The 60,948-nt window shown below is 33.6% G+C and overlaps 1 protein-coding gene and 1 long non-coding RNA gene across 6 annotated transcripts; one reads left to right on the top strand and one right to left on the bottom strand.

Annotated features, from left to right (window-relative positions):
- Positions 1 to 4,988: 4,988 nt before the first annotated feature.
- Positions 4,989 to 44,320, top strand: LOC123714930 (vascular endothelial growth factor receptor 1). Of its 5 annotated transcripts, none has more exons than XM_045669617.1 (23): positions 4,989 to 5,347; positions 19,319 to 19,657; positions 19,816 to 19,928; positions 20,139 to 20,283; positions 21,013 to 21,152; positions 22,268 to 22,427; positions 23,451 to 23,568; positions 24,548 to 24,726; positions 25,313 to 25,461; positions 26,349 to 26,634; positions 27,995 to 28,138; positions 28,948 to 29,075; positions 29,452 to 29,632; positions 31,494 to 31,745; positions 33,277 to 33,501; positions 34,188 to 34,344; positions 35,179 to 35,270; positions 35,839 to 35,993; positions 36,360 to 36,482; positions 37,592 to 37,761; positions 38,700 to 38,844; positions 39,431 to 39,608; positions 40,217 to 40,434. In XM_045669617.1, the coding sequence occupies exons 1-23, from the start codon at positions 5,281 to 5,283 to the stop codon at positions 40,240 to 40,242; spliced, it is 3,672 nt and encodes a 1,223-aa protein (XP_045525573.1). In that variant the 5' UTR covers positions 4,989 to 5,280; the 3' UTR covers positions 40,243 to 40,434. The 5 variants fall into 5 exon arrangements, with proteins under 5 accessions (XP_045525573.1, XP_045525570.1, XP_045525569.1 ...); XM_045669614.1 differs by lacking the exons at positions 20,139 to 20,283; positions 40,217 to 40,434 and adding exons at positions 20,445 to 20,577; positions 42,164 to 44,320 and having other exon boundaries at positions 4,990 to 5,347; XM_045669613.1 differs by lacking the exon at positions 40,217 to 40,434 and adding an exon at positions 42,164 to 44,320 and having other exon boundaries at positions 4,990 to 5,347.
- An 8,234-nt stretch (positions 44,321 to 52,554) lies between these two features.
- LOC123715553 lies at positions 52,555 to 53,728 on the bottom strand. Its single transcript, XR_006754447.1, has 3 exons — positions 53,572 to 53,728; positions 52,962 to 53,030; positions 52,555 to 52,690 (listed from the first exon to the last, which is right to left on the bottom strand). It is a non-coding gene; the product is annotated as an uncharacterized LOC123715553 (long non-coding RNA).
- Between the last annotated feature and the right edge of the window lie 7,220 nt (positions 53,729 to 60,948).

The following is a 60,948-nucleotide window of genomic DNA, read 5'->3' as shown; positions in this document are numbered from 1 at the left end:
ACTGAGAAACGGTTAAGACAAAAGATCCCCCACCAGTTGTCCACTCCAGATGCTACCCTCCTGAACACGATACCAGACCTGGAGAGAGAGTGGAAATCCGAAACAAAGGGGAATGTCAGAAAAAATAACATACATTAAGAAAAACACTTTTTGAACGGATTAAAGCTATGTATTCAAGAAGTGTTTTTCTTAATATGTAAAAGCTACTTTAACAAAAGACAATACTAATAACATACATTTGCAAAAGCTAGGACTACCGTCTATTAGTAATATTACTTTCCGATATTTATTCTTAACCTGTAACACTATCAACTCGTTTTATCTAGATTTTTAACTGGTTCGATTCGAAGGGAAACGGAATTCAGACATAGAGGGCTGATCACCGAGGCACTGAAGTCTTTTAACATTTACGTCACCGGGGATTTTTTAATTTTATTTCATATTACTTTCTATTCATTCTTTTAGATATGTTATTTTTAATAAAAATAAATAGCTTTATTTTTAAACAAATAACAAATAATTGGTAAGGAAAACAATTGATAACTTTTTTTAGTAACCAGTTTTATGGTCAGGTCGTCTCTGACATAGACCTCACCTATTTTAGTTCATTCAGCTCTGTCTTTGGCCAGCCTGCCTCATCTCTTTTCTCTTATATATTTATATAATTGCAGCGACGCGATTATAATTAAAAATTATCTAGAAAAACAATAATAATTCAGGGACTGTTATTGTGTCAGAATATCTCTTATCAGCCCCTTCAAGATAAGTAAATCGAAAATATTATTGTTACTAGTTTACGATAATTCACTGTAACTATAAAGGACGTTTACGATGTTTGGGCTTTAACCAAGTAATGACAGAGCTGTAAATTGAACCATACGATTTATTACCACAACTATCAAAACATTGACTGTTAACAGAATATTTCGATATATCGATGTATACAATACTGTTATTTTTGGGTAAAATATCTAAGAAAACACTTTTTAAACGGATTGAAGCTATGTATTATCATTAAAAACTTATAATTAATTACATAATTTCTGTTTACGCTGCAAAGCACGCGAAACGTCGGAAATAATTTGAAATTTAAGATTATGTAAATAATTATAAGTTTTTAATAATAATACATAGCTACAATCCGTTTAAAAAGTGCTTTCTTAATGTGTAAAAGCTATTTTAACATAAGACAATACTAAAATGTCATGTATGTCAATGTAAGATAATATTTTTGAGTTAAGTCATTAGATAACACAGAAACTTGCGTATTACAACTAATGTTAATATTGCGCGAACGTCTTTTCAGAATTAGTGGTTCTTTAAATATTTTAAATCATTTTATAATTCAAGAGATTAAATCTTTAATTATTTTGCATAATCGCGACTTACGGCGAAATTCAAATTAATGTTGTGAGGGGTCCTGGTCACCCAGAACAACTTCTAGTGAAATTGGCTAGCGCAAATATTTACTTTGATTATAGGAGAAAGGTGAGGTGAGGTGGTTACGTCAATCAGTGGGGTGTCATGTCCCCACTTCATTACAACTGACTTGATTACGAAATAGTGAACTTGCGTCATTGGAGCAATAAACATCAATGGTACTAAGGGCTTGTTTGTTCATGGGTTCAATTTTTACATTGTCTACAAGATATTTTAAAGTTTAGATAAAGTTTGCGTTTACAAAGTATTTCTTAGCTTCTAGCTACCATATACGAATAACTAAGGTAGAAAATGTTACAGTAAAAATAAATAAACTTAAGTGGTAATGAGGCACATGGCAAGAGGAACATGAATAAGAAGGTACAAAACTGGTGCCCAAGGTACAATGAAGAGGAAGGTGAATTTAGAAAGTGGATAGATCAGATTCAGGAAACATCAGGTACATGCCACAGAGTGGGACCAGAGTAAACAGAAATGGCGGGATTTGGAGAAGGCCAAATTAGGGCACATAGATATTTAAAAATAAATGGATGACATATATGTAAATGTGTTTAAGTGTAAATGTATCTGAAATAAAAGACTTATTATAAATTATTATTATTAACCATCTTAGTTATTCGGTTATCAGGTCTAGACTGGAACGAAATAATGAATTTTGTTCCGATTCCAAGGTTGCGACATCACGCTACGGATGTTGAGGGAACTACATCGAACTTGCATACAGGAACGTTGGAATCGGATCGCTTTTGAAAGTTACTGAGTAAACGCTGGTAATCTTATTATTTATATTAATATATCTATAAGACATAAACATTTATAGAAACCAACAAGCTACAAGCTTTCTCCCAGTGCATTTCTTACTAATGTTCACTTACGCTCCACGCGATGCCCGCGTTAAGGGGTATTTTACATAACTACAACAGTTTGACTAACTCAAACTCAAATTAACTTTATTCATATAGGTAAACAAGTACACTTATGAACGTCAGAAAAGAAGTTTAATTAATTGTAAATATACATTTACTACCACTTCGCAAGTCAAGGGCGTAGAGCGGGCAAGAAGAACTGGCAAGAAACTTTCCGCCACTCTTTTTAATCGCTAAGTTTTGAGTCATACAAATTGTTTGAACTGTAGCAAATCAATCCCAAGGTTTAGGATCATTTTAGTGTTCGTCATATTTATAAAAAGCTTTATTTATTAATTTTACGTTTAACGAGGGCTTTGAATTTATTTAGTGCTCTTATTTTGCTTGGGAGTTTGTTGTAAAACGAATACAATTTCCATATAAGGAGTGGTTTATCTTTTGAAGCCTGGTTGGTCGTACACTCAAATTGGTTCTGTTTCGAGTATAATACTGGTGAAAGTCACCATTTTTTTTTAAATCCTTTATATTTAATGGCATTTAATTAATAAACTATTTCTACTTTTGGTACAAGTACTACTCTCGTAAAGGAAATATCATAAGGAAATTGGACCTTCGGGGACCTTCAAATTGTATCGGAATGACTAATTTTCGTGGGAATCGTCGAGCTTGAGTGACAAGTGTTTTAATTATATATAAAGACATTATTGTCTATTGGGGTGGAGATTCTGAATCTTAAACTTGAACCACTTGACTTAATGATCCATTTGGAGTTTTACAGATCTACACCAACCCGATGGGTTCTCAGTAGCTGTTTAAAGTTTACCAGGTCTAGAATCTTTCATCTCGCAATGATTCGTTGGCATATCTTGGACACCAGGGATTCCACTCGGGAGCCTGCTAGGCGATGTGGCTTGGAGAGGGAGACTTGCCAAGTCCAAGAGCAAAGATTTTTTTATAGAACGGGGGTAAACAAGCAGGAAGTTCTACTTATGTTAAATGATACCACCGCCCGTAGGCTCTCTCAATGCAATGAACCTTAGTGACCTGAATTACTAAAGGTCTAGAAATACTTCAGTGGGCAGCTACATAGTGACGGTGCGCGGCAAAAACTGCCTTAAGAAACGCTCAGTTGTGGAACGACGGATTAAGATAGCAATATTTGTCTAACATGTATATGTAGCCGAACAATGTATATAATATTCTGACAGCACTTAACTTCGATTTAAGGCTAATCCTTGCGAATAGTGTTACCGTAAATGTTATCACTGATAACGATTGTGTTACATTGATACTGCGAAATCGATAATAACTGAGAAAAGATCTGTCTCACGATTTTAAAAAGTATCAGGAAATAGTTTTTATTAGCCAGTAGATCAAGCGACGCCAGTATGAATAGGCCATATACTCCAACGAGATTACATTTATATCCCTAATTCCCAAATATAAAAAAGACGGGTAGTCACTTGTAGTTGTCTGAGAATTGAAAAATGTGTTTTTTGGAGGTTGACTCCACATATCAAGTGCATATATCCTCCTTCTCCATGGTTCACCGCCATACAATGAAATAGGGAGCACTAGTGACTCGATATAATTCATATATTTATTCTGTATTTATTGTTTACGTTGCAGTAATGATACCGGAAAAGCGCAAAACTAAAAATAACACTTGTATATTTGTGTATATCTCTCAATTGTATGCTACAAAGATTAGCAAAAGATACGCTATATATAATGTATCTAGAATTATACTCAGCTCTTCTTTTGTCAGACGACGCGTTAATGAACAATTGAATTGAAGTCTAATGTCAAATGCTTTATGAATCTAATATCGACCTCACTATAATAATTAAGCGCAGGAGTACACATAAATAAAATTCTCCAAAACTTTGTATTGCTTTGAATGGAGTTGAGTAAACATAAAAATAAACTCGTTGTTAAACAATTACACGATGTTTAATAATTAGAAATCCTATCATAATGTTATCAGACATTATCGTTGTGCAAACATAAAATATTAACCGTAGCAGTTGTGATTGCGTATCATTTTTGTTGCAGTATGTTTGATTTAATATCACAACTATATTCTCTTAGTTTCGCTTCAAAATATAGTAATTACTTTGTACTATTATATTATTAGCGTAACAATCCTGTATATGTTCTAAGCTTTAGATTACATCGGTTTTTTGATAAATTTTCTTTCAAAAAGTAGCATGTCTTGTTGTCATCTATGCGTCGACTTTTGCATCTAAGATTCGCATTTCGTACGTTTTTATTATGAATTGTATTATAAGGTACATATTGACAACATGTTTAACATTTTATTTCCCCTTTGACCTTACTAGACCCATGAGACTTCATCGGAATGGCCCAAGGAAACAGTAAATTAGTTAGTGCTATAATTCAATTACGTCTATAATTCGTTTTAATATCTATAATTGATATGGTTATGATATCAAACATGATTTTGCGTATTAAACAAATATAAAATATAACTATAAAAAGTGAACTACCTATTCAGTCAATGAATTTTATATTGATGTAAAATGGTTATCTTGATTGAAGACATTACGGTATTAAATGACAGCTGGTATAGCCTTATTGTTATCTCGCTTTGACCGCGCGAGGTCACGCTTGGCGCTCCCAACTCCAGTGAACGCGAACACAGCGCGCTCGAAGTCGAACTTCGTGAATCGTGCGACATTCCGACACAAAGTTTGTAGCGAACCGGTCGTGTACGCTCACTAACTATTAAAAAGTAACACACACAACGTATACTAAACTTTTACTGTGACCTAATTACTTCGCGATAAGTGCAATTCAATTAACGACATGTGAAATTGTTACCGTATAAACAGTGAATCAGTGTTCATAGTGTCAAAGTTTATCAATTGTGATTGAGACTGCGCTTGATTGTTTAAAATAGAAATGGTGTTACAATGAATGGCAAATTATATATCTAATTTAAATTGCCAAAATGTTTAACTCGAGGATTTGGCTGCTATTACCGTATGGATTACAATTAATATGCTTGACAACAGCAGGTTTGAATACACATTGTTAAAACTGAGTAAACTAACTTTTCTTCGCACGATAACTTCTGTAGCTATAGAAATAAGCACACTAATCTGCATCTTGCTCGAGTGAAGGTCACTAAGAAGTCAGTATAGATGTCAAAGCCATTTGTGTGAAGGAATACAGTATTTAAAAATAATTTACACATTTAGTTAGCAGCGAGATAAATGGAACCTTCGTTTCAAACAAAACATTTACATTATGAGTACCTTTACATTTAAATAAGCAAGGTAATCTGAGGAAAACACGACACGAAACACCTTGTTATAGAATTTGTTTACATCATATATTATTTAAACGTGTTACAGCTAGAAATAACGTTCGTTATTTTACGAAAGTGGAAACTTCCCGTTTAAAGTTTGGACTCATTAGACTCAGGAAATCAAATGTTTATTGCGATTTATAGTAATTTGCATACACGTGGTGACTCAGAAATATTCAAGAAAACGTGCCTTTTATTCGTTTTGTAACGGACCAAATGTTTATCTCAAATCTCTTATGAGTAGCATGCCCAATGCCAGTTCGTGTCGTGTTATGTTAAAACATTGCAAAAGTATATTTTTGGCTCATTGTTATGTTTTCAAATACCGTTTCGGAATGCGAAGAATTCCTACTATAAAGCCCATTTAATCGTTAAAATGATTTATGTCTATTTTAAATATAGATTCATTTGCTCTAGGCTCACCTGTTATTATACGTATATATTCTCAGGAGTAGGGTATATGACCTTTCTCATACAAATAAATAAACTCCATATAAATCTTTAGTGCTATTCGAAAACGTATGATTAATGATTTTAATTTCTATAATTTAAAGCGCTTTTTACGAGATATGTTAATTCTATCTAATCTGCCCTATTTTAGTATATTTTAACCTTAAGTTTAAACCCGCGGAGTAGGTATGTAGAAATTTGAGTTTTCTGAAAATCTTTTTACCATTATGGGTTACTTAAAATGTGTCAAAAAACTATAATACATATACGAAACGAAGCACATTGCATATTAAAATTACAAAATTACACGTCGAATTGTTAAACTTTTTCGATTTTGCAAGTCGGCTTAAACGGATACAATGGAGATTACAATAATATAATTTTCATCTAAACAATGAAAAACATAATTTTGTTACAATGGTGCATTATTGTCTGAGGCAAATAACAATGTCTACCACATAGTTCGCTGGGATCCAGGAATATTTTACATGCCACTAAGCCACGGAGTGGGTAAATACAACGTCGATCTAGTAATTGCAATTCATAGTCATAAAGAATACTTCCTTGTTCCATTATTAGGCTAGAATCTATACTGATGTCATCGCATAACACTGTCAGTACTTACATGCATAGTATATGTTAAATTAATAATATTGTTTACTCTATGTTGAGTTTAAGGGAATTCAGAGCGTCGAGACTTAGCGCTTAGGATTGATATTTAAAGGGTCTTGAAAGACAATATTACAAACTAAAGTATTAAAAAAAAGACTAATTTCCCCTTCCAAAATGTTAATATGGAGAAGAATAGCCAAGAAACTCAATACTTACTCTTTTAAAATAGTTTTTACAATATGTTGTATCCATTGATTTGATAATTATATGTAAAGACCATGTTCCTAGAATAAAAATCTTTGATGCTAAAATAAAATGACATGGTGTTAAAAAAACAATGCAGCAGATCACTAAATTATGTAGAAACATGTTGCTCACATATTCGCATATATTACTATAGATTTTATATTATTTCTTTATAAAAAAAACAATGTATTTGACATACGGAAGTGCTAAGACTCGACTCTTAATCTCGGGATACGGATTTAATGGTAAGAATTTGCCTGATCCATTAAAACACAATCAGTAAGATAAATTCGAATCTTAGACTACACTGAGCAAGGTCGATAAGGGCCCTAATTCGCTTATACATTTCCACCTAATAATTAATCGCTTAGGTCTTCATACAATATTGTATGAAACACCTCTTTTTTGTAACTAAATACTTTGTCCTTACTATAGGGTTGAAAGTGAAACTAAATCAGTTTAATGCTGTTTTAACTAAAGTATTAATGTTATTTATCGTCGCGTTTTAGTTAAGGCGATAAATGATTACAGCAGTTTAGTAAAACTGATTTAGCTTTTTAAACGTCTGGAGGTAACAAAGGCTGGGATAGTTGTCGCTTTGCTTGAAGTGTTTTATAATATTGTAAATAATTCTATTATCTGTAACATAGATAATATACTTTATGGTTAACTAACCAATGTCAAACTAACGAATTCGAATGCTTGCACGCGAAACGTTTATAGTTTTAAACGCTAAACAAATATAAAATAATTAAATCGTTTTGACAGACTCATGGCCTGATTATATTTTTGATTACGTCATCCTGCGACAGACTATACACACGTCAAGCCAGACTGTAACAATAAAACCTATTTCAATGGTGTTAGTATCAAAATTATAAAACGGTCTTATATAGTTAGAATCTGATAAAAGGAACGGGGTTAGTAATCGCGGCAATTTTTTTATATTAATGTTTTTTCATTCTCATCATTACTTACGTATAACTGGAAAAATGTAACACTAAAACAGAGTGTCTTCCCCTGAATACAGACCTGTAAGTAGTGTTATAGGACATTTTTTTCTTCTGTGAATCGTTTCCATTATCCTATGTCGTTGTCATGCGGGCGGAAACGAATTAAGTTTACGGTTTTTTTAATGTACACAAATAATTATCCTTTATATATACATCAGCACATGTTATAACGGAAAAAAAAATATTTGAAGAAGTATCAAACACACTTATTCTGAACACCTTATCATTAAGATATATTATTGAAGATAAGATTGTAGATTACGTGTCTTATCGTTCTTTGTCTTTTCTATTTTCAAATATGTAGATATAGAGAGGTACCACAGACGATGTAAAAAAAAAATATAGACATTTTTTTACAACAATTTTGCGAGTTGAATTTATTACACATTTCTTTTTTAAACCTGTTCTATTTATTCTATCTCAGCATTACAAATATAAGTATGTATAGTGTATAGTATATAAAGAGACTGCATAGATATCGTCTTTTATAGCAAGTTTTTGCGCTCAACAATAATTATTATATTTCAGGCAATTGACATAATACACGAATCGGACTGTAAATACCAAAAGGAAAAAAAGTCATTTTGACCACGAACAACAAACTGTTTGACCCATTTTTCACTATTTAAAAACCACTATTTTCATTCATTATTAAATGATTGGATAGTTTTTAATTTATCGGTTAATATAGAAGTCGAGTATTTATGTAACAACAATAAAGGAATTTACGTGGATTTTTTATCCTTACTTTATTTGGAAGAGGAGCAGTGTTGGCCTAGTGGCGTCAGAGCGTCGGCGACTCTCATCTCTAAGGTCTTAGGTTCGATCCCTGGCAATGTGCTGCAATGGACTTTCTTTCTGTGTGCGCATTTAACATTAGCTCGAACGGTGAAGAAAAACGTGAGGAAACCGGCTTGTCTTAGAACTGTTGACGGCTTATGTCAGGCACAGGAGTCTGATCACCTACTATTACATTGTCAAATGATTATGAAACAGACCTATAATAGCATCACTGATTAATTTTATTATTTAGCACTTTAATAATAAACAGTACAACACTTTATAACCATTCGGTACTTAAAGTTGGTTTAGAATTGAAACAATACAATAACTTTGATTCATGTAAACGCATTATTCACATAACTTGACGTTGTGGCTTATAGTGACAATTGACTGATATTTGACAGTAATTGTATAACTATATCTTTCTTCATCTTATAGTGCTATCTTTCGAAGGCGAGTATCATGGCTACTTCTATTTTGGCTTTCTAAATGACTTGGTGCTTTCGATAATGGTGTAAGATTCTTCGACTAAGTCGTGCGGGGCCAGGTCTCCTTTTACCTGCCACTCTTCTTCGTTGAACAAGCTTGTATTAGTGTTGCGTACAACGTGTCCTAAATATTGAAGTTTCCTTTATAACTCTAAGAAATAGAGAAATACAAAATTTTATCCAGTTGAAGAGAACAAATAACAGTAGTTTTTATATTATGTAATATATATTTACAATTCTGTGGCAAATACAATGCACGTGAGAAGATACTGATAATGCACTAAGATAAAATAAATTTGCTTTTATCTGTATCAATTTAAATATTGTTTATAGTTTAATCTAATATTTACTCATTCAATCACACACTGCAACTTCAAAAGTGTCATGGTCTTCGTAATGAGAAACTTCTAGCACTCGCGGTGCAGCAGGTCCTACTCCACAAGATTCAGCGGTATCTAGGCCTCCTGGTCACCGACTGTATTTAAATATTTCATAACATCTGCGAACTAATTGTAGAGATATTGTTACCATGGTTGGGGTAAGGTTCAGAAACACTTATAAAGTTAAAAGAATTCAACGGTATGTTTGAAGACTGACCGTCAGAAATATATTGAATGTTGACATAAGGTGTTATATTTTGCGCTATGTTTGATTTAATATAACAAAAACGGGCGGGAGATTTTAAGTGATACCGCTGCCCATGGATACTCAGATTGCCAGAAGGCTCGCAAGTGCGTCGGCAGCCTTTTAAGAAGAAGAATCTTGAAGTGGACTTGGTTCGGAAATACTTCATTATGGAGCTGGTTCCACATAGTGGTGGTGCGTGGCAAAAACTGCCTCAAGAAACGCTCAGTTGTGGAACGACGGACATCGAGGTGATACGAATGGTTTTTTGTATTCTGTCTCGACATCCGATGATGAAATTCAGCTGCAGAATAGTTAGTTCGACCGGCGCCGTTTGAATTGTTATTATTTTATTATTGAGGTATTTGTTGTTTGTGATTTTAATCAAATCCTAGTCAAATCTTTATAGTAAACGACAGCTCAATGTTATATAAGGTTTTTATTTTTTATGTTTAATTGTGATAGTAAAATATGTTATTATTACAATACATATGTTTTTAAAATGTTGCATAACTTTTCTTATCTTGCAAGATAAGATATTAAACTTTATCGAGGTAAGAAGGAAAGGGTTTAACCTGAAAGCGTCTCCTAAATGTGGCTGTAGTATTTCGACTGATGTATTCTTGGGGTCCTTCAATATCAATTCATTAAGAGCGTACCAATTCTTAAACAGACGGCAACGCATTGGGGTCCTTCTGGCAATGTTCATGTGCCGCGGTATCACTTTGCTCCCTAGGATCCCTCTCGCATATGTTACATAGATAAAAAACAATCAATTTTTGACCCATGTTTTTTGTCGCATAATTTTTATAACTCCCTATAAATTTGAGATGAGAAAGAAATAAGAGATAAAAAACATTTATTTAAAAAATAGGAACTTAGTAATTAAGTACCACAACAAAACCGAGGTCCAAAAGAGATAATTGACTAATTGAAGCCTATTTTTGGTCAATAGGTCGAAGTATTAGTAATATCGTTCCATGCTACTAAAAATTGTGATAATGAACTCGTATATATATTCGTAGGTAATTGTCTTATACCAATTCAAATAAAAAACATTTGTTTCTAACTCTGCGCAACTAAGTTGGAAATAAAACAGATTTTTTCAGACCCAGGAATTAAAATTGTTGTTAAAAAGTACTGTAATATATATTAGTGTATCATATTACGATAATATTTATTTGTAGATTTAATCTTATGCAGTTATGCAGCTTTGTGGTCAATGTGTGCCAAAAAAACCGTGTAACAATTTTCTTACGCCTATAAACTAATTTTGCTACACACCACCACTATATGGAAGTATTTCCGAACAAATTCGACTTAGGGTCCTTCAAGAAAAGTGTGAGCGTAGTGAGGTAACGTGAGTGCCCATGGGCGGCGGCGCTATCACAACAGAGAGCGTCCAAAAAAAAATTATTACAACAATGTTCTTTATGGACTCGCGTACAATTTTTATTGTAATTTATAATTAGCATTGCATTAAATTCGTACTATAAGCCTATCAGTGACTCAGTAGTTTGTACTTTATGGTTTTTCGATACATTAGTACAGACTCCCGTCTTGAGAGGCGATGACTCACCATGAGTCACAGATTTTCACTATAACTGTCTGGTCTGATTCATTATTGAGAAATATTTATTTATTTATACTTTTACGCATAAAACAAAAATCAGTATATAGGTAAACACGTATATACCCTTTGACTTTTTTCTTGTTTTTTTTTCATTACAGCGTAAACGTAATGACAGTGACGAAAAAGTACTAAAATAGTTTAATTACACTGGTATGTTTGAACGTGTGGATAAATGAAGAGATATACATATATAAAAAGATGTTGCTTTTGTGGTAGGACCGATCTCTTTCATTATATTTTTTGTCCCGAAAAAATAACTGTAAAAAATAAAACTATTTCAACTGAAAATAAATAAAAAAATAGGGATATGAAATGGTTATAAATTAGAATGTTTTTATATTATACATGCCACCGTAAAATTGTAAATACCTTAAAGTTACCGCGATATAGTTAAATATCAAAAGATTCATAACATACTGCCCAATTTACGCATTATTTTTCCATCGATTTTTTTATGGGACAAACGAGCAGAACATTTACCGTTAAGTGCTTACCGCTACCCATGGACGGCGAGCTTTGCAAGAGCTTTGTACTGCCTCAGAGGAGGTATTCTCTTAAAGGTACCTAAGTCGTAACGGAATACCTCGAACGGCAGCTGGTTCCGTAATGTTGTGGTGCGTGGCAAGAAAACCGTTTTATAACTAATACATATTTAAAATCAAACAGAAAGGCAGGATACATACATGTTTAACTGATTTTTTTAATAAAGCCTCGCTATGGTTCATAAAAGTAATATTACTATTCATACTTACAAATGATAGAAGTGACACATCCTATTGCTTTAACATTCTTTTATCTGTTTCATTATTCATTCATAGGCTTCGAGACAAGACTCACCTAGTACCAAGTAGGTCAGCCTTCTTGATTAACCGGTTGGCGATTTATAGGGGTTTCCTTACGTACACTCAGTATATTTTTTATGTATTTATTAACACTACAAATTAAATAATTTGGCGGTCTTCCAGGTTGTGAGAGAAAAAATTGATTTGATGAGCGCAAGTAATGAAAATCTACATAAGGGAGCGTTCAAGTATTACGTCACGCAATTTTTGGTGATTCTTGGGGGGGGGGGGGCATGAAACGCACCGTAACGTTTTCTGTATCCAATAGTAAAACGTTTCGTGACCACCCCCAGTGAGTCTTTATACCTAAAACTTACCATTATGTGGTGTAGAGTACTGGAAAGTCAAAAATAATATTATTAATAACGTGTAATTCAATCTCCGCCCCACATCGTAACGTTTTACAAGAGGACCTCCAAAATTCGTTACGTTATACTTGAACGCTTCCTAAGGTATAAAATTACTTAGACAAAAATGAAACAAAGCAAATCTAAACAGCGAAAGGGTCAATAATAGGACACAAGTATTTACTTCCTTAATAATAATAATAAATTTGAGTTTGGTACAATATTGCAGCGAGTGTTAAATCTTCCCTTTAAACTTATAATTCCCATAACAACAGTTATACGAATGTGTAAAATCAAAAACAATAGAAAAAAAAGACAAAAGATTTTCATATAAAAAACGTATTCTATTGCAATAGTTGATTTTTGTTGACATGTTTATATATTAAAATCTTTTAATCTCAACTCAGATAATAATTATAATAATAATTGCGCAACATATACTAATAATGTTTTTTGTTAGTGCGCAAAACATGAATGTGTTTTGTGTTCTCGAATGCCGTGAAATGACCGACAAGGTCAGACAATAAGTATTAAATTATAATCAATACGTAATTACTGTGTATTTTATTAGGATCTACGTGACTTAAAAACATTAGGCTCGATCCCCGGTTGTGCACCAATGGAGTTTCTATTCATTTAACACTCGCTCGTATGGAAAAATTTAAGAAAAACCGGCATGCCTTAGACCCAAAAACTCAACAGCGTGTTTCGGGTACAGAAAGCTCATGTACTATTGGAAACTGAAATGGAACATACAGTAGCCCTCAGGTTCTCAGGGCCTCAGCCCAGACCTAACTGGTTTTTTCTGTATGATGTTTACAACTTGTTATCAATATTTTTTGAGTTCATTAGCGCGAATTATAAGCGGATATAAGAAAAAATATTATCACCGCACACGTCTGTTACATTAATACTTCCTTATCATTTCCCTATTTCCTTAATAATTGGGACCCATGTTATCATATTTGCAAGTTGATCAATGTCTTCGTTTTGTTCATATCAGATGTAAACCACAAAGAGTATAATATATACTGTATAGCCTTGGCCAGTAGATGGATCCTCTTTAAATGGATAAACCCTATATAAATTGGTCTACTATTTATTAGCATTGTCGTTTACATACCACCGTTTTAGACACGTTTCCTGACGATGACGGGATTGTACTGACTGTACACTGGCTGTGACTGCTGGTTTGGTCAGTTGTGTGTAAAGTCTAGCTCCTTCCAGAAGCTCAGAAGTTCCCTGGGAACTTCGCAGGCTTTACAGAGCGAAGTTCCGCTCTATCTGTTCGTTGGGAAGACACAGACACACACTTGCGCCTCTGCGAACTTCCTCTGCATAAGGGACTCTGTCGCGCCAAAGACAAAGAGATGTTTATTAAGAAGACAGTGTCCCGTAATTGTCATATAGCCATAATATTATTTGAGGTTATTTTGACGCCCATCATCTTTTTGCATTATTGTTAGTTTTCAAGTAGTTTGTTCCAGATCAGTTTGCTGTCTGGCATAAAACCAAAATATTTGATTTCCTCCTTGAGTTTTAGTTCTCTGTTGTCTTCAAACACTTTTGTGGAGTAAGTATCTGTAAGATACGTTACAGACTTCCTTGACTGTTTTTGATGGGTTGACAGACAGTTCCTGCTCTGCACTATCTATTAAACACTCTGAAGGACCTCATCATGAGATGCTGACCCCATAAGGTGCTTTTAAAGTTCCCCATACTAAAATAGATGTGTCATCAGCATACCCCATCCTGTAGACTGCTGTGTTAGCCGGGATTTTAATGCACAATCCTTGGGTTAAAGAGCCCTTTCTAACCACTAGACAAACAAAATCTGAACCAGTAGCAAACCCTTAGCTTTAGGATAATTGATTTCTTTGTTTGACGGCTGTTTTTAGACTTCATTAAAGTTTAATTACATATTCTCGTGAATTAGAAAGTATTAATTAATAATAATAATATTTCTTTATGAATAAATCATCAAATCATATAAACACTTTAGAGTTATTGCAAAGAAACTTGGTTATACTATAACTGAAGTATTTAAAACTATATTATCCTTATTATTTCGCGGTTAGATATTCTATACTCGGCGTTGCTCTCGTTTTTGTTCGTGGAAATGTTTTTATATGGGAGGTAGGTAACAAGCAGGCTCGGATAACCGTCGCATGTGGACACTTGCAACGCCAGGGACTAATTGCATTGCAAACATTTTGGAGTATTTAGTGTAAAATACACATTGTACACAGATCGTATTAATTTAGCTATTCATGCGTGAAAGCGTAACACACTATAATACATACTTGTAATAGGGAGTGTCGTTAGAAAAATATTTTTTTATATTCAAATGTAAATACAGTTCATTTACTTAAAAAAATAATAAATGTACAGGTGTTTAAATGGGTGGTCTTACATCTAAAAGCAGTTTCGTCCAGACGCGTCAGTATATTTCCTTCTTTTGTTAACAAATTTGGTAAAGGAAAATCACTTTTTGAACGGATTAAAGCTATGTATTATAATTAAAAACTTATATTAGGTCCTTACATATGAAATTGGCGTTTTATATGGGAGGAACAAAAAGTCGAATATTTTTAAATATAATATATTTAATTAATCAAAGTATGAACCATTGTTTTCTATGCACTTTTGCCATCTTATAGGTAGCTCATTGATCCCTTTACTAAAAAAAGCCAGTCGGACGGGAATCAATAAAATCTGTGAAGGCGATTTGTACTGCCCCATCAGAGTTAAATTTTTTCCCTTGCAAGAAGTTGTTCAAATTTCGAAAAAAATGGTAATCTGTTGGAGCAAGGTCCGGGGAGTACGGAGGATGTCTTAGACATTCCAATTGAAGCTCTTCTAATTTGGTAGCCTTCTGTTGTGCAGTGTGTGGTCTAGCGTTGTCGTGCAGTAGCAGTGGCGTGGAGCGATTGACCAGCCTAGGTTGTTTAGCCGCTAGCTTTTCCATCATGGTTTGCAATTGCTGACAATAAACATCAGCCGTAATAGTCTGGCCAGATTTGAGAAAAATGCAATGAACAATACCGGCACTAGTCCACCAAACGCTTACAAGTAACTTTTTTTGGGTTAATTTTCGTAAAGAATCCATTTTTCATCACAGGTAATGATTCGGTTTTAAATACCTCCATTATTGTGCCGGTTTAGTAATGTAACGCAGCAGTCGACGCGCGTTTGCCGGTTTGGTCAATTCGTGAGGTACCCACCTTTCAAGTTTTTTAATCTTCCCAATTTGCTTCAAGTGAATTAAAACAGTTTTATCACTAACACCGCAGCCTGCAGCTAGCTCGGACGTGGTTTGCGATGGATCCGCTTCCACAATAGCCTTCAATACTTCATTATCAACTTGGGTCTCAGGCCGTCCACGGGGCTTGTTCTGCAGGTCGAAATTTCCAGAACGAAAACGTTGGAACCAAAAACGAACTGTGTTTTCTTTTGCAACATGACCGCCATACACATCATTCACCCTTCGAGTCGTTTCCGCAGCACAAGTGCCACGGCGGAACTCGTACTCCTAAATAATGCGATATTTTAAGTTTTCCATTTTGTAAAATGAGTGACGCAAACCGAAAAAAACAGAAGAAAAAAACAAATGAATGACGGTCATCGGAGCACAAATACATGAGTAAATAGATGTACAAATTTGAATTTGAAATTCCTAAACAAAGAGGAGGTATTTGAGGTCAAAGTGGCCGGTACGACAAAACGCCAATTTCATATGTAAGGACCTAATAAAAATGACTCACGGTGTCCTCTGTTTTTGCAAAAACCCGTCATCTTTTAGTCGATATCAACTTAGGGGCAAAAATACAGATAACACAAGTTTCTCTGCAGCTGTGATACTTTTCTCATTTAACAACTTTTGTCTTCAGTCACCGTGACCACGCACGCTGAAAAGCACGCGAAACGTCGGTTTTTTTTAAAATTTAGAATTATGTAAATAATTATAAGTTTTTAATAATAATACATAGCTTTAATCCGTTCAAAAAGTGTTTTTCTTAATGTGTAAAAGATATTTTAACTAAAGACAATACAAATTTGGTATATCTACCAATAATTAGACAGGACTGGACAGAAACCGATGGAAGCAGATAGTCCGCTCTAGACGCTTCATTGTTGATCACGACGCTCAGACACGAGCCGCCGATTAAAGAGAGAGACCTATAAATACACTTCTCTCAGCACGTAACTGGCCCGTATTTTTTGGGGAAATTTCGCTCATAGTGCTCACACAAAACGACTTCTGTGCATAAAATGACAGTGCCAATTTACTATAAGACTAGATATTTGATATCTATTACAAGTTTTCCCTCATCTCATTCGTGTTTCAATTATATAAAATACGTTTAAAATTTGGTTTATTATTTTATAAATTGAAAGGAAGAAAAAATGTGTGCGTATACACACGTTTTCCCGACGCGCCATCTTTTGCTTGTTGATTCAAGAAATTCGAGGCCATTAATAACAATAATATTAAATAACGAAAACAATGATAGTAATAATTCTATTACAATTAATGAAATTCTGTAATAATTTTAGTAATAACAGTGTAAAATTAAATAGTTGTATTATTTGTATTCATGTCTATGATAACAAAAGCCTTTTGTTATACTTTATCTTATTTAACTTTATTTAACCAATTGCTGTAAAGTGCGTACACTAGTACACGCACACATTTTTTTTATTCAATCAGACAACAATCACTCCATATATTATTACAATATAATCCTCAATGTTATATTAGTATATTAGCTTAGACTATATTACATCATAAAATTAAAAATGGCAGCAACATGCAGTCCATTGCAATGACCCATGTGGAAACGCTTCCAGCCTTCCTGCTATTATCGCCAGCATGCTGATAACGGCGTTAAAACAGTCAACATCTGCACAATCGTGCATTGTAGCCGCACTGCAATAGAGTTGTTGTTGGGGCACATTATTGAACTAAACATGATTAAAATTAAAATTTCCAATGTTAAAGATAAAAGGGCCTCTAAAAGAGAAAAATTCTAAGATTCTATGCATATTTGATAATGACAGCCATAGATGAAAGAGATGCAGAAAGTTGTCTTAAATGTAACATTAAGTTGAAAAAAAAATTACGCGATAATTTCCAAAACTTCAATTGAATAGTACAGTTAGCACAGTTTAAAAAAACGAATTAACTTGGGGTGGTAACTATATTTATTATTCAGCTCAGAGCCTGTAACTTTGTTCATTTATCAACAGGATACTGTGTATTCAGATACTAGACTTCCTTTTGCGTTTTGTGATAATGTTTTATGAACAGTTCGATTCAAAACAAAAGAATACCATTTTTAGAATCATTATATACGTATAATGTAACGTATAATAGTGGCTTTAGTGTGCGACTATGATGCCTGGGGTTGCAGGTTGTATAAACAATGAACGGTGCCCAGTTCTGTATAACAATGCTAAACACTCTAGGTAAAATGAGTTAATAAATCAAAAACCTAGATGGCGTTTTAGTCAACTTCAAAGATAACCAAATTATCTATTTGTGTGGCAGTCTAACTGTATTTTTATAAATAAGCAATGCGCCTTATATAACATAATACGGGATGTATTGTATTATTGTATGTATTATATTATTTCAAATAAATGTCATTCACATTGTTACCATAATGATGATACATTATTATTTATAGTCTTAACATATTTACTACCATAACCAGAAAACGACGGGGTACTAATAACTTAATTGATTGTGTTTCCACAATTTGATCACATCAATTGTTCTTTTGATAGGATTAATTTCCCAAAACCACACCCTCGCAGGCAAATTAAAAGTGTTTTTGTTAATTAATCTATTACAATTGTGATAGAACAAGGCTAAATACGATGGACTATTATGTTTTAGTTTAGGTTAAGCGTGTGTTGGAATCCCAGCTGTGTGTGAGTAGTTTTCTAATCACACTATTACCTGTTTGTTTGTATGGTGGAACAATAATGTCTTGAGAACAGGCGTAAACGTAAAAGTTTATAACACCATTATCAATTGCTAATCTAATCATAGACTAGAGAAAAGTGAACGAAATAGACACGTATTATGTTCCATTGCGGGCCAAAGTTAAATTAGAGCTTATTTGGTTACAGTTTAAAATAAGAGTTAACGCGCGTTAATAATTCTATTATTAACAAACAAAAACCGGAAAGAGTTTTACAATTCGACAACAAAAATTGAATAATAAAAATCCCTAAATATAATTCTTATAAATCACCAGTTACAAAAATCTGATTTGATCTCGAATATTTCATATCCTACATTTATTACGTGGCCATTAGCTCTGCGACAAACAATGTGTCCAGGCCCTCAAACCATGTTACCTATAAGACATTTCTGAGGAAAAGTTTCAAGTGTCGTTTGAAGTATATAATTTTTAAATGATAATAGATTAATTGTTTTATTCCCTTTAACTAATGAAACTGTTCACATGTTTGTCCTAACATGATGAACAACTCGGTAAGCGATATTACGCGTTTGACAAATTAGCCCAGGGAAGTTTCCATGAAAAGTTAATTCCCTTTCATTATGTTAAACTTAGGCGTGGTTGTACACAACACCGATAAAATGTTAGTAACACAATTCTGGTTTCAGATACAAACGGGCCGATAATAATTCCTTCCACGGATGAAATAACATTAGAAAAGGGGCAAAATTTCACAATAATATGCAGATCTAATAAAAAAGTACAAATAAAACAACAGGAATTGCCCGAGTATAGCAATCAATTGTTCAATGAGCAAACAACTGTGGCGCTAACTGACTCGAAATATAAGTTTGAAACGACGTTAGATTTACTCAATGTCAGCAGGATTACTGTTGGTTACTATGCCTGTTTTGATGAGAGCGTCAATGAAACTGCTATATTAACAAATATACGTGAGGAACCTTCTAATACAGATCATGTAGCTTACATATACATTTACGTCAACGGTAAGGAAAGTTTTTTAAAAGGGGTTAAGATTCAATGGTAACGTAATTACGATTCCGGGTTCTTTCAAACGTTTACGTATACTCGGGGTGTTTTTAAAGGCTAGTTTATAATTATATTTCTGGTATAGATCTCTTTGTTAATGTATAAATTATTTTAGGTACGGATAGTCTTTTTGCACCTTTCAGAGAAATGTTGATATCAATAGGTAACTCGAAGGTTGTAATAGAATGTAAACCTACAACGCCTGATGTTTCGGTACAATTAATAGGGGTATGTATGTGTAATGCGTAATAGGCGAAGTTAAAAACGAAATAGAATGTTGCTTAAATTGCATGCCGAATAACATTTTGCTTGATGTCAAGTGATTAAAATTTTCAAGTAGTTGAACTACTAACGCTTAACTCTCACTTAGGTCTGGGCATGTTTTTACGATCTAAGTATCTGATTGCTTGAATTGATAACAACGTTCTTAATATCCAGGACTTTCCAGAAAGCGAGTATAGTTATAGCCCGAAAATTGGTTTCACCATAGATAGCGAACTTTTGGATAATCAGATAACATTTTTCAATTGTGAATTTATAGGACAAAACATTGCCACAACGAAAGATGTGTTTGTACATAAACGTAGGTGTTGTATACTATAACTTGTCCGTGAACCACAAAATTATTTTATGATTAAATAAATTTGTGGTACCAAATTGTGTTCTTCAATTGATTGCATTTTTAAAACAATTGAAGGATATGATTAGTTTTTACTTTGACTAACAACATTTATGGTATAATAGCTGCAGAGTCAAAAGCCACCAGATACTTTTAAGTACTCTCCAAAGATTGGATTTTTATTGAAAGCAAAAGAGCCGAGTTATAATTGTACTTCACAGCGCGGTGACCTAGAGTTATGGCGGTTAGTGAGTACTCGTAAGTAGAAATAGCTGGTCTAGTTGTTGGCGTGGTGTGGTCACTGAGTATTTCGTTCTGTATTTTTATTTTGGTTGTATTATACTCACATCGTGAAGCTTACCGCTTTTTTCTTTTTGGTGTTTTGCTCTGCGTTATTTCTTTGTGTTTCACTTCTAACAACTAATTTACTAACATAAGTTTGATATATTACAATTCATTGTTTCTGTTCGCTTTGGTTGATATTTGTTGACGTATTTAGAATTTTATACGTAAAATTATATTTATAACAATTTTGTGTATCAGTTTTAATTTTAATAAATGATTGTTTTGTTAATTTGTGGTTACAAGTATAAATGTTTAGTTTGCAAATTTTACCTATAACATCACTATTTAATATTTATCTAATTTGTGTTTTGTGATGGTGGTAATTATCATTTTATTTAAATTTTTTAGAGATTGAAAAACCTCCTACGCCGAGCATAAAAGGTGATTCGCCATATTTCATTAAAGGAGAGACTTTTTCACTTAACTGTACGGTAACATATCAAGAGAATACCGCTGTATATCTTGTATGGAAACTGCCTTTCTCGAAGGTAAGATATAAATATCGTATACGTTTAAATTGCCAGTTGGTTCTGGTAGCTTCAGAGTAGAACTCTCAAGGGCCGTTCAAGTATTACGTAAGCACTATATGGGGGTTTTTTAGAATTTCTTATTTGGTGATTACGCGACAGTAATTATTTACTTTTTGACACATATTACCAGGATAGGGATGGGAGGGATAAATTGCAGTAAATTTGCTGACGTAATACTTGAAGGCCCCTCATTCCTGAAGGTCGTAGGTTCGATCCCCAACTGGATACCAATGACCTTTGCGTGCGCGATCTAACACACGGTTGTACGGTAGACATCGTGGGACAACCCGAATGTCTCAAATAAAAGACATCATCATCATGTCTGAATAGATGGCTGATCTTTTTGTCTACAAATCGGGTAAAATCGAGTATAAAGTCTCGGAAGGCATTTTGTTTGTGACCTGACAAAATAGTTCGTTCTCAGGACTCGACGACAAATGACATCTTGACCGCCCTTGTATCTGTCTATTTCTATGATATGCAAAGTGTGAAAAATGAAATGAAACGCAGAATTAGGTAGATATTCATTTTTTATCTGTTCTCTCTTCCACCTTCCATCTTCCATAGACAGGCGGCTAGGCATTTCCTCGACAGGCGTGCCCTCCAATAGGCCGCATCTCACTTTAACATCAGGTGGGCAACAATAGAGGCCGGCAACGCACCCACATAAAATGGGTGTCTATGGGCTGCGATGACTCTTCTTTTTGGTCACGCAGGCTCGTTTGATTTCGTGGGATTGTGGCCAAACGTCTATCCAGTTTTGTATAAAATTTTGCCTACTGTCTATAGCAAGCCGAAGGGATTGGGTTTTAGTGGGGAGCAGCTTCTCACGTCACTTCAACGAGCTTCTTTGGTTTCTGTTGGAGACAGGAAGCGATTTGTTTAGACTACGAAGACACTATTTGTCGAGAAAAAGACAGCTGTATGTAATTTCCGTGCGAACACAGGAAAGAAAAAGACAAAAAGTTTAGTTAAAAATAAAATGCTGTGGGAGGGTAGTCTCAAATAATAATTTTCGCACAATAAGAATATCTTCATACCAATTATTTACAATATGACTTATTAATTTTCAGAGTGTTTTGAACGAAACAAACGAGAAGGAAGCTACTGGTGGTAATTTATATAAAAAGATAACTATAGTTAACGCAACAGAGGAAGATGCTGGCATCTACACATGTTTATCTAGGAATAGGAATGGAGAAGAAAAGAAAGACTTTACAAAAATATACAAAGGTTTGTATATAATGATTGATAGTCCTAGGTTCGATTCCTGGGGAAATATGGTTTCGGATTGTAACTCTGTAACTCTTTTGTACTAAGATTTTAAATTTAATTTTGCGCTGAGGTAACCATTTCGAATACATACACGTCGGAATCGTTTTTCAAAGTTATATAGTTGTCATCAACAAGACTGACTTTCAGTGGACCCATACTTTGACAGCTATATACAAATAACTATTTGCAAAATACGTTTAACAGTTGAATAAGGCATCTTCTATAAGCTTTACTGTGTATATTTCGTAATGAGGAATCAATAGGATCCCTTAGTATTAATTGCTAATCATAATACCTGGATAGGGACACAAACGTCAATAAATAAATATTGGAATATTATTTGAGAAGTAAATATGGTATAAAAAATGTGTGCGTGTATAAGTGTACACACGTAAGAAGTGAAACTTCTTTATGAACTTATTTTTCGAAAAATGATGCAACTTTACAGAAATTGGTTAAATAAAGTTAAATAAGATAAAGTTTAACAAAAGGCTTTTATTATCATAGACATGAATACAAATAATACAATTATTTCATTTTACTTTATTACTACTAAGACTATTAGAGAATTTCATCAATTTGTAATATAATTATTACTATCATTGTTATCGTTTTTATATATTTTTGTTATTAACGGCTTTGAATCTCTTCAAAAAGTTGACGCGTAACGGAAAAATGTGACGCGTAACCGAAAAGTGTGACGGTTTTTTTTTTACAAAACCGATAAAGTTTCACTTCAATAAGGCCCTGCACCAAAATCGTCGGGCAGCAAAGTGAAAAAAGGCGCATCGATAAACAATTTTATGTAATGTGACGAGCATTAAAAGCCTCTTATCTATTTGAATGTTTATGGACAATAATAACCTTATTGTCGGCAAATAAAGACGCGCCATATGCTAGAAAACGTTCATTATCAATAGTTCCACAGTCTAGAATATTTGTGACTATTTTTTACAATAAGATTTAAATGTCTATTTCCAGATGCTGGGTTTATTAACCTAACGAAACCACATAATCAGATGAACACACTGGAAACAAAGCAAAGGATGATAAAGCTTCATGCGAAGATTTCGGACTATCCGCGCGCTAATTTCACTGTGTAAGTCATATGTATCTTTATAACAAAAATTATCCCAAAACAATTACACGAATGTATCAAATCGTAAGTCGTCCCATTTATATCATATTACAAAAAGTTATAATAAATACGTCAAGAATAACTTGCATATGTCTACAAGATTACCCATAAAAAAATTGTGTTCACTTGTCTTGACACATTGATCCATTCAATAGATAGATTCGTTTTAGTTAGTTTAGCTTAAAGACTAATTTAGTAGTTAGTAGTTAAATAAATCAATCAATGGCGCTACAACATTTTAGGTCTGGGCCTCAGATTTCTGTATCTGTTTCATGATCGTTTGTAAATTGAATATGCAAGTAAGTGATCAGCCTTTCTGTGCCTGACACACACCGTCGACTTTTTGGGTGTAAGGCAAGCCGGTTTCCCCACGATGTTTTCCTTCACCGTTTGAGCTACGTATACGTACGTACATAGAAAGAAAATCCATTGGTGCACAGCCGGGGATCGAACCTACGACCTCAGGGATGAAAGTCGCACGCTGAAGCCACTAGGCTAACACTGCTCTCTAGTTATTAGTTAACAACAAATAAAAATAAATTAAAAAATGAAATAAATAAAAATCCTACGCACTTGTCTCCCAGAGCCACACACAAGTACACAGTACAAGCGTACACACAAACTGTCTAACAATACTGTTTCTACCGTCTTGAGTTCTACGTTAAAGTTCTTTTCCGACGGTTCGCCCAGTAGTCATCTCAGTATGAGCCTGGGTAAACATGTTTGAGACACTGCAAAACCGTGGTAGTCCCAAGCATTCTGAAGGGGTTATTGAACGCGCAATACACTTAGCAAACCCGGCAGTACAGTCAACCCCATACGCTTGTGTAGAAGTTGTAATAAAATATGTTTTATTAATATTAAATTCCTGACATATCTTGTTTATTAGACCCACGAGAGAGAAGATAATACTTTAATCAAATTAATTTATAATTTCCAGTTTTCGCGATGGAGTGCAACTGCCAACAGTCGTTGCTGGAAAATATTATTTGGTAGCTGATCGTGGAAGCGTGGATTATTCCATTTCAAACTTAAATATAAACGACACAGGAAATTATACAATCGTTGCAACAAATGCTTATGTAACAAAGAACGTAACCTACGATCTCAGGCCGCTTGGTAAGTCACTCTATATAAATACAAATTAGTCGCAAAATATGTTGCTAAGCGCAAAATTCGAAGACGGCTCGACCAATTCGAATTTTGAAAAATTATGTCTTGAACTTTATGATATGATTATTAAATTTAATTTTAATTAGTACATAGCTTAGTTGAGAGGTAAATAAAGGTTTTATATGTTGGTATGTACTGAATAGGTAGGTTAAGTAAAAAAATCTATTAAGGAGAAACGAAGTTTGCGTAGTTAGTAATAATAATAGTAAAGTTGTTTTTTTTTTATAGAACAGGGGCAAACGGCCATAAGGCTCACCTGATGTTAAGTGTTTTGCAGCTGTTCTATCCTTAGACATGTAGATAATCACATCCACAAAAAACCAATAAGATACATGCCTATTTTTGGGTCTAAGCATGTTTTCGCTTTGCCGTCTGTTTTCAATTATTGTTAGAATCCCAGACAAGGTCGTATTGAATAATGAAAATTAATTGCTTTATTGGTTTCATTACTATGAGTTACATAGCTGATACATGTTTACTTTCGGATCAATTTATAATATGAGAAAAAATTATTGAAGAATTTATATTCCAGCTGTACCGGTGATTGATTTTGGCCGGAGAGATGCAAGAAAGTATTTGAAGGATCAAATTGCTTCAATAAAATGCGAGGCAGTTGGCTATCCACAACCCATTATAGATATGGTGTTCACCGATGAGAAGGGTCAGGAGAAGCGGCTTGATGTATGTATTAGTTCATATTTTCCTTATACGTATTACACATTTAAATACATTTTCTTTAACGTATATAAAGCGCGAGCTCTGTTTATGAGACAGTATGAAGTGCGTAACCATGGTTACCTGGAACCTACCTCCTTGGAATATTGTGCTCTTTTCTTCGTCGTTTCAATTCGGATAAACTGGCAGCTGCTTCCACATAGAACTCTTCGTTGTGATTAGAATGTTATGAATGTTACCTCGGCTTCATTGGAGATTGAGTCAAAATTACCTTTTGACAGGCGTCACCTATTAACACTTACTGAAATGTGACTGGTGTGACTGACGGATCCTTTAATTCCCTCAAGTTTGGTTGAGTAAAACGATGGCTGACCCACAAGTCATGCTTTTGACCAGGTGCCGCTTTTGGACTGCGAGGTTTCCGTTTAGTTTTGTAATTAATACAAATAAAGAGCGGACGGTATCTCCCTCCTTCTGCTTTCTTCTATCTATGTTTGCCATAGTCATTTTGTATGATGATTTGATATTTTCAAAGAGTACCGAGAGTTTTTTCCGTCGGCTTTTTCTATCGGCCACACTCTGTCTTCTTTGCCGATGAGTAGTGATGTCTACCGATACAAATCTAATGACGTGAAATAAGTGATACCTGTATCTTATATACTATAATAAATATATTTAATTTTTATTTTACTAAACGCATTGGTATGGGAATGTAATAAGCTCATACTTTGTCACGTGACCAATTTCGCGAGTAAGCATATATGTGGTAGCAGATGCCGGGCGTACCAACATTTCTACGCGAAGCCGAAGGAGCAGACTGAATTGGCAGGATTGTAAAATAGTATTAAAAACCAACTTCCTATACTATAACAATATATTTAATTACCTTTCAGGTGACTAAACGTACTAAATTCGAATCTATAATAAAGACATCGGCAGAAATACAAATAAACGCGCGTGCGTCTGGCTATATAACTTGCCACGCCACAAATAGCATGGGTCACGTGTCTGAAGAGAGAAGATTTATCATTCAAGAGGTGCCAGACGGTTTTGGAGTAAAGGAAAGTCTGGGCTGGTACTCGGAAAATCAGAAAGTTGAATTAGAGTGTTATGCTTCGAAATATGAGTTCTCCAACGTCTCGTGGATTGATTGGGAAGGTCTATTGATGGATAATTATAGTAAGTAGTTTGTATTAAAGATGCTGTAGTGACTTTATTTTCTTGTATTACAGTAACTTAACAATAACTCGATAAAAATCAAACAGAGATACAAAAATTTACGGTAATTCATTATCGGACGTCAAGGCAAAATACAAAATGCCATCCGTATCACCTCAACGTCCGTCGTTCCACAACTGAGCGTTTTCTAAGGCAGTTTTTGCGCACCACCACTATGTGGAGCCAGCTGCCCACTGAAGTATTTCCGAACCAATTCGACTTAGGGTCCTTCAAGAAAAGAGCATACCATTTCTTGAAAGGCCGGCAACGCACTTCTGCCTTCTGGCAGTGTGAGTGTCCATGGGTGGCGGTATCACATCAGGTGAGCCTGTTGCCCGTTTGCCTGCTATTACATAAAAAAAAATTGAACAAGATTTTTTTATTTATTCACAAAAATACATACACTATATAGATAGTATAATGAAATATAATCAAAATTAAGTTATCTATGAATCGTTTATTTTAATAAATATACACTATTTACAATTTTCTTTACCTACATAGTAATAATAAAAATTAGTAAAAAGAAAATAAAACAAAACTTAAAAGTTAGGTCCATGTGGTAGTGAATCTTTAACGCTAGCAGCATTTCGTCGCTGTATAGCAATACTTATTCGTTGAGTGAGGAAAGTATCAGCTCTGGGGTCACCAGTATTATCTCCCTGGCGCCAACTTAAATCTTTAATTAGCGCCTGTGAACTAGAATCCCACGGTCCAAGAGTCTACTCCTATGGACTCGGACTTCCAACTACACGACCAAAGAAAACTTCATATCAAAGGCACAATGCAACTTGTTAATTCTGTTCATAGAGTGCGCAATGTAATTGGTGCTCTGAGGAAATTCCTATATCCCATGCGCAGTGTGTTAATAGCTCGAAGGGCCTCTGTTATACTTCTGCATTATGGGTACATATTGTCTTCAGGCTTTAAAGTACCATATAATAGAACTTTGCCCCTGAGTTTAACCAATTGAAAATTAACGATGTCGGATACATAAGCGAGTTGAACGGATAAAGTCCAATATCATAATCAATTGGGCTTTCTATTCAAATTTCAACATTCCAGTTATCTTATTGACCAAACGCTTTATAATACAGCAAGTGTCAAGGATATTAACTATTTTGTTTACATATCAAAACACTCGCGTTAAGTTCTAAAATGCTTCGTCATCGCAAGATGAATTTTTATTAAATGCTGGTGATCAAGAGACTCAGAGACTCGGAGATCAACGACTTTTGAGGCATTTGAAATGCCAAAATTGTAACAAAGTAATCTTCGTTAAATTTCGTTTTAAATAGAGATCCCATACCTTATTTTACAGCCAAGTTTTACGAGACACAATTCTCGTTTGTCGCCATGTTGGTGTTTGATGGAATAACATTAAACGACGCTGGGAACTACACGTGTCTGGGTTACAAAAATGATGATTCAGAGGAATCGTATATGACGCATGTGTCAGTGATAGGTATGTATTGTTTCTGGTAAAATTACAAAAGAAATAGATGCGTAGAAGTAATTTGTTACTTGTATTTTCTTTTGAACTTTCGGCCTGTATATATGTAAAGACTTGTAACTCAGTTACAATCAGCTCGTGTTTATATAAATTTAAAAATCGATATTCAGTAAAGTCGCTAAAGTTCCGTCAGACAAGTGAGTGAACGAAACGTTTAACGAGTTTCCTAAACATTCCTAGGCCACAAGAATAACCTAACCTAACCATTTACAATAAAGCAAAACATGGAATATCTAAGCTCTCAGTTCTTCACCATACCGAAATAACAATAACAAATGAAATAATCATGGCGGAGTCTTGTTTTAGATTGTTAATCAAAACGCTGGCTTTCGGTCAGATTAAAGGTTTTAGACGCTGCTTTATTTAAATCAAAATGCTAGCGACTTGATTGAATATCGACATTTAATTAACTGTCTAGAGATTAAACTAACTCTCCGAATTAACTACTTTACTGCGACATACGCTTATCTACTAAGCATATAAATTTAAAAAAAAATTTGCTGGTAATCAAATTCAGGGATATACACCATTAATGAGCTATATAATGAACTATATTATATATATATGAATACTTATATTGAAGTCACAAGTCATTAATATTGAGAAAAGAGAATTATGCAAATTAAAAAAAAAAACGCTTTTGGACTCACGTTTTTTTTCGAGAAGGATAATTTCGCATAAATTCGAATCTTTATTATATGTTGACTCTTAACTGTAAATGGGAGATGGACCTTTTTTGATGTGTCTCTGCGTATTTGTAGAACAACGGTTACCTGTTATTCTAATTCCGGAGACGACGGAGATGGACGTCCAAGTGAATCCATACCAACCAATGCAACTTACCTGCCAAGTTGATGCTGTCCCTCCTCCCACAGTCACCTGGTATAAGGTAAGAGAATTAAAATTTTAATGTTAACATTTTATATTAGACAAACGAATTTTCAAATTTCGAATATTTGCCGGCCATAGTTTTTAACACCAAGGAGTTTATATTTATAGTTCTCTACTCTTTGTTCTTACCATACAAAATGCCAGTTTCAAATGAAAGGAAAATATATATATATATATATATATATAACATATATATAACATATTTTTAAAGCTAACTGCAAAATGAATATTCAAAACTATTGTCATATGAGTCTCTCGAGATAAAAATAATTTGACATCAAATGCAACACAATTTATAATCTGCGATTTAGAATACTTTATCACAGTATATACATAGTGTTATTGTTATTTTTATGTATTTGAACATATTTCAGGATGGATTTCCCATTGAAGATACCGAGAACCTTGCAATCATTACATTTATGATGAATCGTACTACAATAAATTCAACAGTGGGAATAAAGAGTATGACAGAGGATGATAAGGGAAAATACGAGTGTGTAGCATATAGTGGAGAAGAAAGACAGAGCAAGGTTTATACTCTTTGTATGAAAGGTACATTTTCTATTGCCAATTTATAAAAATAAAAAAAATTTATGGTCATTGTCATTGGAAATTAACGCTGTAAAGAGCAAGTCTAACTGTCTTGTTAATTTTATAATAACATCAATATTATCAATTAAAAATGTAATCCCAAATATTACTTAAATAAAACTTATTAGCGTTTTTAATAGCTTTACAGTAATGAAACTTTTCGAGTAAATCACAGACAATAGTACACATTTTTATCCCTTATATAATAGTTGCATAATCTACAATTGTCGTTAAATTTGAAACTTTAATAGAAACTAGCGGACCCGACAGACGTTGTCCTGTCTAACCATAAATATTGATTTCAAATTGCATGAACTAAAAATACCAGTTGTTGTGCAATTAAAAATTCCAGAGAAAAACAAACAAATAATGTTGTATATCTTAAAATACAACATTCTTTGTTTGTTTTTCAGGCGCGTATATAAATTAGTTTTGTTGGTATACCGTATATAACTGGCTATGTGAAAAACATGGATTTTCAAGATTTATGCCACAAACAATTATCGACTGTAATTATTTTATCTGCATGTTATCAATATAATAACTCCGCTCAATGTGTTTGTTTTAAACGATGTACATTTTTCTTACATCCTCTTTGATCATATTTGCAATGTCAAACGCCATAAGGTTATATGAAAAAAGTTTGAATTATAAATGCGCTAAGCTCTGAAAAACAAAAAATTAAGTTAAGTATTCTTAAATTTTCTAATTTTCCGCGCAACTTTCCTACGTTTTCTTCTGACCCTTCTCCTGACAATAACAGACAAGAAAAAATAATTAACGTAATTGGTCCCGCCGTAAACGCGTGATGCCGTGACCAAGGGAAATCGGGATTCATTTTTATATATATAGATATTCATCTTTTATAGCTGTGTTTGAGTGACTGTAAAATTATGTGCCATTAAAAAAGGGTTAACAAAACCCGTTTAAACTCTTGACCAAAAATGAGTTCATTCGTATATAGATTGAAAGATAAATCAATATTTTTCATATAAGAATAATTGATTGTATTTCCGAACTAGCTCGAACGGGTGGTAACTGATCACGCTAGTCGCAACGGTCAACGTTATATAATAAGTAATATATTGTCATTATTAAAAAAAAACAAGCAAAAAGCGCGAACGTAAGCGTTGCTATGGTTACTGTGTTAGCTGTCATTTTAATATGATTGCGCAATTTCTAGTTGATTCCCGCCAATTCTGCACTTTACACTATTGTTCGGAATTATATTATTATAATATATTATGTATAATATTATAATATATATTTTTTAGTAAGTGTTGTGTAATTAATCTATTCAATGAAAAAATATTAGTTATTATATTATCAATCTAACCTCTCTCATTGTTCCCATACTACTTTAGTCTTTATTCTCACAACTGACAATAGTATGCCTTTTATAATATTATCATATAGGATATCCAGATATGTACTCAGGGCTTATGATTTGAGGATAAAAATATGTACAATGCCACCGAATCGTTCGTTGTCGTAGACATTTTTATTATTTATTTTATTATAGCTTTATTTATGAATCCATACAAAAATCTTGTACGCCCAACAAAAATGTAAGTTTTTGTTGTGGTATATATAGTATGTCACCTTTTAGGGTATACGCCTCCTCTATATTTTTCCATTTTTCTTTCTACTTTTTTCTCGATGTTTTCTAGATGTTTCTCAATGCATTGTTCAGAACTTATTGTCTTGTTTTGATGATCTTACGTTGAAAGTTTAATTATTGTGACGTGACTTCGTTTTTATTATATTATGGAACGTAACATAGAATGTGTTTTTTTTTAATATTATATAATAATAATTGCAGAAACACCAACTTACAAAGGATTATTAAGTTGTGTAGGCGTTATTGTATTCTTACTGATAATACTTATTGCCTATTTGGCATGGAGAATACGTAAGATGAAGCAATTTAAGAGGGAGTTAGCGGCAGCTGGTTTGCTCTACTTCAAGGAAGGAGTGCCGAAGTCGCTTAACCCAGATCTTGGAATCGATGAACAAGCGGAACTCTTACCTTATGACGATAAATTTGAGTTTCCAGCGGAAAAACTGAAAATAGGTGAGTTTTTTGCCCTATTTTCGCGTTGTCAAATATGTTGAACAATTGTGTTAACTCACTTACATAAAGTATTAAGTTCGCAATGTAACTGGCGCAGTGTAACTGTCGCAGCCTAGCTTAATAATACGTTAGATTAACAGCCAAGCCTTTTAACTAAACAGCGCCGTTTAACTAGCGGCCTGAAAGATATTCAGCCGTTTGTAACAACATTTAATAAGCTGGCTAAGGCTTAGGCCATTCGTACGATAGAGTTACCATGTGGCAGAAATAAAAAGATGAAGCTTCTGACATGACATTTCATTAAAAATTAAATTGCTTGAGTCAGTCACAGCTAAATTCACATTATTATTGTCACACCACACTAACATTTTACTTGTTATTTCTAAATTAACAGTTAATCGTCATCGCTTCAAGTTATCTGCTTAGCTGTCTAACGACTGGCTAAATATCTTTCAGGCCGTTAGTTATACAGCGCTGTTTAGTTAAGAGGCTGTTGATTGGACGGCTAGTTCAGCTAGTCGGCCGCGACATAACCATCTAGATTTAGCGGAAATGTAATTAAGACAATTGTCGTTAACAATATAACCATTTTATTTATGTAGACATCTCCAAGGCGTACCCTCCACTAGGCCGCATCAAGTGTGATTGGCCAATCGTCTCTACAATTCTGTATTAAAAAAATAGTGACCTAATCTAGTAATTTATATAAGTAAATACTTCCACTGGAAAATCATCTTTCGATTTGAGTTTTGTGTGCGACGCATCATTAATGTAATTACAGCACAATAAAAACTTTAAAGACAGGCCATTTACATATACGTATATTATTTTTAATGTGTATATTTTAGAACGACATTCCCAACCACTTGTTGAGGAATTATGATGTCTATATAATGTTATTTGACTGTATGAATGCATTGTTATTAAGAGTAATATGTATCATCATAAGTTTAAAGCGTAAAAATTTAGTAATGTAATGAGTAAAGTAACTTGTGAATAATGGAATTTAAAAAAATGATTTTTATACTTCAGTCACGTGATACAAAAATGTCACAGATTAGTCAAAGGGATTAGTAAAGTATTACATTATTTACAAGCCCTGTCAGGTACAAGCTAGTTACATTATTTACAAGCCTTGTCAGGTACAAGCTAGTTACATTATTTACAAGCCTTGTCAGGTACAAGCTAGTTACATTATTTATAAGCCTTGTCAGGTTCGCCTATTCAATCCTAATACTATCATTAAGTTTAATTTTATCAGAGACTGTTTTTTTTTAATTAATAAGTAATTTAAAAATGTTACGTATATTTACGTGAGTATAAGAATTGTACGTCACAGGGACTGGTGCGACGCCATCTTGTCTAGAGAAGCGTTATGGCGTTCTTGATTATGAATGTTTAATTTGATTACTTAGAGCCATTAAATTATTCAAAATAATAATTTGAATACGTTCTGCAGTTACTAATAAACAATATTAATTAATGAACTTTAGTTTTATAGAAGTGTTACATGTTTTCTTTAACTTTTTAGGAAAACAACTCGGCGCGGGAGCCTTCGGTGTGGTATACAAGGCTGAGGCCAGGGGCATCGTGAATGCTGAAGAATCTACCACAGTGGCTGTCAAAACTGTCAAAAAAACCGCAGATAACATGTACATCAAAGCTCTAGCTTCCGAATTGAAGATTATGGTGCATTTAGGAAAGCATATTAATATTGTCAACCTATTGGGAGCTTGTACGAAGAATGCAGGGAAAAGTACGTTTACATTCTGTTTGCCTCCATGTTTATTTATTACGTCTCAATATTAATAAAATGAAAATAAATAAAAAAAACTGTCAAGGCTTCAATATGACATATCATCACAGTAGACAGCGACACATATTTCACACGAGAGACACACCGCAAAATCTATAACTATCAATTATATTTGTCGTATATACAATCTTCAGAGAGCACAGCAGTGTTGGCCTAGTGGCTTCAGCGTGCGACTCTCATCCCTGAGGTCGTAAGTTCGATTCCCGGCTGTGCACCAATGGATTTTCTTTCTATGTGCGCATTTAACATTAGCTCGAACGGTGAAGGAAAACATCGTGAGGTGAGGCTTGCCTTAGACCCAAAAAGTCGACGGCGTGCGTCAGGCCCAGAAGGCTCATCACCTGCTTGTCTATTAGATTAACAAACGATCATGAAACAGATACAGAAATCTGAGGCCCAGACCTAAAAAGGTTGTAGCGCCATTGATTTATTTTTATTTACAATCTTCAAGAATAACATACTTTATGGTGTTTTTACACGCTGTGAAATTTTTTTTTCAATGTTGCTTGCTCTTTTTAGAATGACACAAACGTCATGGTAGTATGTGACAGAGGCATCACTACCATGCACATTGTCTCTTTCCAAAGGAACTATACAAGGTGTTCACAAATGACTTTTAATTTCAGGAGAACTAATAGTTATTGTGGAATACTGTAAATTTGGTAACATACACAACTATTTGATCCGTCATCGGGAAGTGTTTATCGACCAGCTCACTGATGATAAAGAGAAGACCTTGGGTAAAGTCAACAAGGCGTTCTCTTCCAGCACTGCCAGTAGTGGGTAAGGATAATATGTATCTAAAATATATTTCTTTTTAGAGACAACATCAAATATCTCTACTACCTTACAAAAACTCAATAATAATAATTGAATGGTGCAAAATGCAGTGTTACTGTGCATGCCTTGTACTTGTATGAATAGTGTAATCTATAAAAAAAATAAAAGTTTCGAAAATCTTGCTATTCGGTCATAATGGTTGTTGTTACAGGCTCGTCATTGCTATACAAAAAAGCACGTGAAAACCTAGAGATTTTATTATATTTTAGCGCGTAATAGATAGTTTTTATTTGGCTTACAAAATTAGAACTAACCAATGATACAACGAACAAATTGACGTACATACAAAAATATTAAAAGCGAACACGACCAGAATATCCATCCATCTCTGTAACCGCCATTTTCTTATGTAATTTTCATATACAAAAAAAAAAATCATTTATTAATATAAGTTATTTTACATTTACTGCCAGTTCTCAAATCAAGGGCGTAGAACGGAAGAGAAGAACTGGTAATAAACTCTCCGCCACTCTTTTTAATCGCCAAGTTTTTTTGTTTTACAAAAAGAGTAACGTTTGTAAGGGGCTGCAACCATGACACCATGTTCCACATGACGTCTTAAGTAATAAATAAAATCAAAGATTTGTCTCAGATTGTCAGTCACTTACATTCTCGTGTGAACAACACGCAAATACATAGTCGTTCATTAATTCATTTATCAGCATATTTTTTTTGTAATTATAATTTTACTTTATTATTAAATAAGGTTACTTTTTTAAATACTTCTTTTCAATAGAACTGCTAAATATTTTAAAGTGTAAATATATTTTTTTGCAGAATGCATTCTGATTATTACGGCTCAAACCACACTCAAGCAACGGACCATACAAGCCTAAACTCGGGAATCACTAACAGATCTGGAAGAAAAGGTATTTATTTTTCATAAAAACTAAAATGATGATGATAAAGTGATGATGGACACTCAATGCTAGAGGCGAGTGCGTTGCTTAACTTCTATTAATGCGCTTGTCTTTGTTCGGAAATACTTCAGTGGGTAGCTGGTACATAGTGGTGGTGGGCGGCAAAAAGTGCCTTAAAACGCTTAGTTGTAGAACGGACGTCAAGGTGATACAGGTAGAAGATGCAGAGAGATAGATATCAATATATTTTAAAAAGTAGATTAAAAAAAAACTAACCTTCATATTTAAAAAAAAACTGTCTAAATGCAATATTTTTTACTAAGTGTACTATCGTCTCATTCTGTCTAATTGTGATTACGCTGAGATGAAAAGAGATAGTAAACTTTAAGTCATCGAGTCGTGAAACTGAAATTTCATAAACAAACGACGTCTGTAATCTTTAATATATTTATTATATTAATGTATTTTTATTTTTATATGCTCTCAAAACATCACACATCACACAAGGACGATCATACACTATGAAATATCATAAGTAAAAAAGTATAATATAGTAACAGTTCCGTAAATGTATTAGTTTCAGAAACCGGTTACGTCCAACCAGAATGGCGGTCGAACTACGAATGTGACTCCATTTACGAAGGCCGAAAGCCAAGACCACTAACATCAAGAGATCTCCTCGCTTGGGCCTTCCAAATTGCTAGGGGAATGGAATATCTTGCCAGTAGAAAGGTGAGCTCATCAATATTAATAATTAACAGAAGATAAAGTATGCGTTCGATAAAGCAAGTATAAAAACTGTAGAATAAAACTATGGAACCAGCTGCCATTCTAGGCATTTCCGAATCGGAACGATTAGAGGTCTTCAAAAGAAGAGCCAGACCGGCTTAAAGGCAGACAACGCACTTGAAAACCATGGGCGTTAAACTCTCCTGCCTCCTGCCCCATAAATGAATCAAAATCAATTTTGACAAAATTAATAGTGAAAAGTGGTTTTTGAATCTCTGACGACGCTGGTGTATATCCTGTTTAACTCATAATTATTATTGTTAGGTAAGTAAATAATGAAGAAGATATGTAAAGGATTTTTTCTTTCAGGTCCTACACGGTGACTTGGCAGCAAGAAATGTGTTATTGGCCGAAGATAATGTCGTGAAAATTTGCGATTTTGGTCTAGCAAGGAGCATCTACAAAAACGATGAATATCAAAAGAAAGAGAACGTCAGTATTTTATGGACACGATTTATATTATTTCTTGTTTATTTCAGTTTAATTCTTCAATTGTATTTAAGTTTCTTACTAAATAACGAGTAAATAAATTTAACATGAAATTAGTACACACGTCACTCAATAGATGGCGTTTATATGTTAATTTTCTCTGCTATGTAGCGATTATGATAAATGCATAAGTTTGGTACTAAATGGCTCGATATTATATTAATTGTATGTGTTATGGCTGTACATTTTGATCACTGATAATCGCGATGATTTCCTTAATCGTCGAAGTAACACCTCCAGAGCATAACCAGACGTAGACACTCTCTTTGACTGTCAAAATTGCATTCATTCTGTTGTAATACGCGAGTGGTTAATATAGAGTAAAACAAGAAAGCTCTATTATTTAAATATAGAATATATCCCCGCTGACACAGTAACCGTACACGTCCGTACGTACACTTAGATGACTAAACTTTTAAAGACTCGAGCATGTTTCAGTGGTTTACTAGATTAGTTATATTGATACAAATTTCTTAGTCATAAATAAATAAAGCTTCTATTATCTAACCGTTACGTAAAACAAAACAATTAGCATTTCGCAATCAGTTATATGGTCGGGTAGTATTAATTTATAATAGTGCTCTAATAACTCCCTAGGTGGCGCTAACTCAAATGTTACGTTCGCCTACAAATATAATTTATATTCATCGTTTATTGTAGTGTACGTAGTGAGTGTAAAATTACGTACAATTTAAAAAGGCTTAACGAAATCCCCTTAAAATTCTTGACCGAAACTGAGTTCTTTCGTATATATAGATTGAAAGATAAATCAATAAATTTCGTATAAGAATAATTGAACGTATTTCCGAACTAATTCGACTTTGGGTGCTTCAACAAAGAGCTTACCTATTTTTTGAAGGTGAAGCACTCGCGAGTCCTCTAGCATTGAGTGTCCATTTACTTAAAGTCTTTTATTTTTGTTGTAATTGATCAAAATAAATATATATTAAATATGAAATAAATAACAAAATTTGTACTAACAATGCACGTGCAAACGCACGGTAAATGTTGCCAAATAAAGAAAATAATTGAAATTTATTATTTGCTTACAGAGCCCTCTACCAGTGAAATGGCTAGCCATAGAATGTATGGTGGACCGCATTTTTTCCACGCAATCAGACATCTGGTCCTTCGGTATTGTTCTCTGGGAGCTATTTTCACTCGCACAAACGCCGTATCCAAATATCAGCCCGGCAAACTTGCTTAACTGGCTTTCTGAGGGGTAATTATGATGATTCAAGTAATTTATACATTCACGTTGTTTCACACTATAGTTATAGTTATAGGTACTTTTGGCCTTGACAGTACGTCCTGGATTTGTTCCGGGTATGTACTGCATATCCGACTCGACCTCGCCATCCATGTTTGCCTTGCAGATCCTACTCGTAGGCCGTCTCTCATCAATGGGCCTTTATACTTGACTTGGCATTTCTACAGCTGATAGAGCATCGTTTAAGATTTATTGGCTACATAAAGGATTTTTCAAACATACAATAAATCAGTGGAAACCGCGTGTACTAAACAATTATTGTTACTCAAGAGCCGAAAAAGAAACTCGTTAAAAAATAATATTTTGAAGTTATACTTCTTTTGGCGCTTTTAAATGTGAACGATGTGCGCGCACACCGTCACAAAAAACCGACACGCTGAAGTTAGAATCGTCAACATTTAAAAAAATGTGAATTTCTTAAATTATATAGATTTTTTAGTGATATTTAAATAAACTTTATTTAACTAGATAATGCGTTATAATAAAACTTTCAATGAATTAAATACCTTTTTTTTATTGTAAATGTCGTTTTTTCTGCAAACGTAGAATGAGGCGAAAGATAAAATTATTAAAAATATTTTTATCTTGTTACGCCAAAGAAGTATAACTTCTAACGCGTGTACACACACATGTTTTATTGTTTATAACTTTAAGGAGCCTTATCATTTATAACTTTAAGGAGCCTTATCATTTATTCCTAGAATAGTTTTTTAATCGTCATGTATTCTTACCAGATATAAGGAACTGCATCTAGAGTCATGATTCAATTGTTTATATATATTCATTTATTTCACAATATTAACATCTTTAGATTATTTATTATTTTCACCTATTTTGTATTATATTTTGGTAAAGAATTTCAATGATAAAACCAACAAATATGATTTTAGACATCGTCTGGAGAAGCCAACGTACTCTGATGATAGGCTGTATGATGTTATGCTGAAGTGTTGGGAGAAGAAACCTACCATGAGGCCCTCATTTTCAGAACTGCAAGTTATTTTGGGTTCTTTCCTCGAGGATAATGTTCGGAATGTAAGATTTTTTACTAGAACTTTTCAATGATTACGTGAGTTCATAACCAGCAAGGTTTTATTGTGTGCAACTTAAGACGTAGGTCAGCGAAGGTCGAAAAAGAAATGTCTTTGGATAATATTAGTCGAGACTTAGCGCTAAGTGTGGCTTTCGTATGTCTAAAAGGTATTTGTTATTTTTGACATACGAGAGTACTTGACTCCAAAACTTACTCAAACATCGAATGTCAGGCATTGGCTCACCTACTTGAATAAAATAGATTTTTTTTTAATCGTTATTTTTTAACTAAATTCTCTAATATTAGGTCATTGTAACGTGGTAAACCTGAAATAACTTCTACAATAAGAAGATTAAACTTAAATATTTCAAGTGCTGTCATTATTTCTGTATGATTACGTTTGACATTTGACAGCGCGACAGACGAGAATTAAGATACGCCTTAGAATTTATCGTAGCTAATGTATTAAGCGCGACTTCTGAAGTTCTCATGAGATCGATCCCTGGCTGCATTATTTTTTCTTTATAAATTCTATAAACTAGTTTTGGCTTTCCATTTATCGTATATACAAAAAAAAATATTTTCCAGCATTACGTAGACTTGAATGCTATGTACATGGATATAAATGCGAGATCAGATCAAGAGGACTATTTAGCGATGGTATCAGCCCCTGATTATAACAACATCGTAACTCCCAGCCCTCATCATTATACCAATGATGCTAACCAGTTCTTCCCATCTGCAACACCCAAGATATTGGCTCATGGTAAGAAATACTCTCATTTATAATTTAGTGTTAATATTTGAAAATAGTAATTCATTTTTATACGTCAGTTACGTCACAGATTAGTCAAACCGAGAATAACGTAGTTGAAGAATGACAATTAACACTTTTAAGAACTTGACGTTTATTTAGTTGTAGACAGGCGTATGTCATCTAAACTGGTGCGACGCCATCTTGTCTAGGAAAATATTTTGGCGGGAAAATTATAAACGTTTATTTTGAATTTTGAAAGACAATACTTAACGGATTTAAAAATACCAGACAGAATTATCTGAAATGGTTTTTAAAATTTTGTCAAAAAACATAATGCGCTTCAGCAGTTTTAATCTCTTGTAAATTGTTTTTATGTTCAACAAACACATGAATGTACACAGAATAATTTCTGCATAGATTTATTACCATATTTTTCGCTGGCTGAGACTCTATATAGCTGTTAATTTTAATTATATTAACGAAAACATTGAACTACATATTTCTCTTAATGCTACAGAAAACCTAGAGAGTTTTCCTTGTTACACACATCGTACTTTAATAAATCTTATTAAACGACATTCTACCAATTTCATATAAACATTTTTTCCTTTTGTCAGACGAAACGGAAAATACGCCAGTCTGATCACGCGAAAGAGATTCTTATACGGTAATAAAATGTATAAGGCATGGTTGATGTAACTAACAATAAGTGTAAAACCTTTTGCCAATGTTTTTATCTTCGAAATTCTAACTTAATTTATTGGGAATAAATAAACCGCGTTTTAATCTTTATACTTTTTTATTCAGTACTTTTAGCTTAGATTTCGATTTTCGTGTAAATTAAAAAAAAGTGTGCGTACTACACGTACACACGTAAGAAGTGAAACTTTATGACCTTATTTTTCGAAAAATGATCTACTATATGCAACTTTACAGAAATTGGCTAAATAGAGTTAAATTAGATAAAGTTTAACAAAAGGCTTTTATTATCATAGACATGAATACAAATAATACAATTATTTCATTTTACCTTATTACTACTAAGATTATTATAGAATGTCATTAATTGTAATAGAATTACTATCATTGTTATCGTTATTATATATTTTTGTTATTCTATTATATTTGGCTTGGCGAATCTCTTCGAATCAACCGTCGTAAGGACAAGAAAAAGATGGCGTAACGGAAAAATGTGATGCGTAACCGAAAAATGTGACGGTAATTTCAAAACGCCGATAAAGAAGTTTCGCTTCTAAAATTCTATTAGGTATAAAAAAGCCTTTAATTCTGCTTAGCTTACATGCTAAATATGTTTAATGTTTAAAAGTTATATAATATTAAGTCCTTGGCTATACTAAGTAACTATCGGCAAATGGTTGTTTATTAACAGCTTGTCATTCGACAAAGGCCTCACAATTTTGCCCCGTCTAGAGACCTTCAAGAGAAAAGGTCCATTTATTTATAATGTCTGGTACTCGTGTCCTGTGTGATATTATAACTGATGGCAGTCGGTTTTTGGACAATCGTCATATATAATAATTATAAAAGCATATAATTAAAATTTACTGTAATAATTATATATAATTATTATGTACTTATGTTTCGTAGAGCAGTATTAGATTTGTAGATTCAACGTGCTACTCTCATTCCTTTGGTCGTAGTTTCGATCCTCGGCTATGCAAAAATAGAGTTTCTGTCTATGTGCGTATATAACACTCATATATCATACGCTGAAAGAAAATATCCGGTATCCGGCATGCCTTAGACCCAAAAAATTCTACGGTGTGTGTGAGGCACACTTTCTTCCCTATTAAAAATTATAACAGAACAGAAATCTGAAGCCCGGACCTAAAAGGTTGTAGCGCTATTATATATGTTTGTCCTCAGTAAGCAGGATAGATTGGAACACTATTCAATAGCGAATATTCTTTATTTTTAAACACGTTGCTAAGAGCCATAACTGGTTTTTTTGCCTTAACTATTTTATCGTACGCTGCTAAGAGTACTGAATAAATTTCACGGTACTGGTATATATACACCCAATTCTTTATATAATATAACTTCTATACGTGTGTGTGACATGAACTAAACTGGAACTTTTCTGGGGCTAGAACAATTCAATATTTATTTATTATATACACTTCAAAAAAAAATTTGCACTATAATATAAACAGAGCCTGGTAAGAAAAATATTAAAACAAAGTGACGACTGCTAGACTATAATCTATAAATCCAACCATATTTATCTATGACAAGTATAGATAACTATGTGAAGGCACAGACTATATAGCTTTATCTTCTTCTTTATCTTTATCTAGAAATATGTCTCTATATCAAGTGTGTGAGTTTTTCTTTATGGTACAGGGGGCAAACGGGCAGGATGCTCACCTGATGTTAAGTGTTACCGCCGTCTATGGACGCTCCCAATGCCAGAGGGCTCGCCGTAATGCACTTACTTATTTTCAAATATATGTCCTTCAATGGGTTTGTTAATACGGGTACACCACTGACTATTTCACTGCACCTTGAAGTGACTAACCTATCTCGTATTAATTCCTTTATAGATGACGAAGGCTACTTACAAATGAGCCCCCCGAATCAACACATATTCAGTCCACGTGTACCGAGTACCAAATTCGATTTTGACGCTCGTAAATTGAACGCAAAAATAGAGGTCAACGAATGGCCTGAGGAGAGAACACCGATGCTAACACTGAACAATCTCCCAGCTCGAACATGTTCTGAATCGGACGATGCCTACCTAAACATGGCCCCTCAAAATGATGATGAGGTTTTCGAAGCCAAAGATTGCAATAAGAACACGAAGAATATCGCCGCGTCTAATCCGACATATATTATGTACGATATGGATAAAAAGCCCCACAAAAATAATTACATCAACGTGTCCAATGGTCTAGTCAAGTAATCTCTAGTAAAATCTCATTACTGTTAGTGCTAGAATATCTCTAGTCGATCTAAAACGATTTTTTTTTGCATTTGTCAGATGAGCTTGAAAATAATTCGTCGTTCCGTTTTTGTCTTGCGTTTACATACGTAGATTTTTAATGGCTTAGAGGAGATCCGGAAATGGCAATTTAAATACAGCTTTTAGCTATTATAATTACAATATTTTTAATGTTCCAATTTCAAAAATTAGTTGGGTTAAAAATTGTTTAAAAAGTTTGGCATCTTTACTTGAAAGTGGCGAAAAGTCAACTATTGCCATAATATTAAAAAAGAGTATTTTTCACTTATGTTTGTGGAAAGAGGTTTTAGTTTTTTTTTTAATTTGCTATCCAGCTTCCTATCCTTTTGTCTATTTTGTGTACAAATTTAATAAGAGATATTCGATTAGCTATAAATAGTTTTATACGGAAAACCGTAAATATACAAAAATATTTAGTATTTACCACCAGTATTTTGGTTTACCCCACCATTATGTAATAATTTTCTTATTGTAAATATTCTCATTTACCAAAGAGATTTAAATATATAGAAAACAATCAAATCGTCTAACGCAAATCGAAGATCTTGTATTACTCGCCCTATATAATTATATCTCTTGGATAAACTTGCTTTTTAATAATATATTTCATTCCTCATTGATTATGGCACCGTGTAGTTTGTTTATAGCGTGATATCATTACGTAAATGATTTAAAAAAAATTAAGTATTTTTTTTCGAGAACCGGTATTGTTAAGCGCTGATAAAAATGTCAGCTGTGTATGAAAAATCCTTTAATCTGTATATGTATAGATTTTTCATAGAAATATTGTACGCATTTGCTGAAAATAAGTTTATATTTATAGTGTTATATGTCTTATTAGCCCGCTAGCGTTTTATTTGTAACCTAGAAATAGGCTGTTAAATAAATTGAAGTTCTAAATACCAAATTTAATACATTTTTTGCAAAACCATCTTGTACTGAAATGATAAATGGTCGATACGTACTGTCATCTTCATACCAATTAAGTTCTCGACTTTCTACATACACTACTGTTAAGGCATCTTAACTAAACTCCAGGAGCACCAAGCTCTAAGATCTATAAATATAAAATTTGTTTGTTTGGTAATTGATATATTATTAGAAAAGTCTTTTTTATTAAAAATACACTGCTCAAACATAAGGTAAATTTATAGCAAAACACTTTCAGCACGGAAGTCGAGAAAATTATACTAACTAAAGATAGTATAATTAAATACCACAAATTCCAGGACTGTTATCGCATTGGTTTGACAAAACTGTCTAATACATGTCAATCAGAAGTCTGTCTGACATCTCGACAGCATAAATTCTCCATACAATTGGTATACTGTATACCCATACAAGTCAAAGATTGCTGATTGCTTCTGTTTAGTTTTAAATAAACACGTAGCGCTAAACATTTCATACTATTGCTGTGTAAAATAGGGGTTATACTCATTGTTTGCTAAAGGTTAATCAACTCCAGGTTTGTATCCAAAATATTATCGCAAATTGTAAATCTTCTACACTAGAGATGTTCTTTAGGTTTTCTGTACAAAAATCTACGACTCGTAGCAGTTACGGTATTTTTGATTTGTAACGTAGTGTTATCCGTAACCTTTTACAAAAACAGTTGAAGGATTAAACAATATCATTACTATGTCTAACAACTAATTACACGGTGTACATAATATAGAAATAAATTTGCATTTATCAGCTATTTTCGTAAACTTGACATTCAAGTTTTTGTTATGTATATAATTATTTTAATTGATATAATATATTTGTTAATTATAGATTTAATTACATTATAAGTTCTTATTTACAAATTATGTATTGAATTAAATGTATGTAATGGCTGTTTAAAAAAGGAATACAATTAAAATTGTTGTTTTATTTTTATAATCTCATTAAATTTTCGTAACTTAATTATTAGAACAGAGCATAGCCTCATTGTATGAAAAATATTTAACTACTATACTAATATAATAAAGAGTAACGACTTTTCTATGTTTGTATAGAAAACATTAGTACTGGACCGATTTCAAAAACTCTATTTATATATAGATATTTCTTCACTATCCCCGAGTAACATAGGCTAAATCCAGGAGAAACCTGATAGTACCGACAAACTGGTAATGATAGAGAGGAGTGATGGCAGTAGTCGAGGTCGATCATCTACTAAAATTAAGACAATTTTGTGTCAATATCTAATGCCCTGAGGCAAGCGGAGGATTTGGTTAGGGCTTTTCAAGACTTGCACGACCTTCAGTAATGAAGACTACGTAAAATGGGTAAACAATCTTTAAACACTCAACTAAAAACACCCTTGACCAGAGCAACTGCAACACTTTCTATCGCTTCGGCTGCCTGAAAAAAAAAGTTAGCTAAATATGTTTTATTTTAGAAAAGTTTCCGTTTAAAACCCTTCGTATAATTTTTATATTAACGTATTCTTACTGACTTATAAAAAGAATTTTTTTTTGTCTACGTTCTCTCTGTTCATAGACCGATCTAGATTAAGGTGTCAAATGATGCAGATTGCAGCAAATAGGTCCCATAGAGAAAGAGGATTCCGAAATGTCTTATGAAAAATACAAATTTCGCTTATAAGTCAATGTTTTTTTAACCTGTATCAATACTTTTTAATGTATTGATAATAAGTTGGGTATTTTTTTTAAATTTTATTAGCATTGTACTTCAAAACACTTACGTCTTTCAGTGCTTCTACGAATCCTAGTGGAATATCAATAAACATCCTTCCAACACTGGCCAGGGTCTGAAAGGAAAAAATATAATTAACTGTATTTATGTTGTTACTGCGTCGGTTATAGTTAGTGGGTTATATTGAGCAGTGTTGGCTACAGCGTTGACTCTCATTCCTTAAGTCGTATGGTCGATAATTTTGTCTATGTGCTCATCTAACATTTGCTCCAATGGTGAAGGAAAATAGACCGGCTTGCCTAAGACCCAAAAGGCGTGTGTCGGGTGGCTGATTAGATTTACAAATGATCATAAAACACATTCAGAAATCTCAGGCCCAGGCCCAAAAAAAGAGTTGTAGCGCTACGGTTTTTTTTTAATAACGTCACGTTACATGCTATATGATAGAAAAATTACAATCAAATGTTTTTGTTTTTTATTTTTTAATAGACTGGACTGTACATTTTCATTAGGTTGTTGTTAATCCTAGTTTACGTCGCTGGCAAGAGGTGTGTAACGAAAATTTAAGACAAAAGCATGAACAAGTTCATTCTTTTCTCACGAGTTCTTTAAAAGCAATGAACGGTTGTCCAAATCTTGGTGTTTCAGAACAATTTTAAAACAGTAGCTAATCTGGCGAACCTATGATATATTATTTTATTGTATATATTGAAATATATTTATTATTTAACAAACCAAAGACAATATTATTAAATGTCAGAGTTATGTTATTTTTTATTGATGAATACATATGTAAGTTATCCCATTCAATTTAATTTCAAGTCATAAAAATTCGTCGTTCTTGAGTTGAATAATAAGTGATGCAATACTCACGCCACTAGGCCGATAATAATCCTTAGAGGCCGTGGCCTCCGATGCAGTGTCATTTCCAGAAGACGCAACCAGCACGAAAAGAGCAACAACTATTACCAGTCTCGAATCCATGGCCACACTGAAAAAATCCTTTAAGAAAATTCTTTTAAATTCAATATTTAGCCATGAGCATTGTTAAGCATCTAGTGTTATGCATGTTGAGTTAATTTGTTTTGACATTAAAACAAAAAGGTGAGGTCGTGAATTTTGTTGTAAAAAATAAGATTTTGTCACCTTTATTTATATGCGAAGTAGCACGAGAGTGATAAGGACAATATATTCAAAAACTGCCTACAGGCTGTACACTTCAAAAACCCGTGTATAATATAGGATTAAGGTGGTAAAGCTATATTAATACTGTTGTCTATAAGCTTCAGCCTTATGTTCAGTTTGTTTGGTTACGCGTTAATCTCAGAATTGGTTTGGAATTGAAAAATTATTTTTGTGCGGAAAGCTTTAGTCTACTTACGAGTATCATGGTACGATCAGTTCCTTTGTTATTGTAATTAGTCAAACAAAAAGACGGATTGTATTGCGCCATTGCTTTGTATTCAATTTTTAAAGAAATAATAAACACCTTTATTAATACACTAAACTTACACTATACAAATAAATATATAAAAAATACTATATTACGTAAATATACATGTGCACTTCGCGCAATATTATGCGTACAATAGTAGCAATACCAAAAATATAGTCGAAATATAAATATACAATATGTAGTAAACAGGTAAGTTAATAAAATATATATACATGAATGTATAGTATTGGTATTGCAGCCTAAATAAATAAACTTTATAATTAAATTGAACTAGGATTGAATATACCGCAATGGCTGAAAAAAGTGGTTCCTTGGCCCTAGACGGGTTTGTTGCCTTCATCTCTAAGACTCACGATAGCTTATCTAAGCTAAGATATGATGCTATTTTGTTTTAGCAATCTTAAAAGGCAATTTCAATATTTCCACAAAAACATTTATATACCAATAATTAATATCTTTGCACCAACTATTAACAGTGCCATCCGTAATTGTTATGTTAATATAAGTTATATTAACAAATAACACAGTAATCTATAATTTTTTTAAATTCTGTACCATGGATTTTGCTCCCTTTGGAGTAGAGACTCTTGGGCCGTGGGGATCAAGTGTGTAGGCGCTAATTAAAGTTGGCGCCTGGTAGATAATACCGGGGACTCCAGAGCTGGTGCTTTCCTCCCTCAACGAATAAGTATCTCATTACAGCGACGAAATGCTGCCAGCGCTAAATCACTGCCACAGAGATCATTTTTGGATCATTTTTGGAATTTGTTTTAATTTTTAACAATTATTTTTAATAATAGAATGTATGTATTTAATTCATAAATAAAATAAAGTATATCTTAAGTCATAAACTAAGCCAAACGTCTTTAAAAGGCGCCAACTGTATTGCCACTTGTATTCTATTATAAGAACATTTTGTAAACACAGTGAGTCAACTGTGACTTCATATAACAGTTTGCTGAATGGTTATAATTTTAAAGAGAATTAATACAAATATTATTACCTTAATTTTGTTTTTTTTAATTTGTTTAATGGTGCACTTGACAATGGTTACTTTTAGGTTAATAGGAAAATAATGTTGTATTTTTAGAGCATCTAAGTTGTAACGTATCTTGATATATTTGTTTTGATGCGACAGGCATACTTCGAGGCAAACATGGTGTTCACAGAAGCAACTGTATTGCATATGTATATCAGATTTATTCTGGACACTTAGGCATTATACATTTGCCCGATGGCAGATGATATGCTTTCCGCAAGTTCGTTTAATTGGGCAAAATTAAAAAAAAGCTATCAATATTACTCAATAAGTTTTACCTTCACGAAAAAACGTGTTTTTGTCTTCGTCTGACTCAAATTATTGAATAAATTAAGGGTTCAGTAATGAAACTTTTATTACATATATTAAAAAAAAAACAATTCCTATTCCTAGGACCACTGATGTCTAGCGATAGATACATATCACCAGGTTTTTAATCTGGATATATGAGAAAACTATCTAAAAGGTTCAGAAAGAAGGCATGATCGCTATTCGAGCTCTACTACCTCGGGACTCCGATTTGCGCAATCGAATCAAATTATTTATCGTAATCTTATTAGTTACTTTCGCCTGATTGCAAATATATAGAACAGGACCATTACCTAAAGCTTATAATGCGTTCAGCTAAATATGTATGTATATTAATTAGATACAAATATATAAAACTGTTCTTAATGATCAATCTTCTAGAAGGATATATAATTTACCAATCAAATTTAGTATTGTCTTTGGTTAACATAGCTTTTACACATTAAAGCTATTAGTATTATTTATAACTTATAATTATATCACCGTTGTCACCGTGACCACGCACGCTGTAAAGCACGCGAAACGTCGGAAAAATTTAAATTTAAAACTATGTAAAATAATTATAAGTTTATAATAATACAAATAGCTTTAATCCGGTTAATAAATTGTTTTCTTTCAATAAATCAAATTTATCGAAGATGACCTGTCAGTCCGCTTCCGAAACTTCCGAACTCGAGTGCAAAAGGAAGCAGTTAAAGAAGTCAGCACGCAACCCAACCGGTCAACTTTCAAATACTCCAAGTGACACAAGGTGAGGTAGCAAGCCAGCAGGTTTCCTCTAAGACTTTATTGTTAGCATTTTAATCAAAAACTATTAAAATAATACTATAAACCCATATATCTCGTGGTGTTGTAGGTTTCCATGGTAGGCGGTAAGCACTTCTTTCTAATTAGCCTGCTCGTTTTGCCCCATGTTCCATAAAAAATATTTTCTCTTTATAATATTACTAGCTACATTTTAAAATTGTAGGTAGTTGTAATATAGAACCTTTTTAACTCAAAATTCAAAATTCTTTATTTGTTCAGATATATGTACAATACAATTCAGATAGAGGCCTCCCTAGTAAGTCAGAGACCTGTGACAGGGAAGCTTAAAAATAAAAATAAACAAATATATGAATATATTATGATGACTTTGTAATGTGTTTGTGAAAGACGAAACAAATGTGTGCGCGTGTTGCATGAAAAGATGGATTAATGAAAAAATTATATTAGATGATTTAACAATGCTTCTGTTTTGTTGTAGTTAAGTGTACCGAGCCAATGGTTTAAAGTTGTTTTACATTTATGGTATGTAAGATTATGAAAGCTAAGGGTTTTATTTAAACTATTATAGAGATAAGCTGAGCGATTGTTGTATTGCTTACGTGCAAAGATTGTCTTGCAAATTGTGTAGCTTATTATATTATGTTGGGTCCTTTTTTGAGGTGTGTCTGTTTTATGTGGAGAGGTTGCGTGTCTCCTAAGGACACAACGGAGAATATAGAGCTGGCGTATGGTCAGTAGTTTGCAAGACTTGTACAACTCTTCAGTTAGAAAACTTTTATTTTTTAGTAACATTATTTTTATAATTGCTCTCTGAGCTCTTTCAAGTGCTAGAACTTTGGTTTTCGCACAACCACCCCACACTGTGATACAGTAGGTGATAACAGATTGAACTAATGCTTTATACACGGTATATATGATGTTTGGTTCCGCTACATGACGTAGATTGCAAAAAATCCAGCTTAACCTACGTATCCTTTTTATTACTGCATCAACATGGGCGTGCCAGTTTAGATTTTGGTCAATAATCACACCTAAGTATTTAATCTGTTTCACCCTAAGCAGCGTGTCACAGCCGCAGTCTTCACTACAATTGCAATTTAGTTTGTGTAATTTTATGTTAAGATTGGAGGGGGGTTGGCTCTTATCACGTATAGCAAAAGTTATGAAGTTAGTTTTAGATGGATTAATAGTTAGCTGACTGCAGGTTAAGTGCGCGTTAAGTTTGTGAAGATCCGCTTCAGCGTTTTTATAAGTTTCCTCCCATGTATCCCCATAAAAAGTTAGTGCCATGTCATCAGCATAACAAGTGATGATACCTTTATTGATTTTGGTATTGCACATTTCATTGACATATATCAAGAACAGCGTTGGCCCTAAAACCGAACCCTGAGGGACGCCGAAAGAAATCGGGTTTTCATTTACGTTACTAATTAAGTTACCTAGCTTAACTGTTTGAGTCCTATCTGTCAGATAGCTGGTCAAGAGGTTGAGAAAGACTCCTCTAATGCCAATATTATCCAGGCGCTTAATCAGAGTTGAAACACAAACAGTATCAAATGCCTTTTTGAGGTCGATAAATAGTGTAAGACACTTTTGCTTCCGGTCAAGGCGTTCAACTAGGTAATTTATAACGGCTAGGATAGCATCTTCAGTACTACAATTTGACCGAAAACCAAATTCTGTTGGTGAGAGGAGATTGTATTTATTAAGGTAGGATATTATTCTTGAGTTAATAGTTTTTTCTAGGATTTTGGATATAGCTGTTAAGATAGAGATTGGGCGGTAGTTACTGATGTCCTTTTTATCACCACTTATGAAGATTGGATGGATAATTGAACTCTTAAGAATGGTAGGGAAGACACCGGTTTTATAACATACATTGCATAATTGAGAGATAATAGGAGAAAGTAATGGTGATGCTAGTTTTAAGAAGCTGTTGGAAATATTATCTATTCCAGTTGCACTTTCTGATTTAAGATTTTTTATTATAGCAGAGATTTCATTGGGTTCAGTGTCAACAATTCCTATTGATGTTAATTGCGTCTTATTGTTAGACTGGAAGTCGAAGTTTCTTGGGGTGGATGGTAATTCTTTTGCTAATAGTTGACCTATATTTGCAAAATAGTTATTTATATGAGCAAGTGATGCTTCTATGGTAGGCTTTATTTGCATAAGTTCTAAATTATTGTTTTTTGATTTGTGTAGATTACTTATTTCTTTAATTGCATTCCAGAGAGTTTTAGTATTATTGCTTGGTTTAGATAATAGGTCACGATAATACTTGCGCTTCAGATTTTTGATTAAATTGTTGCAGTAGTTACGATAACGTCTGTATGTTATCTGGAGTATGTCGTTACTAGAGTCTGCTTTGAGTTGGAATTGGAGTTTATTCCTGTGTCTTATGCATTTCAGAACACCGGGTGTAATCCAGGGCTTTAAACAACACTTGGTTTTTGGGATAGTTTTTATTTTAGTGTTTGCCTCAAGAATCTGTGTAATGATATCAGTCAGTTTTTGCGTTAAATCATTGGGATTATCGATTGTTAATAGATGAGAGAGGTCGGTTTGCGTCAGGGTGGATAGTGCACTTTCATAGTCGGTTATGGTATTATATTTACTAACTTCGGTCGAAGTCGTGTGTTTGGATATGTATAAGAACACAGCTGAGTGGTCAGTTATTGTAGTTTTTAAAACGGCTACTTTTGCTGAAAAACATTTAGGGTCAAGGTTAAGCATAGCATGATCTAGACAGTTTTTGTCTCTGGTTGGTAAACGGTGTCCTGGAATCAGCCCTAATCCCGAGAGGTATGTTAGATAGTCAGTACCGTCCAAGTCAGTAGATTCATCTAAAATGTTTATATTAATATCGCCTAGTATTATAATATTTTTAGTCAGGGAGTTATCTTCTAGGTATTTAGTCACTGATTCAGTAAATTTCTTTTTGATGCTGTTTGTATGTGATCGGTAGATTCCGAGTATGGTTAGGTTTTGTATTTTGATAAGCATGCCAGAAGCTCCGTATAAGTCTAGTTCTTGCTCGGAGTGTTCAATGTTATCTTTGAGATAAATAACTACACCATCGTTTTGAGTTTGTTTTTTTGTTGTATGATGGGCCTGATAGCCTTTTTTGATAGGGAGGGGTTTATCGTGGTGAAGTCTACATTCTGTTAGAATAATTATATCCGGGTCTGTAGATAAATCAAGCAGCTCTAAGTTTAAATCTAAGTCATCCGAGTTCTTATAAACACTTCGTATATTTTGGGTTAGAATATAATATCCCTGTTTTCGGGTTGGAATGAAATTTTTGAGCTCTTCAGGTAAACAGAGAGTTGAGGAGAAATTAGATGTTTTGTCTAAATCTTGAAAGTACCTATCCATTTCTGAGTTTGGTAAGGCCCAGGGGGTTGTGAGTTGTATTTGAATATGGCTTTTTCCATAAGTGAGGAACCAGCAGGAAGCAAGGTAAGATGAAACAGGATAGGGTATGTATTAGGAATTGGAAATCATGTAATTTTACTTTGATGTGTTTATGCAATGGTAGGTATTGAGGCATTATTGTGAAAAAGTTAGCAGTTATGTGTAGATGTTCAAGACTATTTACATAGAGAGTATGAGAGGAGTGTACGTCAGCACATGAGTTGAGAGAGTTAACTAGAGACTACTAAAATACTAGAGTAATAATCTTGAATCGTAGTTAATATTATGTTACAGTTAAAAATGTAATTCAAGTTTATTTATTTTCAGAAATATCATATTCGTAAACAGTCTTTATTACATCTTAAATATGAAAATTAACAATTGTGAAGTTGATTTGATTGATTGAGCGTCGTGTTTCTTTGTTTCAATTTGTACTTGTATTAGAAGAATCCACCAAACACTGCCTTCTTGAACTGTAAAGAAAAATTTGAAAATGAATAAACACATTATTATTCTACAACTTAGTAAATGTTTATTTTAACTTAGGTAAATATTCTACGCATTTATAAAACTTCTTATAAACACATTTTGGTACATTGGGACTAAGCGTATTGATATTTTAAAAACTTTGTTTCATTATATTGTCTATATATATCTAAATATATGTCTAAGGACCGATACTTAAATACAAAGCAAAAAGCCCAAGATGAAAGATAAAAAGGGACAACAATTTTCCATACTTACATCTGAGCACGCGTCAAAAAAGCCTTTAGGTATATCATAAGCAGCTTTCACCAGACCTGTTATTATATTCTGTAAATAGAAGAATTTTATAAATTTTTTATCCAAGCCTCAAATATATTTTCGCCACGACATTCATGTATAACTAGGGGCTCGCCTATTGCTTATGGTTACTCGCAGTACAATGCAGACTAAAGAACTCTATTTCCCTAATTATTTATGTCACAGATATATAACTAGCACACAACTAAAGGTAATATGCACGGGATGGTAGTGGGCATACAAATACATGCATTTCCGAACTAATTCGACTTAGGGTCCTTCAAGAAAAGATCGTATTAAAACTTAAAAGGCCGGCAACGCACTTGTGAGCCACTTAAGTAATAGTATATATATATTACATTAGGTGAGCCTCCTGCCCGTTTGCCTCCTATAACATGAAAAAATGATTTTACAATTTTGTTTAGGCATCTTAGATGGTCTCTCCATTTTGATAGATAATAACTTTGAACTTTGGTTTTGAACAAATTATTGACAGGTACCTTCAATGATAATTTCAATTGCAATAATTACGTCAACCGGAAACCTCATACTAAATCAACTAATGACATACTTCCGCTTTATCTGGTTTTGGAGTGGTTTTTGGTGTGGCTGGAGTCATTGGCGTCGTTGCTGGTGAAGCTGGCGACGCTGATGATGGAGCAGCCGAAGATGCGTCCTCTGCGAAAGCCATCACAACAAGCGCGAAAACAAGGAACAAACTTAAACGAGACATTTCACGATTTACTGATATTTTTCGCATATTTTTCGCTATATATACAGAATATGATAGCCGTAACCATGCATTGTATGTTCTGAACCAAATAATCACTATTATAATGAGATGCTAATTTATTTCAGATATTGTAATTTCATTATGAATATTCATTGTTTGGTCAACGTGTTCTTGGATAAACAATACAAGTTTGTAAGAATCTCGAAGGTACTGTGTCAAACGCTTTAATATTTTTGATGGGTTTTCATAGCAATTTTAGTTCGATACGTCATGTTTCTTTTCTGCGTTACGTGCTGATGATAAATTCGAAAATAGCCTATTCATATCTAGCCCTGGCAGAGTAGCGCAGATTGTTTGTAAATTGTCTCATAAGATTATTTTTGTTTAAAAGACATACACGTTTAATATTAAATTGAGTTTGATACAGCATTGATCGTTTTTTATAGTCAAGAGGTCGGTGTCTATCCTAAGCCTGACATACGTCCACAATTTTGGATATGTCATGCATTATCTTTTTGTTTTAATACAGCAGGGGGCTAACGGACTGGTGGCTCATATGATTTTATATATTATATATATTTTATATGATTTTAAGTGACATGGACTCTCAATACCAGAGGGTCATGGGTCAAGTGCGATGCCGGCCTTTTCAGATATTTTGGGATCTGTCCTTGAAGGAACCTAAGTTGAATTGGTTTGTAAATGGAGTGGTCGTGAAACGACAGACGTTGAGGTGATAGAACGCACGCACGCTACAAACACATGTTGCGCTTATAGAAAGAAAAATACTTGTTGCAGGTTGCTGATGTTATATACACATAATGAAACTATTAACATTATACATTATAAAAATCAATATTAGGCTCAGATTACCGAATTAATTACTGAATTAATTGGAAAAATAATATATCTTTGCCAACAATCAATTTGGTTTCGGACACAATTTAGATGTAGGTCTTCTTCTGTATAAAAGATGCCTGCTGGATTAGTTGAGACTATAAGTTCCAAATTATATGATGGACTAAGGTGTATTGGTGATTTCCTTGATCTAGCCAAAGATTTCGAGACTGTGTCCAGGTCACTACTACTCGAACAATTATAAAGACTAGGAATTCGTGGAAATATCCTCCCCTGGTTTCAGTGCTATTAATCCAATAAAAAGCAAGGTTCGAGGTGATAAGTATAATAGTCAACTAGAGGAGGTTATATGTGGTTTTCGGTAGGGGAGTGTCCTTAGTCCAAAGCTATAATATACTGCTAAACTCTCTTCCTTCGCTGATGACCCAACAATAATCTTTTACTCACCTCTAGGGAACAAGCTGACAGTCAGCTCATTTAGGTCTTCGCCAAATCTCTGCTTAGCTAGCTCAAGGCTTTTAAATAATCTCTTGTCTCTCAATTCGTCTAAAACCAAATATCGAAGTGCAGCAAACCAAACCCCAGCCCGTCTGTCAAATTACGCTCCTGTTTGAACATCAACTGCTGTCTTTTCCTGGAACCCACTAATACAACCAAAGACCTGGGATTAAGAATTGATTTAAGGCTTTGTTGGGTCCTTAAATAAACTCTGTTCTTGAGTTCGCCAACTTCTAAATGTATTCAAACTCCTTCTGATCCACATACAATCACTGCATTATGCCCGTCGATATTACTTTACTGCAGATCGGTATGGGCATCGTCTACAATTATGAAAATTGAGCGTGCGCAACGTGCCACTCTTAAGATATATTATATCCTATATGAAATCTTTTCGCTACTCAATTAAAAATTGCACAATGAAACAAAATACTTTACGGTAAGGGCAATAAGCAGACTGTTTTGGAAACAAACACCGACTACGCCACATAATACACAACGCAAGTAAAACGTACATATAAGCAATCAAAAAATGCACTTTAATATAATGCATAAATACATATAGTCACTAAAAATCCTAAATATCTTGTCTACCTGTCCTATGCTGATAAAGAAAATATTCTTATCGTGCAACAGTTGTTTAATTGTATGTATAAAAATACAATAAAAATATGCAACTATTTATAAATTGTGTTATTCAGAAAGTATTGTGAAGTAACATATCAAAAGGAAGAATCACGACACAGGGAATCCTTGTGTTTCCCACGCTAAGATTAGTAATAGTGCACTTGTACCTAAATATTCTTTTATTGTGTTAAATAAAGTTTTTATTTCTTTTATTATAATACATATTTCGCTGTTGTACCTTCGACCTATTAAATTTTTTTCAAACAACTTCCGCGCGATAATGTGCGGCCCATTCCATTATATCTGTACCTAAAATACTTGTAATTGATTCGCTTAAGGTGTAAATTAAAAAAAAAACAGTTCTATTATAATTTTGTTTTGCCCTTGTGTCAGATGGACAGACCGAATTGAGATGACGCCGGGGTAAAGATGGGTAGCTAAAAATAGATAATTGTTGTATGCCTTGGAGGAGGCTTTTAACCGCGTTATTTACATAGAAATACAACATTTCATTTTATTACAATTAATGTTAATGTCATGTGTCGTACGAATTTGTATTTTAATATAATTAAAAATTAAAATAAATCTATATTTATTTCCAACACACATGTTGACAGTATTTACAATATTCTTAATCTACATACTAATTGAAAATTGATAAATATGGAACTAAAATAGATTTAAAATTTTTTCTAAATAATTAAAATTAAAATTTAGCACCAGCCGTAACATTTAGAGAAATGAAAAATAGATGCTGCCCGATTCGCAGATGTAACCGATATGAACACAAAATGTCACGAAAGTATGTCGAGCCATTTCGGAGGAGTCTAATTACAAACACCGCGACACGAGAATTTTATATTACAGATATCTCTTAGAAAGGCTGTAATAAATACATATTTCTTATTTTAAATTAATTAATAAATTGGAGTAAGGGAAATCACCCTCGGGTATTTACTTATATCACAAGGAAAATAAATCATATTATCGAGTAAACTTATTTATTCTTGAAATACGAAACTCGACAACATTTATTTCAAAGTATCTTTGTATTATGAAGACATTTGTACGAACTTTTATCACTATTATTTAGGAAAATAATGATAATCATTTGTTTAATTTTAGATTTTCTACTTTTACTTAATATATTTATCTTGCATATAAAAATTACATGCCATAACGATGGCCGTATCGCTATTAAACGATTCCCTGATTACCATACCAGTTTTTTAAGTCAAGGTTTTCGCTTACAGTATTTTCTATAAACTTAAGGTCCTTCAAGTAAAGAGCGTACCAATTCTTAACAGGCCGGTAACGTATTCGCTAGCCCTCCGGCATTGACAATGTCCATGGGCTATCTTGACCCCCCTGTCTCCTGCCCCTTTGTTCCTGTTCTATAAAAAAAGTTTAAGAATATTGGTATGTTTATATGTTTTGCCCACATCTTTTCCAACGATGTGAAGAAAATCTTTTTTGGTAAACCTGTGCTTCATACAAAGCTGTCGTGATTTTATCCATGTTGTTTTTATTAGTCCTGGAGTGAAATATAGCATATGCCTTCATGTGGCATATGGTTCTTGCGCTGGTCGTATGATTGAGAGCTTTGATAGTTCTCATTTCATTCCACTTTTAATAAACGCGAAGGAGTAGGTTAACAATGTTACTAACTATAATATATAACTACTTACAAACTATGTTTAGGTTCCATCACGCAACGAATCCAGGCCTTTGGTAACTGATGCCTGAGACAGATCCTGGGCATCTTCTGGCCTGAGAAGATTTTAATTGAACAGCTACAGGCTGCTGGTAGGAAACGCCAATCAGCCGCCAGATCTTACGCCACTGATGGAGATGGATCCGACGCACTCTTTGAAGGGAACAACATCCCCAAATAGGAACTAGATTGGACTAGAAAAATGGAAACATGGCCGAACTTACCAATTCTGGAAACACTCAAATCTGGCTGAGGCACGATCCATTGGGTAGACTTGGTCCGAAGTTTAGTGCGCGGCTATCTGTCCCACCTAGGGCGTATATGAAATAAAGTCAAGTATGTCATTACAATACATTTACAATTTTTTCTATATTTTAAGAACTAATGACGAAAAGACGAATTATAGATCTATCAAGCCGTTCTTGGGTTGTGAATTGTGTAGATGTCTACACCTGATACACTGTTAAATTTGTTAATCAGTAAAACAGTTGTGTTGAAATAAAATATAATCAAAGTTGACTTTAAAGAGATTATTAATTTTCCTTCTTGGAAAATCCATCGGCAAAACTTACACGGCTAAAACATTTCTTAAGCAGCCTTTGACCTTTATAAATCCTAATGCCTTTGTGAATCACACAAGTTAATGGACTCGTAATCACAAAGATATGTATGTCAAAAAGCACTTTGCATGATATATTTACATTTTGTAACGATTTCCGTTTATTCGTAACGATTTAAATATCAAATTTAATTAATTTTATTTTTATTTAAGTAATTTTATCTTTGATCATTATAGCCACCATCATCTTTTTTTTATTGTAAATTACTGGACGTAATCCTCCATTTTTCTCCAGTATACCCAGTACTGTCTTCTCTGCCTCCACTCGGAGCAATCCGGTGGGTGGCCGCGCGGTCTTTTGTACTGCCGAGGTTTTCATTCAAGGAACCTGCTTCTTCTTCTGCGCGCTTTGTGGCCTGCTTACCGCCACTTAGATGTTGAGACAGCTTTATTACGTCACATCCGTCTTTTCACGAATGGGCTCATTGCTAACATTGTACAGATCATCGCCTACTGCTCGACTCTCAGTGTTTCTGCCGCACGTTGTGTGAGCGTTATGGTTTCGGCTCCTTTTATATTTAGCTCCGCTGAAGCTCGCCTTGGCTCTGACCATAGGTTAAATCCGTAGTGATTTTTGAAGCTTGTTGCTTTTATATGTAAATATTAATTAAGACATGGAAAATAAATGTTACATACACGGTATTACGTTAAGACATTGGTCTATACAAACTTATTTGATATTATTTGCCGTAAGCGTTTCCATAATATGTTAGGTACATTTTACACTTTAATGCAGTTATATAATACATAGAGTACATAGCCTTTAAATGCATCAGCTTATGTGGGATGTAGAAATTATTCCGGAACCTTGTTGGAAAGCTCCGTGCGAGTCAGCCGTCTTGCGTTGGATCATCGTAGAAGTACTTATTTTGCTAAACTATATACAGACACTTTAAAACTTATAGCAAGTTTATAATTATAATCTAATAATAATAATAAAGTTATCGTTTCATTATTTTACAGACGCTGGACATTAGGACATTGGAAATTTGGCATCGTTGGAAAAATAGCAAAGTGGTTCCAGTGCCTGAAGGTCGACGAAGTGAGCGGCAATTTTGACAATGCCAGCGAAGGTAATGGAGTGAGCGCTTCAAAAGTACATTGGCGAGTAGGTAAACTCTTAACTCTCTAATTCCCAACATGGACTTTAAACTCAAAATATCTTTATTCATATAGGTAAACAACTACACTTATGAATGTCAAAAGAAATGTTAAATTTATTCTAAATTTACATTTACTACCAGTTCGCAAGTCAAGGGCGTAAAGCGAGCAAAAGGAACTGGCAAGAAACTCTCCGCCACTCTTTTTAATCTCCAAGTTTTGAGTCATACAAATTTTTAGAATCATTTAAATATTGTTGTGGATGGTAGGGACAGGGCGATTTGGCTTATTTTTTCGTGGTTCAGAAAGATGTGCGCTTGCAGATATTAGCCGAAGTTGGCTTCACTGCGTCATTGAATCGATTTATAGTCGCTGTGGGATTGCATTATTCATAATTTCGTATAAAAAGGTTTAGGTTTTGTGTATATATTCTCAGTTAAAATTTTGTATTAATTATTGTATTACGTTACTGTAAGAATTGAAATAAATAGGGAAATAAGGTAATAAATAAATAAAACTCCAGTGACTAGACTCTTCCGTGGTACAATAACAACTCAAGAACTTCGTACTTAAAACTATGCAGTCAAAGTAATAAACAGTAGATCGAAAAGTGTAATTTGTATGGGTGTATGAACGTGAACGATCATATGAATCCCGTCTCAGTAGACTTGTCAACTAAAACCATAAGTAATAATTTTCCTGAAGCTCCGTGACTGGGTCCGGATTAAGCATTTTGTCATTTTTAGTAGTTTGTACTTGTTTGTTTGTTTGTTAACCACCTCGGCGCCATATGTTTAATATTGCAAAGGACTAGAACCTCTGAACTGGAGGAAATGTTATGGGGCTTAGCTTAGCGACTAGCGATCTATGTCACACCTATTAGGTGGGCTGAAACATACGTAGGCTGGCTCATAGATGGCGCTAATAGTATTCAATTAATATGATTTTAAGTTAGAATAGAATAAGATTTTGAAGGTTTAGAACCTTCAATAGATATAAATTCAACAGTCGTACTGTTACTTTCTGAGTGTTGAAGCATATTTCTGAATCTGCACCAGGAAAACCAACCGCTGAAAAATGCTTTGCTAAGTTGAAACGTGGCGAAATGCACAGAGGACGAGGAACGCTGAATGTGTCATACGTTGATAATTATTTAAATTAAGTACCAATTATATCATGTTAGAAAATATAGAGACATACAAAGCTTAAAGTTAATTCCATTGTGTACGAAATGATTACAAAAAAAAAACGCACATAACCTTGCAGTTGAAGCCAATTGAAACCTATTTTATAAAGAACGTCAGTTTCTTCGCATCTTACCATAGAGCTTTTGAAGCCACATAAATATAAGTTGAATTATCTTCTAGTCTCTGGCTTTTATATTCTGTAACTATTAGAGGTTTTAATTTAATCTGTGGTTAATTATCTCTTACGTCATCAGTAATTTTTTTACAGATAATACCCACACATTGTATTTGTATGAAAACGAAATGCCTTTTCGAAGATCCCTACAATAAATGAATACGTCTATGTACTATTATTTTTGAGTGCTTTGCTTACTTTTGCTGACAAGAGGAACTGGGAATTAATTGCAGTAAATCTGCTTACGTAATACTTGATCAACCTATAGCAGCTGACAGTAACATTGCTTCCAATTTCGCTTAGCTTCTTCTCTATCGTCCTTTAAACTTCTTCTGTACAAACATTACCTGTCCACATCGTATCCTAACTTTCTTACTAACTACTAACTGACGTAAGACTCATCTTAAATTATCTTGATTTATGTGTCTTTTTACTT

Source organism: Pieris brassicae, chromosome 10 (assembly GCF_905147105.1).
Source record: "Pieris brassicae chromosome 10, ilPieBrab1.1, whole genome shotgun sequence".
NCBI lineage: Eukaryota > Metazoa > Arthropoda > Insecta > Lepidoptera > Pieridae > Pieris > Pieris brassicae.
This window is presented reverse-complemented; position numbering and strand designations above follow the sequence as displayed.

Coding starts and splice junctions, on each gene's coding strand:
- LOC123714930 (XM_045669613.1), top strand. CDS start 5,281: ATGTTTAACTCGAGGATTTGGCTGCTATTACCGTATGGATTACAATTA. Junction 35,994..36,359: donor AATATCTTGCCAGTAGAAAG/GTGAGCTCATCA, acceptor TTTTTCTTTCAG/GTCCTACACGGTGACTTGGC. Junction 36,483..37,591: donor AATATCAAAAGAAAGAGAAC/GTCAGTATTTTA, acceptor ATTTGCTTACAG/AGCCCTCTACCAGTGAAATG.